The sequence below is a fragment of the Phoca vitulina genome, unplaced genomic scaffold (assembly GCF_004348235.1).
Source record: "Phoca vitulina isolate PV1807 unplaced genomic scaffold, GSC_HSeal_1.0 scaffold11, whole genome shotgun sequence".
NCBI lineage: Eukaryota > Metazoa > Chordata > Mammalia > Carnivora > Phocidae > Phoca > Phoca vitulina.
The window spans coordinates 32,934,181-32,995,128 of NW_022589714.1; the positions used below are offsets into that span (position 1 = coordinate 32,934,181).

Genomic DNA, 60,948 nt, shown 5'->3' on the forward strand with positions numbered 1-60,948 from the left:
CGGTAGTGGTCTTGGGTTGGGGGGTCATGGGGTTGGGCCCCGTGTGGGGCTCTACACTTGGCACGGAGTCTGCTCGAGATTCTTTACCCCCTCCCCTCCTCCCCCAGTACCCCGCTCGTGTGGGCTCTCTCTCTCTAAAATAAATGATTAAATAAAATCTTTTTTAAAAAGTAAAGGGGATTATCTCAGGGAGTATCTAGCTCAGCCTGCTATAACAAAAATAGCTAGGACTGTGTGGCTTATAAACAACAGAAATTCATTTCTCGGAGTCCTGAAGCCTGGAAGTCTAAGATCATGATGCCAGCATGGGTCAGGTTCTGGTGAGATTCTTCCAGGATACAGACTGCTCACCTCTCCTTATATTCTCCCACGGCCAAGAGCAGAAAGGGGAAACAATGACTCTTATGAGGGCGTTAATCCCCCTGTCCATAAGGGCTCCACTCTTGTGACCTCCTTGAATCCTAATTATCTCCCAAACACTCCACGTCCTGATAATATCATATAGGGAGGGGGGTTGTGTTTCAACATAGGGGGAGTGTTCACTCAATTATGCCAATGTAATATGAAGTTTAAAGTACTTCAAATGAACTTAACCTTCTTAGTCACTTGAGTTCTTTGGGCAAAAGGGAAATCTCAGGAAATAAATTATTACTCTTTGGGAAGAAAATATACCATTTAGTATTTCTTTGGATTTCATTACATTTCTGTCCATGCTGTTTACTTCAGTTTTAAAACATGGCCAGATACATCTTTATTAGCCACTTTAATCTGGTAAGACTTCAGATGTTGCCCATTATCTGCTCCAATTTGAAATGCTCTCACTTGTGCTTGTCAGTGTAGACAGAACTCTATCAATAAAAGTTTTTCTTTCTCTCTTTTTTTAATGCATTTGCACCTCTAGGACAGAAACTCTAAAGTATTCTATGACTACCATAGAAAAAATAATAAAATTAAGATAAGATATGACTAATATCATATTACCAAAACCTAAAAAAAGGAAATATGTTGTACCAAATTTCAACCATTTTACCATGTTCTGTATTTAAATTAAAAAATGATATCTGTGAATTCTAATAGTTTCCAAATTACCCTTTGATGACAGACTTCAGAGACTGAATCAATTGGATTTTAGTAGCAGTAGGGAGTGAGATGCTGTGTTAATAGGAACAGTAAAGTGGTCCCTTCCTTTAACAACATCCTCTCCTTTTAACTTAGTGCCAAATAAACACAACTCCTGGAATGAAGATTTAATAGGGGAAAAAAAGGGAAATTTTCCCAACAAATAATAACAGCAGCACTTAAAGCACATGAGGAATTAAGATACATCTCTGCCACTAGATTAGTAATGAATAAATAGGGCCCCCTAATTTTTACTGTGCTTGCAGTAAAACAGACCACACAGGACTCCTCTTGTGGAATCTGAGAGTAGTGCTTTAAAATCCTTACATGGCTTTAGCACCTGTGATGACTTAGGATGTTCAGGGATGTCTAAAGGAAAAGGTACTCAGCATTTTCTTATACATATAGTTAAAAATAATTTCTTGACTGTTAGCTACTGTGACCCAGAGGACAGCTTCAGGCCCAAACACCAGGGGTATTATTCTCTACTCACTTATTACCTACATTAGCTTTTTTTTAATGTGACTCATCAATTACCCCTATATAAATTCATCCTCCAGCACTGATGATTGATATAAATGTTCCCCATCCATGATAACATAATTTACAGTACTAACTTCCTTTCATCTACAATTCTGCATAGGTTTTTTGACTCGTACTAAGATCCCACATCACTTTAATTTTTCATATTGAATTCATTTCAAGAGCTGCACCCCGGGATCCCCTCACATGACATCTCATTTTCAGGACAATCTGTAAACACTATGGCAATCTGTAAGCCAGCCTGATAGGAGGTTATGTTTATTGAGACCCCAAGGAACTGCCAGTGCTGAAGGGAGAATCTTCGCCTGTTACTGCCCCCACATTAGCTTCTGCTAATGGCTGTATTCTGACGGATGCTGGTATAGAGCTAACTCAGACTCAACAGAAATCACTCTTGGGTAGAGGCTTGGATAGTTGTACAACCTTTAATTCTCCAGGAACAAGGCAGGGATCAGGGTGGTTATACAGAAGCAGAAACACCCCACTTTCCCCTTCCCAACCCCCAAATTCCCACTGGCATTGTACTATACTGTGTCCTATGCTATGATGGAAATTTGACAGTAAAGAATTTACTGTGGGAGACCCACAGATTCTGTGCATTTGCCACTTTTTTTCCCCTCTAGTTCCACTCAAAACCTGCTAGTTTTTTTTTTTTTTTTTTGGTTTTTTTTGGATTTCTCACTACTTTATTTTTTTTTAATTTTATTTTATTATGTTATGTTAATCCCCATTTATTACATCATTAGTTTTTGATGTAGTGTTCCATGATTCATTGTTTGTGTATAACACCCAGTGCTCCATTCAATACATGACCTCTTTAATACCCATCACCAGGCTGCTAGTTTTTTAAAAAGAGCTATGCTTTTATAGATTGTAATCTGAATCTAGGACCTACGTCACGGGAAAACCCACTGAAATCGCTGGGAAGCATGTATATATGACATATTTAAGTGTCCATAAACAGTTAAACAGCAAAAGCCTGTCAAGGCAGCCAGAGAACAGCTTTTAACCAAAGGCTGTTGATGGGGGGGGGGGGGGGGGGGGGGGGGGGGGGGGTCCTTGATAGCAAAACACAGGAAACAGCAATAAAGTAAATGACTTCTGAGTGGTGGGGGAAACAATTTTTTAACTAGTGCTCAGCCTGAAGTTTGTTCTATTTCCCACCCCTAAAAGCCAATAGAGACTTCAAAACCTCTTCATCGCTACTACAAAGGAAAGATATTTTTATCTAGGCAGCTATGGAAGAACTATACAATTACTGATTGGGGAGCTAATCACATTTCCAGCATTAACATGAATCCATATAGCAAAAGATAGGAAGTAAATAGCTACAGCCATGAAAATCAGTACGTAAGGAGTTTGCATTTCAAATACTAAAACAAATACTAATACAAAACTTTGTTGTGGCAGATTGAGAGACTAAGAATTCTCCACCATTCGTATATCAGCCCTGACACAAGTATATTGTGCCTATATTGGCCACTGTAAAAGGGAATGCATCAACATGGGGCATGCGTGGATCAATGGGACATCAGGTGATTAAACACACACACACACACACAAAAAAAAAACTAATGGCTGGACCTGACCCTGGGCAGAGATGTTTCCCTAGCCCTATCTGCTGCTTCTCATGGATTTGGTGAGAAGAAACTGAGAGATAACATAAAACTATAATATCATTATTTCCAAATATAACTTAGAGTTTGTTTCATCTCTAGCTGTGCTTACATTCATGATTTAGTAAGCACATCTAATTCATTCTATTATGAGCATTTAATTGTCCTTCATTATTGTAATCTTTCTAAAGAATCTTTATAAATACTTTAAATAACTCCATTTGATCATTTTTAAAGAGAGGAAACTCTACTAAAATGTCCCAAATTAGGTTTTCAATCAAGACCTTTATATCCAGGGAAGCATGTTAAACAAAATGATGTCTGTTCTAGATCTAGCCCTGTGTGAATATATCTTATATTATACCTTTACGTGGAGGACATGCTATTATTTAACATATTACAAATGGATGAGCTATGTTGTCTGACCAACGGGAATCTTCAAAACTGACTGTCTGAACTTACAGAAATATGACATTATCTAAGCCTGTTGCTCTTACTCACCAGTGAGAGCTGCTAATTACCAGTTGTGGAAACACAGCCCAAATGCATAATTCAATTTCCTCTCCAACAGAAGGAAATTTTCTCTGAAAAGAAAATGTTTTCTCTACTTTTTAAAAACTTTTTATGTAGAAATATTATCAAACTCATGCAAGTATTACAAAAATAGAACCAAGAACTTCTGTATTCACCTAGATTCATTTCTACCACATTTGTTACCTTTCTCCCTCTCTCCTTTGCTCTTTCTCTCCTGAACTATTTGACAAGGAGTTGCACATACCGCATCCCTATATCACAGTACAATTACAAAATGGCAAAACTTGACATTGATGCAATACTACTTTCTAACACGGCAATCATATTTAAATTTCATCAATTTCCTCAATAAATCCTTATAGCAATTTTTTCTTTGATCCAGTTCCTAACATAGGATCATAATTTGCATTTGGTTGCATGTCTCTTTAGTCTTATCCAATCTGAAAGAGTTCCTTGGCCATTCTTCATCTTTCACGACACTGATACTTTTGAAGAGCACATACCACTTGTTATGTATATGGCCCCTATATTTGGATTTATAGGATGTGTCCTTGTGATCGAATTCAGATTATGCCCCTCTCCTTTTTTTTTGCAAGAAGTCAAAGTACATAGTGACAACCTAAGTGACATTTTCTTCTCCATGTATCACATCAGAAGGCACAAAACACTGGTTAAGATGGTGCTAACCAGGTTTCTCCACTGATATGTTAAGAGTCTCCCCTGACTTTCCCCATTCATTTTCAGTTCAATAACAACTCCATCCCATTCTCCAAGGTGCAAAGAAAACGTCGGTAGAAATATTTCTCCTATATCCAAACAGAAAATAAGTTGATATCATCCTTTATACTTTGATTAAAAATCATTCATGCTATGTACTGTTTTACCTCTGTATTTGTTTTAAAATCTTAAATTTACAGGACGCCTGGGTGGCTCAGTCATTAAGTGTCTGCCTTCGGCTCAGGTCATGATCCTAGGATCCTGGGATCGAGCCCTGCATCGGGCTCCCTGCTCCGCGGGAAGCCTGCTTCTCCCTCTCCCACTCCCCCTGCTTGTGTTCCCTCTCTCGCTGTCTCTCTCTGTCAAATAAATAAATAAAATCTTAAAAAATAATAAAATAAAATCTTAAATTTCCAATAGAGAATTGAAGAACTTTGGTGTGAAGAAAATTTCTGGCATCAAAAAGCAAGTAGAAGAGATATTTAGGAGGAAGGACGCCTTCTCTTGCCTCAGTCTTATTAAATGTCTGCCTAACTCTAATGTAAACATAATACTTTAGGGTCCTAAATATCAGGCTTTTGGTGAGAAAGAAAAATGGCATTAGTAGCCATTTCATTTGCTCATTCCTTAATTCAGTCTTTATTTCTTCTTTCTGTCTATCTTACTTTCCTTTCTATCCCTGTATTTCTATCATTCATTCCTTCCTTGGATAATCATTCAACCTATTCTTTGTCTTCCTGTGCTCCAAACTCCTAATGGTTAGATGCCAAAAAGCAGAGATATTTCTCAAAAATCAGTGCCCTCTATTTCTCCTCTACTTCTACCCTTGACCTGACATACAACCCCTCCTTAGGAACTGGATAATTGGACACACACACACACACTTACAAGTCATTTAATTCATTATTTCACTATTCACCTAAATTTTTATAGTCAAATTGATAAGTGTGTATTTTCTGTTACAATTTAGAGGACTCTAGCATAGTAGGATGTCTGTTGCCCGCTAGAAGACTTCCAGAGAATCAGCTGAGAATCTCTTCATTCCTTGTTACTGGGCAAGCCTATTAATTTTCAAACCTGCTTTATTTGACCAACCCTATGAGGTCCATAATATTCCAGGGAACTTGGGAGAGATCGAATGAAACAGAATTTGTGAAGGCACACTATAAAATGTAAAAAACTAAACAAACATAAACTATCGTTTTCATGATCCTTTTCAACAAAAGATTTTTCTTCAAGTTTGCTTAAAGCCCCAATCTAATACCCATGCTTATACACTGGTTCTGAAGATATTAATTAAAAGAAAAAAGATGTCTCAATTGGAATGATAAAATTTCAAGATACTAAAAGGACATTGGATTTCCTCTGTGTATATCCTGGGAGCCCTACAACCGAAAATGAAGATTTGATTGGCTCAGTGACTCTATTTAAAGGAGGAGAAGAGGAAGAAGGAAATGGAGAAGAGCAATTTATATATCTGTATGTTTATCTTCATTTATCTCTCTCTCTCTCTCTCTCTCTCTCTCTCTCTCTATATATATATATATATATATATATACAAGAAGGGAGAGAGGAAGGGAGAGAAAGGGAGAGAGAGAGCATCTTGGCTTTATTTACTAAATCTCTTTCAAAGAAGAAGAAGGAGGAGGAGGAGAGGGAGAAAAGAGGAGAAAGAGAAAGAATAAGAACTGTAAGAATAACCCTCTGTCACATAGTTCTGACTAAAAACTCTGAGGACTTCTCACATAATGGGCTCATCTCTACCACTACTTCAATAGTATACATGATGACCCAGTGTCTTTTGATGAATGTTAAGCGTTAAGTTGCTTGTTTTTCTTCCCTAAAGAAAGAGCCAAATGCATTGCCCGTGCTTTGCTTTCCTTAATGCCACTATTGTGCAGGGATTCGCTCAGCAAGCTAGGGGAATAGCATGTGGATATTGAATACAAAGAGGCAGCAGGTTCCAAATGCAGCCTCTAAAAGAGGAGACTGTCCCTGTACCCTGCATGGGATAGAATGAAACTGTGTTTTGTCCAAAATTAAAAAGCCTGACCTGCGGGTCCTTCGAGGAGGAAAAGATTTCCTACGAAGGTGACATCTGGATTCTCTCCCTGCTTCTGCTACTGCTGCTGTTTTTACCACCATTTTCTATATTCCTTTTTTTTTTTTCACTGCAATTGTCAAAATTTAAGTTTGAAAATAGGTTATCCAGCCCTCTTGTACTAAATAGTTTGGATGAGGGAGAAGCTTATGATTTCCCAAGCAGATATATTTTAAAAGGGTTAAAAGGCCCCACTATTTCTTCCAGAAATTTTAATAAGCATATAGAAATAGCCAGCTGGCTAATCCTGGGAATATCCCTCCTCCCTGTTCATTTTATAGAAAGATCCTGTGGTCAGGAAATATAAAGCTTTCAACACATTGACCACAGCTAGGATTATAGCCTCATATGGTAGAGCTTTTTCCCACTGTCTTTTTCTGGGTGTTGGCAATCTCCTGCCACCCCCTCACGGGTTTCCAAGTCACCTTCACCCTTCACTCACCGGGGAGAACTTCAAGATTGACTGCACTAATGAGGGAGTCTGGAATTGAGACATTACATGGAAATCCATCAGTGTGATTAAACTTAGCATGCACACTGTGTGTGCTTGGTACTTTCAAAGAGGCTGGCTATTAAATGGCTTCATATTTTTATACCTTTTGGCACCCTCATAAAAGGACTTAAGGAAACAGAATTTTTCCTTCACTGCTACAGATGGACTAAGGCAAATCTCTACTAAGAAGCTATAAAATAATTTGAAACCTCTCAGGTTCATTGATAAATCAAGTCATTGGCTCTGCAGAATATTTTTAAATGTATAAAAACATATATTAATAAGGTTATATTTGTATGTAAAGGCAGACATGTGGTGGGAAACCTATTACATTGCAAATAAAATAAAACCTCATTAATTCAGAGTCACTTAGATCAGAATTTCTGATGTAACAAAGATCTGACTGAGCGAAGTTTGCTTTACCATATCAATGAAGAAAAGACTTGCTGAACAAATTACTAGTGTAAATAAAGATTACAGGGAGAGTATATAAACTGTTTAAGAGAATACACTGTTTTCAGTATCCTCCAGCACTTGGGGAGCACCCATTTACATACAAATAATTGAGAGTATAATTACAAGGCAATCTTATGTATTAATCAAAGTTAGTACTCTAAGGACTTCTAAAAGGAAGATTTAATTATTGCAGGTCCACTTCTATATACTCGAAAGAGGTAATACTGCATCCTTTTAAAATATTTTATGGTTCAAACTTCTCACAAATGTATGCACATCTTTGTCCAGTTGATGTAAATTAGTAAACTTTTAAAATATATATCATGCTATTATACATTCATATGCTAGCTTTATTGTTTTTGCATTTTAAGTACTATAAAAAAGTATGTGTGCATTTCTGTGGCATATATGGATACATACTTGCATTAAGTATGGCAGTATGGAATGATAGAAAGAGCATCAAACTTATATGCTCTACCACTTTCCTGCAAGGTGAGCTTGGTTTCCCAATCTGAGCCTAGGTTTCCTACCTGTAAAACCAAGAGAGGTGCTTTAGTACCTATCTTACATCTCAAACTTGTTGCAAGGATCAAATTAAATGTTGTTACTTAAATTAATGAAAATACTTCATAAAGTGAAATGCAAATGTAATCATTTTATCTATATAATGGATACATATCTTTGATTTAGAAGGAAATGTTGATGAGGCATACCATATTAAAATATCCAGATATAAATTTCAAATTCATTATTACCTGAAAAATATACTATGTCCTGGCTTGGGGCGAAACTGTAGTAAAGGAAATTGAAGCAAACACCTACTCATTCTATTTACCACCTACAGTGCGGCATAAGGGATTGAAACCATAGGTATTTTAGCAATTTGTAGAAATCTTTTAGATTTTAAAAATCTGAGATTCCTTATGTAGGTAAGTGAAAATCTCACAAGTGGACAGAGTTTGGGACACACAGGATGGGCCAATCCAAAGAGCAGATAAAACAGTATGCCCCAACCAAGAGCCTTTGCAGCCCAGTTCATCTAACCAAGACCTATCACAATGTCTAGCACATAGGAGGCACTCAACAATAAGCTGGTGTACAACGATGTCTTTTGGCCAGCTATCAGCTAATCCTAGAGAGATTCACAAATGCAGGATCAACATACTTGCCTTTAAGGACAAAAGACTGTAAATTTTACAAGGTAAAAGACCAGATCTATCTTATTACTGATGTATCCCCAAATCCTACAACTTAGTAACTGCTTAATAAGAATCTATTTGATGAATTAGCAACTACTATATGCCATATTTTTTTAAGGGCATTTTTTTTCTCTATTTTTTATTGTTATGTTAATCACCATACATTACATCATTAGTTTTTGATGTAGTGTTCCATGATCCATTGTTTGCGTATAACACCCAGTACTCCATTCATTACGTGCCCTCTTTAATACCCATCATCAGGCTAACCCATCTTCCCACCCCCCCTTCCCCTCTAGAACCCTCAGTTTGTTTCTCAGAGTCCATAATCTCTCATGGTTTGTCTCCCCTATATGCCATATTTTATGTAAGTTGATTAAGACATGGTCTTTACACTTAAAATTTATAATATAAGGCAGCCAGAGAGAGATTTTTATAATGAGACAATGGGGTAAGTGCCATATTTTGAAGAAAGTGCTCTGAGAACATAAAGCATTGATTTGTTATCCTAGTTGTACATTAGAATCACCTGGGGATCTTTTGAAGCCATACCAGTGTCCAGATCAAATATATGAGAGGGTGGAGCTTGGACATCAGTATTTTTAAAAACCATCTCTGGGTGACTTTAATGTGCAGCCAGGTTTGAGAACCATGGGAAGAGAAGTTAAAGAGTATAACAGGAGGTAAAAGAGTCAGGAAAGAAATTTTTCTCAGATGAGGTGATATTTATACCAGGCCTGTTTGTCCCTATGATCCATCAAGCCCAGAAAAATGCTAAGATTTCTTCTGCTTCCAAATTTCCAGCAGTGTCTCCTCTCCAGGGACTACGAAGGCCAGCTCCTTCCATACACTGCTCTTCCAGACCCTGTGAAGTTCTAAATCCCAAGGACCTAATGGGGCAACAGAGGGTCTTAAGAGTTCTAAATAGAATTCACTAGGGAGTAAGATTCAACATCTCAATCTGCAACAGGGCTGAAAGAAAAGGGAGGCAGGGAACTTGTGACTCTCAAGTGGATGAATTGCCTGATGTTGCCTAATTTCTTCACTTTGGGAGTTCTTTATATGTGGTCATACTCAAGGGTGTGTGGTTTTATGATTTAATGAGGGCTGGTATGATCTGAGAAGTCAAGGTATTAACTTTGTCATAAGTTTCAATCATCTTCACACTTAATGTTAACTTACACTTGCTTTTATTTAAAAGTGAACAGCCTGGTCCACCATATTAGGAAGGAAAACAATGGAGTTTTTTATCTTATTATCCTGACCCTCCAATCCCAATTAAGTCGGAGGAACAATTTTCACCCTCTTCTTATAATTAATGCCAAAAATTGCAATGCCAAAAGAACATCCATTATAAGAGAGCTGTTTTTCAAAATACTGTACTTCAGTCATATGGGATCAGAATTTTTTTAAAGCCTCTTCTTCAAAACTACTAAAATATATGTAGAAAAAAATCCCACAATCTTATCTAGAATAAAAACCAAAGCCCTAAGACCTTCTATAGAGGAAAAAGCACTTTGGAACTAATTGTGGTTCTACCAGGAGCTACACGCATAAGGTTGGATGAGCCATTCCCTAAACATCTGTAAAATGAAGTGTTGAGGTTGATGATGTTAGAATTTTTTCCATGTAACCATCCTGTCCTACTTTAAATTTAACATATTAACAACAAATCCCAAATACATCCAAGGCTGGCAAGAGAATATCCTGAGGAAAGAAAAAGCCAATCCTCCCTCTAGTGTTATCAAACTTTGTTTACTGATTTGAACACAAAAAAAAATCACTCACAGTTTGACCCACCATCAACATCTTTGGATGAGTCTTTTATGTGTTACTCTAAGTATCTTAGCACCAACGCAGTTCTACCCTGACCAGGTTATGAAGAATCTTGGAAGATTTTATACATATATGTATAATATAAATAATATATATAAGTATATATATTATATATATATATATATATTACTTTTGATGAGTATAGGCAGCCCAGATGGACTTTATTGGTTGCAAGAAACTTTTTCCTAAACAGCTATTACTCATCTAAATGGAAGATCCACAGCCCCTGTGCCTCATTTTTCCACGTAAGTATGGCTGTGTGTAGATAAAGTGAAGGGGCTGCTAGGCAGTAAAAGGCAACATACAAAAGGTGCTGTTATCATTACTGTTTTAAGTCTCATCATGCTTATTCAAAGACTATAAGTCAATGAATAAAAAGGATACATGAGTGGAATGACAGGACAGGTGGTCCGAAAGGCAGCCATACTTCCAAGCTCACCACCAATGGATCCAACAAGTGCGTTCATCTCAATTGTGCATTTACAGACTTAGCAGAGCCTCAAAGAATTCATGACCACCACTGCCTCTGCAAACTCAAAAAAGGTGCTTCTCAGGGAGCATAAACTCCTCCCTTCATCCCTATATATTTCATAGGCCCTTCTCTCATGTTAATGAGATTTTAGATATAACCTACAGGATCCCTAAAGTGCTTGCTATGTGACCTTTGTGGCCAGGGGCTCATGGACCCAAAGGCTTATCAAGGAACCAGTTGGACAGAAAAGGAATTTAACATGTGTTTGATCAGCATCATGAATTATATTATTAAACTAAACCAGGGTATAAATCATGGCAGGTCCAAAGGAGAATTAAAATCACCCAAATCTTCCCCATAGCTGGGAAGGACCACAAAGGACCTTACTGATTATAAGGTTAGAAATGACATTTTCAAGTTCCCATCTGGAGGCATGTTTGTTTCTTGCTGTGTAAGTTTGCTCCTGAGTTCTTCAATGGTCTGTTTTGAAAGAGTGAGACTGACTGAAACAAATGCGTCTGTCTTAAGGACTTAAAAAAAAAAAAATCACTGAAAACAATGTAGGGATATAAATGTCTGCGCCCACAGCCAAGATAAAAAATGCAAAGTCTGGGCCACCTTGCCTTTAATTTTCTAACTGCTGTTTTGTAAGGCTGTGTCATGCTTCTCAGTTCAAACACGCTTTGGCTCTTTATTATTCATGGACCTTTTTCTCAGTCAGTGGTGTTGAATAATAAAACAGCCCAGGATCAAATGGGCCAATTCTCCACGCCTGACACCAACTGCTACTGTTCGCTGGGCTCTGCCAAGCGTTGCCTCTGATAATGAGTGGGATTTGGTTAAACAGTAAATTAATGAATAATGAAATATCCAGGTTGATCAGTTAGAGAGCACGCTTGCTTTGCCCTGGGCTAAATGCTTGGGGCAGAAATTACTCTCAACCGGCACTTGCCTGGCTGCTGGTCTGGATAACTATTTTACAGCCTATTGCTTGACAGAATGCTGGGGAGGGGTAAAACCAGTGGGGGAGAGAAAAGGAAGAAGGACAGAGTTATTAACAGCAAAAAAAAAAAAAGAGAGAGAGAGAGAGGAAGAATAACCTAGTTATCACCTTGTAGGTTTCTAAACTGCATGTGTAAGAACAAAGTCACAAATATGATCTGGAGAAGTCAGAGTTCCAAAATTCCCAACATGTGTTTAACATCAAGGAGAAATGGTGAATGAAAACAGTCTTCTGTGTGTGCTTATGCACATATGTGATTAAATGTAGAACAATTCAACTACAAACTCATGTTTCTGTGTGCACATTAGAGTGATGACATGCACAGAAGCGATCCAGTGTCCAGTGGACAGGAAAACACTAGCCTTATTTTAGTTTCATGCTCTGGTTCTTAAACACACACCCTTCTACAAATTTTAGAACATTAAAAATGTTTCCAAAACAGCTCCATTTAAAAAAGTTTCACTGCAGCGGTACCTGGGTGGCTCAGTCGGTTAATCGTCTGCTTTCGGCTCAGGTCATGATCCCGGGGTCCTGGGATCGAGCCCCGCATCAGGCTCCTTGCTCAGTGGGGAGCCTGCTTCTTCCTCTCCCTCTGCCCTTCCCCGCCCCCACTCCTGCTCTCTCTCTGGCTCTGCTCCCTCTCTCAAATAAATAAATAAAATCTTAAAAAAAAAAGTTACAATGCAACTGAGATTCCAGGAGATATATATATTACATGCAATATGTAATAGTCCATAAATAATATAGTCTATAATATAGTCAGTTTTCAACTTTAACTTCACTGAAGAGTTTTAAATTGTTATGTAGTAGGGCACCTGGATGGCTCAGTGGGTTGAGCATCTGACTCTTGTTTTCACCTCAGGTCATGATCTCATGGGTTGTGGGGTCGAGTCCCACATTGGGCTCCTCACTCAGCAGGTAGTCTGCTTGAAAGATTCTCTCCCTCTGGCCCCTCTACCGCTTTGCCCCCTCTCCCCACCCCCTCCCCGGCCCCACTCACACTCCCTCTCTCTCTCTCTCAAAATAAATACATAAATCTTTTAAAAAAATAGTTATGTAGTTTCATGCATGGATGTATAACAGGTTTGCTCATTCATATGAGGACATTCATATGTCCTTTACAAGAACCCACCTTTGCATCATCAGAAACCCACAGAAGAGTGCCAAGAGGACAACACATACTAAGAAAACATGTTCTTTCACCCCTGACATCTGTTTGGGAGATATATTTCTCTAATTGATTATCCCTAAAATATCTTATTCTTTCAGAACTTTGACCCTTTCAAATGTCCTCAAGATTGGTGGATTTCACAATTTTACACACCAAAAGCTAAAATACTTTTCAATCAATTAACATGTCAAGTTGTTTGGCTTTGGCTTGATGATAGTTTGTTCTTAGGTGGAAGAGAGAGAAGAGCCTTCACAAAAGTGGTGGGAGAGGGAGCACGTATTCAGTAACCTAATTTAATAGTCTTCACAATTGGAAGGAAACTCAGAACAAGGCTGGAGAGAGGTGGACATTATTTTCTTTTTGTGGTAGAGTTGACAAACGATAGGATTGTTTTTAAAAATTTTACACAGGCTAATAAACAAAGGAGCAATATGAATTACCTATAACTTCAGTGTACATCATTACTATGCTCAATTCCTCAGGTCCTATCAAGCAGCAAGGCCAAGTGGCTGGTATTCCCCTAGTTTCATCCTGCAAAACAGTGTCATAGACAAGTTTTTACCTCTCCACACTGGCAACCAAACCCCTCTCCCCCAAGAAAAAATAAAATGCTCTAATTGTCTTTATTACTTTCAGACATTGTCCACCAAACACAGATGTTCACTATTGAGAATTAAAGGAAGGGTAAAAGGTCACAGGGACCCAGATCAGCTAGATCCTTCTTTGGATTATTTGGCCCCATTGTCTTGAATGGCCCTTATTTTTTTGAAAAAGAAAAGAATATTTAGATTGAACATAAAAGTGAATGAATCACTCAGGGGGCCCATTTTGTTGGTAGGGCTCATGCCTGTGCCCCCTGCTTCCTAAAGACAGCAAAAGGGAAAGTGTGTGAAACAACACATTAAAAAGAGTAAAGTGTGCTTCTGCTTCATCTCTTAGAAGTTTTCTATCTTTAGGAATCTCTGGCCAAAAGAATTTGGTCTTGAAAACAAGAGCCCTAAAACGTAGGATGTGAAAAAAAAAAAAAAAATCTTTCCAACACATAGGACTCTCATGGCAAAGAAAATTTCCACTGGTAAGTGTTTCACTGTGGCTGTTTTCTGTTTAGTCCAGGTTTTGGGGACTTCCCATATTGTGAATTGTGTATGTGTGTGTGTAAATAGCTACAACACCCCCCCCCCCACAAAAAAGGTCTCTCACCTAGTTTCCTTGTAGAATAATTTATAAAGGAAGATAACATATACACAAAATTCATTCTGGTCCACGATTAATACCTTGACCTCAAAGTTAGTGCTGCCCCCCCCCTTTTTTTGCGAGGGCTGATGGAACACTGAGGTTTGGTTTGGTTTGATATTGTTTTCTTTGTCTTGACTGTGATTTTCCCAGCCATTTTGTACAACCCCTTCCGGCCCCTTTCCAAACCTAGAACGGTTGACATTTCAACAGTAAAAACCACCGCTGTGTAGAAGCTATCTAAAATCCTACTTCCTCAGAAACTCGGATTATGGTCGCACTCACTTCCCACTTGAACAGCCACGGGGCCCTTCCGTAATCAGGTGTTCCCAAGCTGCCCAGCCTCTAATTGCTCATCCGGATGCCAGGTTCTAGTGGCTCAGGACCCAGTGGTTCACACGGTGAGTGCTAGAACTTATTGGGTTGACTCGATCCTCCTTCACTTCCGTCTCCCGTAGTACAGCTCTGACATAGGTCAAGTTTCCACGCTAGAAAAGACTCGCACGCCCAGTCTCAGTCCCAAAGAAGCTCCCCTTCCCACGTCTCTATACACCACTGTTCTTGTGCCAGCTTCTCTTCTCTGGTCATTTGAACAATGTCCGTACAGGAAGAGACATTTGACTGTTACAGAGGGCGGACTCTGACCTCCCCAAAATATTCGCATAGATGCCCTGCCCATGCCCGCCTTTCAGTTAAGTGTGTTGGCTAATGACATTCGACAGCCACATCCTAGAAACGTTGTCTAATATCTCCACTAACAGGCACGTCCGGGACGCTAACTGTGGGCGAGTTACAGATGACTGCCAGAGTTGCCCTCCTTGCGGTCTGGGCAAGTCACGCTTTGCTAAGTCCATTGGCTATTGTACTGCTTTTTGAAGTTTTTAAAAAGCATTTTTATGCAGAGGCCACTCCCGGCAGCAGGTGTGACCCCTACTTGGGTCTGGACGCCTGTCGCCTGAGTCAGTTCCAGAAGGCAGCAGACCTTCAGAGAGAAGAGAAAAGGCGAAAAGAAGCAGGGTGGGCAGAACCAGCAAGGTTTCGAACAAGTGGGCAAAAAATCACCGCCTGACCTTGCTAGCTTGTGACCTGCGTGGAACGTATTGAACTTGTGTGACAAAACTGCTCCTTCAATCTGAACGAACACACACACACACTGCAGCCGTTTTTTGCAAACTCGGCGCCTCCATCCCGAAGGCGCACAGCAAAAATCCTTGCAAACCCGTGCCGCGCCCTGGGCAATAGCCGGGGTTGGAGCTGCGCCCCGGAGCGCCGCGGCGCGCGTGTCCGCGCGTGCGCGATTCTTGACACCCTGCCCCGCAACCCGGAGAGCGTGCCTAGACTCGGGCAGCTGCGCGGTATGCGTGGGCTCGGTGGAGGCAGGGGCGGCGCACGCGTAGTACGTGCGTGCGCACGCGGACACCTTGCCTGGGTGTGAGTGTCACCGCTCTGGTGCCCAGGCTCAACGTTGCTGTCCGCGGCTGCGTTCTGAAAACGTGCGGGAAAGGCGGTGGGAGTGGCCAACTAGTGACCTGAGGCAGGGCAGGGAGGGATGCAAGCAAGAAAGTGGACCCCAGGAGGCGTTTGACTGACCTCATCCTAAAGAAGCGACGTGGTTATTTATGAGCCCTGATTTAAAAGTAGTGGCTGCTAGGGAAGTGAAAAAGGAGCTCACCCCAAGCTATGAGAGAAGCTATAGTCTCAAGAATGCTGTTTATGACGATATAAATCAACGTGGAGCTTGTGATGGGAAATATGGAGAGCGTGAGTTTGGGATTAGAAACAAGGAAACAAAGTCAAGAAGGAAAAATGAGTTTTCGCCCCCTTTTTCCACCCCACCCCCTCGTCCTCTGCCTCCGTGCATTTCCTTCCTTCCCCAGGAGGCTTACGATTCCAACCAGGAAGTTAGCGAGGGGTGAGCACACCCCGTCCCGGGTCCAGTCTGCCGGAATCTTCCCCAAGTTTAAACGAGGCTCGTTAGAGGGCGAGGGAATACATGTAAATAAACAACTTGGAAGATTTATGGGAAGGAGTTCAATTTTATAGGACTGTATTTATAGAGCCAGCGCTGGCTCACTTATAAATAGATTAATGGGAAGCTAAAATTAATGGACTTGTGAGCTACGCGTTTAATTTCTGAGGCTTCTACATGACAGACAACCGCCCTCCCTCGAAGTCCAAGCATGGAAGGCAGCTTGCGTCCGGGAGTCCTGATCGCCCTCAGGAAGGGACACATCCCTTCGGGCCAGCACCTCTCTAGGGTCTCTAAGCTCTGGCTGCCCCGGGGTCTTCGGGGAGGGACCCCCTGGGGCTGTTATTTGCAAACGAAGGAAAAGAATGTGGCCTCATAAAAAAATAATCGAGTCTTCCTCCCAGCATTATTTTTAATCAGGGCCCTTAAGCCGCTAATACCGGCGGGCAGGCGGGTTTAAGGGGGCACTGTAAGCCGCTCAACCCGGCTGGCTGCCTCCTAGCAGGCAGGGGAGGCAGGGACACTTCCTCCAAGGTTACGTAGGGTGCCTGTGCAGGGCTTGTGGTCAGGGTCCTCTGCCTAGCGGTTCCAACTGTGGCTTTTCTAACTCCCTCTTGCAGACTGGTAAAGCAGTAACAAAGGGACTGGGGAGCTGTGACGAGGCCATTTTGTTAGGCAAGGCTGTCTCAGGCTTCCTACCCCTTTCCTTCTCTTTCTAGTTCTTCCTTCCATGTCTTCCTCTAGTTCTCTTTCTCACATTTGGGACCCTCAGGATCCTGGGTTTTACCTAGTAAAGATGATTGTCTCAGATACTCTCCTTGTCAAATGGTGGTGGGAAGCGGGGTGGTCTGGAATTTACCTATGGGATAATAGATGACAGGTCTGTTTCACCAGAGCTGGAGCTGACACTTCTTTAGGAGAATTTGCCACAGGAGATGGAAGTTACTCACCACTTCTTTTGTAGAATCCCAGTGGTAACCAAGCCCTCACTCTCCAAAAAGCAAATGGAAAGGGAACTCAATGTAATACAGTTGAGTCAGAGACAAATACATATAACTATTTTCATTATAGATAAATGGATTGCATGGCCTCTTAATCACATTTCCCTTGCAATTCTTTCCTTCCTTCTACTTCCCTTCCTTTTCTGGGGGGGGGGGGTTCTATGATTTAGTCACTTAGAGTTCTAGCCATGATACCCTCCCCCCCCTTTCTTTAGTTAATAAGGAAGCCAAGAAGTGGAAAATCTCACATAAAGCAGATTCCATTGTCCCTTCTGTCTTTCCCTATAGGGAATTCCAACTGGGAATGATGCACCTGAAAAACAGAAAATTGATATGGGAGGCATATTATTAATTAACTGAGCACCAACTACATGCTAAGTACTCTTATAATCTGGAGTTATCAAGATTCGACTTTGTTGATTATCCTTAAATGTATATACATGTTACTGTTTCTGCTTTTTATAATTAAACCAGGCAATATTTGGATGTTGGAAAGGACCCTAGGAGGCCCACATTTTACAGATAAAGACCTTGAGGTCCAAAGAGAAACAGTGACTTGTCCAAACTGTGTAACATCTTGGATGACTTTACTTTCCTTGCCTCAGGGAAGACGCCCAAGCCTTGGGATGAAATACAGATTGAGAAGATGTTTGATCACTGCAGCCCATTAGGGCTGGGCTGCAGCCCATTAACCCAAATGAGAAAAGCTCTGGCTTCTCTAGGCAGCCTCTGAGCCTAAGGTAAGAACCAACCTCCTAAGACAACTATGTCTTTTTCCTCCTCTGGGTCAAAGGAGCTGTTCCTCATTTGTTTATGGAGGGCCTTGCATAGCTGGTGAGGTCAGGGTTGGGTTCATTCCTGAAATAAGCCAGTTAACTCCTCCAGATCCCCAGGTGTGGGGTGCAGGAGCCCATACCTGGCCCTGTGGGCATCTCCTGCACCATTTTCTCCAAGGAACACCATGCCAGAACGCTATCCCATTAGCAGTGGGAGGGGAGCATCATCTTTGACTTGGACCCAGAGCCCTTTAGTTACTGGGACACAGAGTCTTTCAGTTACCTGGGAAGTAAATTTGACACCTCATTTTTTTAAAGGGCAAAAATAAACCAAGAGATGCAGTTAACATGAGCTTTTATTGCAAATCTAGTTAGAAAGAGGAGAGAAGAGTGTCAACTTGGAATTAAGAAAATAAAAAACACCTCCTAGTGAAAACAAAAGTATCTGTTTTTCTAAGAAGCAAAATTTATTGTATTTATGCTGTAATGAAAACATTGCCTGTGTTTTGGTGAGAGGAGACAAAAAGGAAAAGAATTCTTGGCTATACTTTTTTTCTGTTTGTAGAATTAAACAATGTCCATATTCAAGAAACTGAAGATGAAAACACAACAAAAACACAACAGTCTTTTTATTTGTGTAAATCAGATCAACACTGGACAATAAACCAATTTCTACCCATTACCATAACAGCTTGTCTATAAAGAACAGAAAAATTCAGATAGGATTCTACCTAGGGTCAAGCGTTTTTTTTTTTTCTTGTTTTTTTTTTTTTAACCACCCATTCACAGAGGTATAGATTCACAGATAAATAATCCCAAACTACTTGCCATATTTACACATTCCCATTAAATTAAGCATAAATAAATATATACAAACTTAACATGGATACCCTCCAGAACTCTTCTTCCGAAGAGTCAATAGATTGATATTTCTTGATTGTGTGGCAAAAACAATGTTAGTGAATTAGAGACCAACTCAACAGTGGAGTCAATTTTGGCATTTAAAGAATTGTGTTCATTCCACTTTTTGAAAGAAAACAAAAATGAATTTTGATATTTTGATATTTCTTCTTACTCTTCTTTTTCTTTTCTTTTCTTTCTTTTTTTCTTTATTTCTCTTTTTAGCCCCGATAATTTAACATATATTGGCACAGGAGGGGAAACACTGTTTGGGCTCTTGAGGCAACATCAGATGGTTTAAGATTATTATTTCCTTTCCACATAATGTATTACGCATACAGGATATCAGATGTGATGACAAATTCTCTATAAACACTCTAAGTAGGAAGGAGTTGCCCTTTTAAGTAAGGCTTTGTACCAGAGGAACAGTGTGTAGATAAGTCCGGGGGCTTCAGGTTTTCCATTCAACCAAAGTTTTCATAGGATATGAAATAATTGCTTGAGAGAAAGTGGCTTCCTTGGCCAAAGAAAATAAAACAGCCAGATCTTTGAAAGCCTCTTCAGTTCTTTATGTGGGGGTGGAGAAAGCTAAGGATGTGGAGCCAGGGAGAAGGAAAGAAAATGCAAGATAATTTTGGGAGTGGGGGTGGTGAGAGAAAGTTACTTTCCCAGTTTGGGGGAGAAATTAAAGATCATTTTGATGGTGGAAGCCTCTCTCAGAGAGCTCCTCCGCCTTTTTTTTTTTTTTTTTTTGCTCCCCTGAGACCCATGATACCTGTAAGAGGAGGCAGGGTTGGACAGAGAATGGTCAGGAGACCTTTGGAACCTCCAAAAGGAACTTGCAAAGTGGAAAGTGTGAAGGCAGCGCTGCCACATCCTGACTCCTTTTTTCTATCTTTAGCTGTTTTGGTTTGGGACTAAGCATTCGGGAGGGGGCACGCGGCAAGGATAAAATGTCTCAAGAGTGCAGGGTGGAGGAAAAGCTGCAACTCACCTGTTTGGTTTGAAAACAAAGCTCAAAAGGGCTTGTTTTAAACGTTTCCCTTGACTTAAAAGGCAAACTCTTGCGTTAATCCTACTGTTTATTGATTTATGGGCCCAAGGAAACCAAATCTTTTAATAACTCAATTATCAGATAAACGTAGCGGGCCTGGCTAACGAAAGCAAAGGGGGCGGGGGTAGTACATAAAAGGAGAAGTGAGGGAGCGGGGGAGGCAGTGGGCTCTCTCCACGCGGGGGGGGGGGCGCGGGAGGCGCGCAAGGGGCTCTATTTAGCGGGGGCGCGGGAGGAATACTCGAATGAGGGCGAAGGGCGATGAAGAGAGCCTGCATAGCCAAAATGGACAATTCGTATCCCATCACCCGCCTTTAGGAGCGTGAGGAGGGAGAGTTTTCGTCCTGCCAAAAGCTGGGGAAGCTTCCGATTCCCCGGACATTTCTAGGCCACTTGCCCTCCGGGAGCAGGCGCCCGGAGCGGCCGCTGGTAGCAAAGGGCACGGGCAGCGCTGAGACCCCTCCCCGCCTGCAGCCCGCGTGGCGCCGCCCCATTACCTACTGGAGAATGGGGCTTTCTCGGTCGCCTTAGCCCTTAGGGTGAGACCGAGAGCGAAAAGGGCCCGCGCGGCCCGAGGCCCCTCCAGCGGCTGATTCTATGTCCTCAACACGACTGGGCGCGAGTGGCCCACACGCTCTCAGGACCTGCACAGTAAGAGCAAGGCGCGTCCATCGCGTCTCTCGCACGTCACACGCGTGGGGCGCGTTGCCCTGCAAGGAAAGGAGACGATGGTTTTCAGTGTGGTTTCTCCTGGCCTTTTGCAATCAGAATACATATAACGCAAGCGGCCAGGCCCTCCGACAAAGGCGCAGGCTTCTGAGCTGGGGAGAGATGGAGTGTCTACACTCTCCATTAGGTTTAGTTCCCAGCCTTTGTACTTCACCTCGTCTAGGGCTGAGCCCTGCACACCCAGAAGTCCCCAAAGGAGCTAGCGGTAGATGGGCTGGGATGTGACCAAAACCGTTGCTTGGACCTTCCTGGTGATCTGAAACCAGCTCCCTAACTCCCTCCCCCATAAAAGTGTCAGCGCAAAGCTCTCAGCAGGTGCCTAAACCCCAATCCTCCAACCTACCCCCAAAGCCAAAGCCCATGGGGGCAGCAGAACTGAGAGTCCCAGTGGATCTTAAGTGTAAATCCTGCAGAACAGACAGGATCTTTATCTTTCAGGGTTGTTGCAAAGGTCCTAAGGTCTAGTTGGTATAAAGAGGTGCGTGTATCAACACTAAGTTTAGAGACCACTGGGGGTGGATTTCCCCACTGCTTTGGGGAGGGTGGGGACAATGAGTTCCAGATCTTATTTCATGATAATGCTCAGATGAAGCCCAAGAAAGGAGCCGGGCTGCCAGAATGAGAGACATTAAATGCAGGAAACTTTATCCACTGGGAATAGTCCCAGTGTATACAGACGGTAAAATTCAAAGCTGAAATACATCTCCTTTCACTTTGCATTCATTATTTTGCCATTATATGCCACAACAAGTGCACGTCTGAGAGGGGGGAGTGTCTCATTCATAAAGCATCTTGTAAGAAAGCAATTGTTGCTAAAACACAGGAGCTTGGATCACCCTCCTCCCCACAACCACACAAAAAGCTGCTTCTTCACCGGCTAAAACAGCAATCACCAAAGAGCCCAAGGAAATGGAATCTATTTCAAAGGCAGGTCAATATTGCTAAAATATTGGGCTCCAAGAACCCTTACTCTTCTCCCCTAAAATTCATTTTTCAGCTCCCCCTCCTGTGGAATTCCATGTTGAGGTATCTGTTAGCAACTAGACTCAAAGCTGCTTCAATCTCTTATTGGCCACTTTCTAAATTATTCCCTTTGAGCTTCTTTAAAGAAGTGCACCTGCAGAATTCTGACACACAGGCTTTGATTAAAAAGGGATCGGATTTTTTTTTTCTCTGTACCTTATAGATTGTGTAGGAAGCCCAAGTCCTCTTTGAAGAAGCTCATAAACCATGCGGGCAAAGCTTTGGAAAACAGAAGAGAATGAAATGGTACATACCCCTCCGAAGGAATTACATACTAATCAACGTATTCATATTGTGCTTTTTTTTTTTTACTATTGTTCTTAAAATTGGTAGATGACACAAATATAACAAATGCAAGATTCTCTGTATGCAGATGCCGGCAAGGCTGGGAATTAGTAACATTTCTGAAAGGAACTGATGATGAGTCTGAATCAACTTATTGATCCGGATTTTCCTCAGCCGCAGGAGCCTCTGCTCAGCCGCCCGGCACAAGCGGCAGCCCCCACCAGCACCACCGCGGGCCTCCCTCCCCACCCGCCCTCGCCCTCCCAAGGGTGCCAACGGCCTGGGAGCTGGGCGCCGGTGAGTTAAGAACGCAGTGCGGGGCGGGGGCGGGGGTACCCAGGGGACTGAAACACAACGCAAAGGGGCTAACCACACTCATTTTCATCCCAGAAAATTCCTGTGACAGCTTGAGGGAGGGAGGGCAACGTAGAAAAGGGTGGCTGGGAGAGGGGTGAGGTGAGGTGGAAGGGCGGGGACTGCAAGAGTGTTTCCTAAAAATTAAAAAGTTCGTGCGTCTCAGTCAACCAACTCTCAAAGCACTGACACCAACAATGTTTCTCCGATTTTCTTCCAATAAGTTAGCGTTTTCTCATGTTTAGTCTTACGTTTATTTTCCAAAGGGGGAAAATCATGGTTTTCTTTTATTATCAGTATTACTAAGCTCGAAAGAACCGAAGTGGAAAATCCGGACGTTTGTCTCCAAGTGTATCTTGAAATAGACACTGAGAACCGATATTGTTGCTCCGTTGTACGCCTCAGTTTTTTTAAAAGTTATTTAGCTCTTTTTTTTTTAAATTTGATTGTATGTGTATTCTACCTAATATAATTCTTCCAAAGCCAATCCAACATTTTAAAGCTAAAATTAAATTTTTTCTGTTTTCCTTTTGTATTTAAAACATTTTTCTTTCTTTTTTTTTTTTTTTTTTTTACTTTTTCATTTCCTGTGTTTCTCCTCCTTGTCGCCAGTTTTACTACCTGGGCCTTCCCCAGACGTGTGCCTGTTAGTGGTGGTGTTGTTCAAGAACATCTTGTCCATGCCTTTGAGTGCCTCGGTGAGATAGTTCTGCAGGGCCGTGAGCGCAGCGCAAATGGCCGGGGCGCCGAAGCCGTGCGTGATGAGGCTGAAGTGCGTGAGGCAGCTCTGGATCCCCGGCTCCAGGATGGGGCTAGGCCTGCTGTTCCCGATTGGCGTCCGGTCCTGCGCCAGCAGATCCGTAAATTCTTTACAGAGTTGCCTGCAAAGAGGCGGGAGAGGAATAAAAAAAATCACCCTCAGTGTCGTTGTCACTGGCATTAGAAAGGAGACGCTCACACAAGCCCAGAGGCGCCCGGTCACCATAGAGCCGGGGAGCAAGGCTAATGTGGACGATTCCGCTCTGATTCCCTTCCCAGAGCTCTCCCTTCTGGAGCAGCTGGGACTAGAAGGAAAGCAGGGGGTGGGGAAGTTAGGCACCCCTTCTATCCCAAAGCCTTGCCTTTTTTCTCAAATCCAGTGTTCCCCCCCCCACCCCCCCTTCATTCCAGGGCCGCTTAAACTCTGCTTGGGAAATCGGCTAGGCTTTAGCGTTGGGTTTTGAATATTCAGTAATGTTTCGCTCTTACCTGGCAGTTTTTGTAAAAACCCCTTCCCCCTTCTCTCCTCTGCCTCTCTAACCTCTTGGTGATCAGGCTCAAAAAGCCCTGAAAGATTTAGGCCCCTGAGCCACAAGCCTGTCCCTGGCACAGAAGCAGATTGCGGGAGACTTGCATGGCCCAGGGCAAGCAACTGTTTATTCCAGGAGAGAATGCTGATTCCATTTAAAGCAAAAATCTGTTTACCTGCAGTATTTGGGAAGGAAGGTATATTTTCCCCTTTTCCCCCTTTCTTTTAAGCACAGGCTACTGAAAATCTTTGTACCACAGGATTGTTGTCAATATAAAAGGATTCCTACATTGTTTAAATAAAACCTACAGGTAGATGGTTAAGACACTGGGGAGGGTAGATTTTTTATTTGTTGAAGGTTTTTATTTCCTCAAGGCAACTACAATTTAGAGGAATCTCTCAGCCTTAGAAATCCTACGCGCCTAACTACGAATTGAGCTTATTTGAGAAATTTTTAATATAGGAGGAGGACAAGAGGGTTAATATAGGAGGGTTTTAGCCCGGAAGGTCCAATGGCTTGGCTCGGCTACCAGTCAGAGGAATGGCATCCCAAAGGCCATAGCCTTTCACAGACTGGCAGACTGCTTCCACTGGTGGGGGCGGGGGTGGTGAGAAAGAAAAACTACAGAAGTCCAGTCTCAGCACCCGCACCCCCCCCCCCCCCGCCCTGACACTTGGCGACACGTGGGGCCTGGACAACAGGTAAACAAGGCAGTTACCTAGAGGCCCAAATGAGTGACCCTGGGGCATCCTTTGCCAGGGGGATTACTCTCAGGAAGAGTAATGCCTGAACAAGACAGAGAATTACCTCCCCCACCCCCATCTGCAGCAGGTGAAAGGGTTTTGGTTTTAAGGCTGGTGGGTAGAGAATCCTAACAGGTATCCTCTCTCTACCCTCCCCTCTATTGGTTTCTCCACTCGAAATGCACACATGCATTCTTACAACTAGGAAGAAACAGGTAACGGTTCTATCTAAATAGGGCAGTTCTTAGGCCAGGGGTACCTCGGAATCACCTGTGAGGCTCAAATGCACACATCCATGCCTCTGCCCCCACGATTCCAATTCAGGGAGCTTGGGACTAGGTCCACAAATAAATATCTTGGAAAAGCTCCCCAGATGATTCTGATACTCACCCCAGGTTAAGAAGTGGTGTCCTAAGTGAAGTCACAGGGTTTCAAGAGGTGATGGGGTGGGGGAAGTTACAAGCATTCCTTAGGGAAATGATAGCATTTGTGGACTCCTATTACCTAATTTATGCACTTTAGTTTTATTTTTTCCCCAAAGTACATTTACTCTTTTATAAAGCACCGACAGGTCCGCCACAACCAGACAGTGAGGCAAGGGGCAGGAGGGCAATAGATCTATTATGTTGCTAGTTGGTGGATCAGAAGGAAACCTTCCATAACCAGGATGGGTGCCAGGTTTTGATCATTGGAAGAGATGGTTAAAGTCTTTTCTTAAGTTTGTACTCATTACCAAAGTGCCAAAAAGGAAATTCTGAACTGGGGAGAACAAATGCTTAGAGTCAAACATTCTAAATCTTCAAAGCCCAAAGCAGGGTCTGTAAGCAATTAAAGTTCTGGGACGTTAATATTTTTTGACCCTGCGGAAAGGGGCAATCAAATTCCAATCACGTCTCAAAAACATCTGGACAAATTTGAGCAAATGATTTTTCAGCCTTCCATATATTTCTTTAAATTACGCTGTCAACGGAACAAACCGCGTCCTCCAGCACTAAATAAATGAGCGCCGCTGTTTGGGCCGAGCCTGCGAGAGAAACGTGCGGGTGCACGCAGCGCCGCCCACTGCAGGCCTGAGCCGGCCATAAACCACCAACAATATGACACCGAAGCCAAAGACAGGAGTAAATCAAATAAATAGAAAACCTACTGTAAAAGTTCAAATGAGCTCTAGACCTAAATTTAGCCAGAGATTTACTATTTTCCCCTCTGGAGTTGTAGTAAATTTTACATCAGTGGAAGATGCCAAACAGCAACGTAGGAAAGAGAATAATTAGAGCTGCGGGTAGAGATGGGTACACGTGGGTGACATATAGACACCCCGAGCGTGGATATGACAGGGAGATGTGAAACCGGGCAGAAATGTGCACCTAGGGACCCAGGGAAGAACTGGAACAAGGACCAACCCAGAAGAAGACGATAAGAACTGTAAAAAGCCTGGATTCATATTAATAAAGCCATTCTCCCCCAGAAACTTGGTAATAGAGAAGACCAAGAGAAACCCATAGCCCATAATCAACTTGGGTGGGGAGGGGGGTGAGAGAGAGAGGGGCAGCAGGGTGGAGCCGGGAGGGCTCCTAGCCAGCAATCCACAGGCTGCAAAAGCTACTTTGACCACTGAGCTGCTTCCCTGCTCCACAAATGAGGTCTGCATTGCCGCTCCCCAGCTCCCCAACACCGCCTCCCCAAGCGAGGTGATGAGGTGACACAGCAAGGTGGGAGTCAGGGAGGAGGGCTGAGGGTCTGGGACACTCACTTGGTAGCCAGCAGCATATTCTTTCGGGAGTGCAGGTCACTGGGGTCGGTGTGCTGCCGGTTCAAATACTCAGAAACCGCTTTAGCAGGAAACTCCGTTTCACAAATATACCCAAAATCCCGAGCTAAGTGAACAGCTTCTCCTGAAAAGACAGCAGCAGAGGTAATAGTCAGCACCTAGTCCCGAATCATCCCAGGACAAGAGATCCTTCCTGGTCAACTGTTGTTATTTACAGAAGAGGCCAGCTGTTGGGGGCAAAAGCAAAGGTGAGACTGATGCCCAAAAAAAAAATGATTCTCAGGCCATAAAGTTGATGGAAGAAATTTTGCCCCTGCTGCTCTTTCCAGCCTCTCCCTGATGATCCTTTTAGCCAAGTCCTAGCTAGGCATCCTCTGAATAGCTTCAGGCCTCCTACATCCCATGCTTTCTCTTAAGGGAAAGATGGGCAGATGTGTTCAGGAGCCACCTTACAATTGCACCTAGACAGTTGGCTGGATATTCAAGCCAGATTTCCCTCCCCCTTTTAAAAGCACCTGTTACACCTGCTTTAAGTAAAATTTAAAAGTATTTCTATCTTTTGTATTATCTTTTGTATCTTCCTATAACTGCACTAGGAAAAAACCTCTTATTAATAACTAATATATACAAACATAATTCCATGTGTGTACATGTCCACACATATTAAAGAACATATGTAATAACATATGGAATGAGTGTTTCTGTCCAGCAATGAAATATTTATTCTTTGTCGGTTCCTGATAGGTTTCAGGTTTCTCCTCAGAGGTTCCTGTCATCATCTTCCTACTTAAGGACTTTCTACTGCACAAGATGACACAGCAGCTATAGAAAACCTGGACATCTGAGAGATTCCTCAGCTTATGTGGAAGCCCCTTTCAAATAAAGCATTATTACCCTTTAATGCACAGCCTTGGGTGTTCAAGGGAAGATACCGAACATGAAAAAGAGACATGTTGAATTGTCCCATAGCTACGTTATTTTTAAGGAGCATGACTTACTTTTAATCATCATTATTATAGTAACAACAAAAGACTTCAGGCATGATGCTTACAGTGATCCAGATCCATAAAACTGAAAACTGCTAAACGAATATTGGAATTTCAGTAGTTTCCCTGTTTTGTCCTTTCTCCACCCAATTTCACGTCTTGGATAGAGATTACCTTGACTGCTTTTACAAAATAAGGATGGTGATATTAGCAATTCTCTGATGGGCAAAAAGTAACCCACCCCCACCCCAGCTGAGAGTCAACTGCTAATAAGCGTGCTCAGGAAATTTGGTGACTGCTGCCCCTGGAGGGTAAGTTTGGGCCAGGCAACTTTGCCTTGAAGATGGCAAAGTGCAAAGCCTATAAATGTGATGACTTTATGGTTGCTCCTTGCATATTCTAAGATCTCCTCCAAAAACCAATTCCCCACAGGAGTGTCATAATATCACATCCATAAAAATAAAAGAAAAAACCAAGACCAACATGTTAGACTCTAGAGAAAATTCTACAACTTCCTTCATTAGGACCATCTGGATGTATTTCCTATCCCTTCCCCATCCTGCAAATTAACTGCAGATCCTCTTGTTCTCAACTGTGTAGAAGATCCTGTTTATTACATACCATAAATATCATCCCCCAACCCCAAAATGATGAGTAAATTAGAATGTGCTTGTTATAATTATGGGCCTTTAATTCACAATTGATGGATCTACACTGAAGATCATACGTGACTCCCCTCCTTGTTTCCTCACCCTACCCTTGACTCCATTTTCTCCTAGGCCTCATTGGCTTCACTAAGCCATATTTCATTCATAATAAGTCCCAGGTAACCAGCAGGAGATAGGACCCTGGGAGTGGCATGAGTTTTAAAATAACCACAGGGGTCATGAATGCAATAATAGTTTCATAAACTGACAATGTGTTTTCTACTACAGAGGTAGAACCTGGGAAGGAGAGGGGTATAGAATGGATTGCTGCTTCCAGGGTTACTCTTGCAAGAGTTCAAACAGAGGGTGTTTCATGCACTCTGTCCTGTAACTGGTGGCAGAAGTGACCCCTGCACTGCCTTAGAGTCTGGACCTGAGCACTCTTCAGAGCTTAGGGACCTTCGCACACGTCCCTTGGCCTCTCTACAATTGCCAGCTCCCTCTAAGTAAAAGGACCTTTGAACTTCTCTCAGGCAGCCGCTTGACATCCAACTCATAAGGGCACAACAATCGCAGTGATTTCCAGTTAATCATGAAACGTGTAAAATGTCAGCCTTCAGCCAACAGTTAAACTTCGTGAAATAGCCACACGTCTTGCTTACCTTCCACCAGGGAGGTGAGTAACGTGACATTTGCAGCTTTGCGCCTGCCCGCGGGTAAATTCAAACCGATTTTTTCTAGCCTTTCTCGCAAAGATCTCCCCCCATTTTTCGATTTGGCTCTGAAATTGCAAGAATTAACATTCTGATTAACCTCAGAGTGTTCCTGAAACAAAGTTTAGACTTAGCAATCTAAAGCCCAGTGGAGCTTGAAGAGGTTTTAACTTGAGGTTAGCACATTTTCCCCCTTTCCTTTTGGTTATTTGCTGATAGTTTGCTGAGGTTTGCTTAATTTCTGCAATACAGAGCATTAAAAAAAAGTGAGTCTTTTTTTTAATCTCGTGAGAAAAAAAATGATACCAGATGGGAATAATTAGGGTGTAGGTTGTGGGTCCAGAAAAGGTAGAAGTTGCACATGCAACACAGAAGCTCTTTCCTTGTAATGGAGCCAGTTAGGTGAACAGAAACTGGGCAAGCACAACCTTGCTGAAAAGAGGGAAAGAACTGGGTGGTTCAGAGAGAAGGCACTAACTAGCTGAAACAGGTGGGGTTTTCGAGGAAGGAAGGGGTCAAGAGTCACTATAAAATGGAGTTGGGTTAAAAGGGGAAGGAAGACTGAAACATGAAACCAGCATGATGATGGTAATCGCAATAACAGTTAAACTAACACTTTAGGGAGTTTAGTTATGCGATAAGCACTGTATATTGATTATCTCACTTAATCTCATAGCAAGTTTTATACACACACGCTCAATGCCCAGGGGTGATTGAAAGAAACTTCCACACTCCGGGGCTCAAAGGACTCACTTCAGGAGAGCAGAGCAAGAGGATTCGAAGTGAGAAAAATCCATGAGTCACACCCTTACCTCCTCCCCAGACTTTCCCTGTATGTGCTAAATGCTGGGCAAAAATACAAGAAAAAACAAAACAGTTACTCTGACCTCTCTTGTACTGTTCACACAGCCACTTTTAGGAAAGAAAGGGACTTTCAACTCCCCAAAGAGGCTAACTTGAAAAATTCATCCCCTACAGTGTCACCTTCATATCAGAGACACTACCAAAGTGTCCTTTGTCCAGGCATTGGCAGAGATTCTGGGTGAAGGCTTTAAATCTGAAGATAAAAGCCATCTCTTCCCCCATTTTCCACAAGGAAGTCTATGGAATGTCTTCTCCCCATATTATGGAGCACTTGAATGCCCCCCCAAAATAACTATTACTATTCCATTGCTATTATTGGTGGTGTTCTTACTGAAGACAGGAGGTCGCAAGTCTAGCACGGCATTTTTTCAAACTGCAGGGCACAATGCCTTGGTAGGTAGTGACCAATTTAGTCGTCCGCCAAGCATATTTTAAAACAAAACAGAGAAATGTTACAGTACGTTACTGGCACAAAGCAGGTTACTCCATGAAACGTCTGTTTTAGGTAAGTGTGTGTAGGCTCTGAGTTTCACTCAGGCTAGAGAATGCCCTCGAAGTGTCCCGGGGACAGGAGGGAGCCAGGCGCCAGGCACAGGGCAGGGAGAGAGGGAGGTTCCCAGCGCCGACAACGGCGGGAGAGCGAGGCGGCGCGTGCTTGCGGCGCGTGGGTCCCAGGGCGGCGGCGCCTGCGCGCGCGGCCCCCAGCACGTGGCGGCCGTGGCTCTCCGCACGCGCAGCGCGGGGGCCGCGCGCTGGACGCCCGGTTGCTTGGCAACTGCGTCCGGCTATCTGTAGGTTTCCGGGAGAGCCCTCTTCCTTCACCCCGTAATAACCGGTTTGGGGGTTTTACCTTCTGAGGACGCCGCCGAGGAGAGACGCATTGAGGCATTCGGGGGGCGAAAGCCGTCTCTGAACTTCCCCCACAGTTACTTTGTACTTTGAAGTTGAACTGAGCAGAGACAAACGGCCCGGGACCGAGCAAAATACCTCGCCGGTGTTGACGGACATGCCTCCCAGGAAGCCATCTTTATTCATCATCAGAGAAGTCACAGATTTGGGAGGAACCGGAACTAGAGAGAAAAAAAATATGCCATAAAGGTGACCGGGTTTCGATCCTGGTGACCGGCTGATAGAATGTGTCGGTGCGTGCGCAGGGGCGAGGCCACAGGACAGGCGCCAAGTGGAAAGCTGGAGGAGGAAGTGTTTGTTCCAGTGGGGCTGCGGTGCGTTCAGAGCACTGTGTACAAACAAATGGAAAAGCCATCACTCCTCTGGAAACTTACCCCATGTGTGTAGACCTATGAGTGTCGCTTGCCACAGCCCCGCTCGCTATACAAATCAAGAAAACACGCAGCCTAGAGTTTGGATTGTGTTGTGAAACCCAGCAAATCCTATTCCATCGTGTGCTAGGTTGTGACCTGAGACATCTCAGGGAGCCTGTCTGAATCTTAGATTCCTCATCCGTCTCCTGAGGTAATAATCACATTTGGTGCTGAAGCCTGAGAGTGATTATACTATCAATGATATAAAATGGTAATACCAGTGTTCTTTATGGGAACCCCTCCCTCCTTTCCTATTGGACCCAAATCTGTGGTCATCACTGGAGAGCACTGGAGAGTGGGCCCTATCAGAGACACTGTGCTCAAGAACAGCCAAGTAATACCATTAAACTTGGGCTCAAAAGAGCTGCTCATTTCTCTAAAGTGGATCTCATTCTTTCCTACATCATAACAACACATTCATTTAGAAATGAACCCAAATGCTCCTCTCCAGTGAAAGCAATTCCACGGTGACATGAATTTTGTTTACAAATTAACTAAAGCACCGGCTGGTGATTGTTTGGAGCAGTTATGATTTACAACAGGTGCCCTGATCAATCAACCAATCACTCTAATTCATGTGAGCGGAGGTCTTGCCTTGCCCCAGTTGTTTCATTTCGGCAAGTAATTGATAACAAACCGCACTCAAGGTATGTTTTATGCAGAAGTTAATAAGAGCTGACAGCTGGTTGCCACTGCTACCCAGGCGCATTCAGTCTCACCAGCCTGTATTTCTGTTTAATTGTGTTTCAGTGTCATCTGCACCTCAGGAAGAGGCGGGGCTCAGTAGAACCAGAAGGCTGGGAATGAGGAACAATGAATGGTCAACCTCCCAATTCGCTGGCAGTCTTACTCCCTTGGAGTTCTACACTGCTGAATTTCTGCAGGCTCTAGAAGCCACAGGGCAGGTGACTTCTCCTGACTTGCCTTACACCTTAGCTTCTTCCAGTGGGATATGAAACTCGCAAATCTTCAAACGGTATTTGTTGATCACCAGTCCAGGGGATTTATTGAAACATGCATCTGGCATGAAAAAGGAGGTTTCCATTCCTGTTCTTTAATAAACAACAATGTCTCATCCTATAATCCTGGTAGGGGAAAGATATGCTCTTTCCACCGTCTAGAGCCTAGAACACTTATATGTCAGACAAGTTGCATAACCTCTCTTGCATAGAACAGACCAATCTACACTGAGTATTTTTTAACAGCTTATTCCCTCCACTACGGATTCTGGCATTCAGACCTCCATGATTGTTTAGAGACTGCTGAAACCCAGGTAGGTCCCAAATTTCTTACTTATTAGGAATTGCATTTGGCCCTTTACAAACACCTTGTGGAAAAGGATTTTCCTAGGAGAATGGATGGGGGTCCTGGAACAGTCCCTTTTGCTACTCCTTAGTAGACATTTTAGTATTTCTGGATCTGTCTACAGAGTGCAAAGCCTTGTCTCAGGGCAGGTGAACGATGTTGGGTAACAGAATGGATCTTCTGCACTGCTGTGGTGGTGGGGGGGGGGCTACAGAGGTGCTGGCTTCTTTCTGATTCCCCTCATCATATTATCAGTGAAGCTGCTTCCCATTTGAGAGTGAACCAATGAAAAGTCCAAGTGTGAGTATTAATTAAATTTGAGTAAAATGTGGAGTTAAAGTTATTTAAAAGACAGTGATTTGGGTGGGAACAAATCATTTAATTCTCTTACACAACATCCACATCTATTTTGATCTGTCTTATTCTTCGCAATACTCTCAATTTTCATATTTTCATATTTCATATTTCAGATTCATATTCATATTCAAGAACTCTAAGCAAATAATTTATGATCATGGGAATTAGCATCAGATAACCCAGGAGAAACTTTTCCCCAAAATATAGATGATGGCCTTTTGTAATTTTAACATGGGAAGAACTATAGAAATAAACTACACAAAAATCTCATCTTCAACGCTCAGCAATGTTTTTATATTTAATATTTTATATTTTATACTATTAAATATTCTTGAGAAAGAATATTTTAACAATAAAAATCCTCACTAAGCTGAAAATAGTAAGTTCAGTTCCTATTTCCCATATCGGACAACCAAATATCTCCTTAGGATTGTAATTTATCTGCTTCTCAGAGTCCCAGTTGCCAAATCTCTTGAAAAGCCAGGCCTTTAGAGACACTTTATAACCTGCCCTCTAATCTCACTATTGTTAATTGCTTGATTTACCTGACAAGAGCCATTTCCTATGGGGAATGTATATTGTTCCCTCCCTGGGCTGTACCTTTCCGCAAATGCATTATCACCTAAATATCACCAATCCAGTTAGCTTCTGTCAGCACACTGCTGTCTTCTTTTGTTGTTGTTGTTTTCCCCACAAAGATGCAAACTATTTGAGCAGACATGCTTCAGGTTATATTTCCATTTTCTTAATTTAAGTATAAATCGTATTCCTACCATCTACTCTCTCATCTTCAGGTTCTAACCCTCTCCTACTCTGGCCTTAGACCTGGTATCTTAGACTAGACCCTACCCATTTCTTGTCCTAACTTTCCTTAAAATCCCTCGCACTGTTATCTACCTTCCCCTCCACTCTCACACCTGCTTAGCTCAGCTGATTAACCCCATATTTTATTCTCTTTGTCTTTTCCCTTCTGCTTTCCTCCAGCTTATCAATAAACCCAGAGAGCAACAGGGCCCGGTTGATTTGTTAGTAATTATGAGCACACTGTTCCTGCTCATGGAACCCAGAGATGACTAAGATAGGTTTAAAGCGACAGCAGGAAATGGTAAGGAAATGGAGCATAGCAAAACTCAGCGTGAAGCTTTCAGTTCTTTACATGTTTACAATTTTCTGTGCATACATTAAAACCGTTTTTTTTTTTTTTTCCTATTCGGTTCTCAGTTGCATATCATGACCAACTTCTGGATGTAACATCCACAAACCTTGCTCCCCTCTTTTTTTTCTTGCATTATATCGGGGAGAAGAAAAAAAGGGTTAAAACCGATAATATTTCATTACAGTGACTGGAGTTTTATTTAAGAGAGAGGAAGAAAGACTGATTAGGGAAAATATTCATTAGTGGACTACAGAGAGCCAATGTGTTAATAGACTAGCTCTTAATCTGTATTCTTTAAACTTAAGTATAAAATTGGAGCCTTGCTATCTTTGTGTTTGACTGCAAACAGACCCTCTGTGGCTCTGATCTGCTGGTGGGGAAGAAGGGAAGAAATGAACCCATTTAATAGATTCAAGGGTAAGTCCCTCTGAAAGATACTCAGACTTAAATATGTAACCTACACCAGGAAGCCACCAAGAGGTTGAACAGTGCTTGAAATAACTACTTCTCACCAGCAGAGCACCCCCTTCCTTTATACTTGCATTGTTTCTCATCTACCTGAGGGCTAAATATTATTTCCCATGGATATATAGCACATCTATAAATGTGAGCACCAAAATCCTGGAAAGAAAAATAAAAGGATTCTCACAAAGAAATCTGGAATATAAAGAACTACAAACATCCAGGGTTAGTATCCTTTAGGGGCAAAGTCTAAGAGTCTGGAAACTGAATTGGGTCCCATCACTTACTCTGTGTGTAGGACCTTGAGCAAGTCATTTATCTTCTCTCTGTCTCAATTTTTTCACTGGGAGTGGGGGTGGGAGTTGGAGAAGAGTGTCTAACCTTTCCAACTTTGAAATTCTGTGAACTCTGATTACTCCCTGGGTGGCTGGAATGTATCTCAGAGTCTTGAGTTGAATAAATACCTGTTGGGATCCAAGTCAGCCCTGGAAATGTGAACCTCTTCTTTTGAGGGAAAACTCATACCCTTTCAGAGGCTCTGACATACTCTTGGTGCTTTTTACCTTCTAGGTCAGAAGGAAGAATCCCAACATTGTAATTGAAATTGGCAATTTCTTCATAGCCCCCCTGCCCCAAAGAAAATCCACACTAATCAAAGTGTTTATATGGGGAAGGGGCCAGAACTAACGGGAAAAAAAGTGGGAGAGAACTGAGGTTGAACTGAAACTAACCAAACAGGATATCCCTAAGACCAATGAAAATGCCCCACAGTCACATTTGAACCTTGGACTCCAGCCACGCTAGCCTTTCCAAGAAATCCCAGCATATTTTCTGCTCTCTAAGGTGTCAGACCCATTGCATATTAGCTTCTGATTGCACCAAAAACTTTTTCTTAAAGCCTAGGTGAGCCTTCTTTTAGTTAGGCTATAGGATGTTAGCAGTGATCATTTATATTAGTTGGGCACCAACCCACCCCCTCCCCAGCCCAGATTCCTAATCTTAATGGAACCAAGAGTTAAGAATGATTTTTTAATGTCTCGTTGGATTTTTAGACTGTTAATGTACCGAATCCTTCTCATTATTACTTTATTGATTGCTCATTGACCAGCCCCCTTCAAATCGTATTAACCACCCTCTGCCGGTTTAGATTAGGAGAGTTTAAAAAGCACCTTTCATTACTCCCTCCACTCCTGCCTTGGAGTTGAGACTCAGCATCTTAATGGGAGCTCTAATGGGGCAGCTAAGAGGAGAGGGGCCACGGTCCCTGCCGATTGCATTAATAGCTCAAAGGGGGCCAATACAGAAAATTAGCCGTAAACGAGCTCTGGAGATCTTCAAATGAAAGAGCCATTTATCACGCTGGCTACCTTCACTCCACTCGTTTGCTCTCTCTACTGGGAACAACTCATTTCCTCTTAACTAAATTACTTCAGAAATGTCAGCTAAGCCCAGATAGCAAACATAACAAGAGAGCTAGCCTATAATCTATGGGGTGATATCAACACGGGTGAAAAATTGGACTGGTTAAATTTTAGGAGAGAGTCCTTCCATAATTAGAGTGAGAGACATAGAGACATATATCTTTTATGCCCAAGTCTTCTGGCTTCAGTATACGTAATGGCAGAGACATGCGAACCTGGATCAGTGGCTACAATTTTTTATTAATGAGGTAGACTTTTTAAATCTTTCTACAAAAAATAAAAATTATAAAAATCTCTCTAAAAGCCCATTAGAAAATAAATTAAGCAACCAAGTTCCTTGCCAGTTGTTGAAATTTAGAAAATTTAGTTCAGAAACTTTCTCACCTCCTTTTTTATGAAATTAATCTCTGGGAGATATCCCTTATAAGGGGAGGGGAGGGGACAAAGAGGGCCAGGAAGGAGCAAGTGAATCCATAGCCTTAAGTGGTTCATAGTTATCTATAACAGTAAATCAACCACTTATTCCTATTTTGCCCATGACTCTCTAAAGATAAACATATATTAGGATCTTTTCTTCATGTAATAAAGCAAATACCTAAAAGACTAAATAATGGAGTTAACCTAAAACTTCATATTCATACCTTATCCCCTAAATCAATAAAGTGACTGGGGTGCCACTTAGTTATTTAAAGCTGCACAATTTAAAAAAAAAGCTTTCAGAGCCAGAAAAAGTACTCCGTGTTTTCAAAACAGAACCAGCAACTTTAGTCCATATTCTCCTTTTCTTATTACTGGAGATACCCTTCTACATAGATAATCACCTTTTGCTGACAAACATATACAAGCCCTGAAACCAAAGCATCCCATATCTAAGAATATTTTCAGCTCTGCTTTGTTAAGCAAGCTAAGTTCCAAATATTTTTATTTGCCTACCTATTAATAATATTTCTGATTGGTCATCTGTTGGGTATGCCCCACTGACAGCCCAAATGTTGTTTCTAGGATACAGAGCCCTGAGATAAGGGGTTCTAGCCTTCCCTGAAAAGGGAGGGGGAGCTGAAACAAAAAAGCCAATGGAGCAGTGCCTCCCCACCCTCCCCTACTCACCCCCATCAACCAGCAATTAACCAAAAGAGAAGACCCCAGAGGAAATGGTGAAAGTGAGCTGTCAGGACAGTTGCGAATCTAAGCACCAAGCCTGGATGTCCGAGCAAACCCAAAAGCTGGCATTAAAAACTGAAATGATACTATCTAAAGAATAGAGGGAGGGATGTTTGGAACAACACTTAGAATAAAGAGTTTTGCCCCAAATCTTACTATTCTTCTTCAAGATATTACATTCCAAAGCCAAATGGCATTATTCCAAGTACAGCTCCCCTCCTCCCATCCTCCACCTCTTAAAGCCACTTTTTCTGTCTCTGTAAAAGAAGATAATTTAGAATACCTCACCCTGTTTGGAATTCTGATTTCACGACCCTCCTACTGTAATGGCTTGACTTTGGGTTACTTTCCAAAGTGCTTTTTCCTTAATTGTTTTTGAGTGTCATGTGGCTCAAATTAATCATAAATGACTGAAGCTAGGGGTTGTTGACACCAAATATAAGGACGGGCCTTTTCCAGAATCGATAAGAAAGGGTTACAGTAGTTAAAATTGTATCTCCAAATACCAGTTCTTGCGATAATTAAAGATTGCACTGTTTACACATTCAAGCTCCTAAATTGGTGGCACGTGAGTGACATTCGGGCCTTTCGGCAGCCACACTAATCGCTAGTTATTCTCTCAGTGACTGTCAGAAGAGAGGGGGAAAAAATTAAGCAGCTGCAATACGCCCGAAATGAGTTATTGTAATTACATTTAATTAGTTTAATTAGTTAATTATTTTGCTTACAGCTGTACAAGAGACTGCAAACATTTGTTAATATCACATGCCCTTTAACAGTATGGGGTGATTCCACAGTCACACTAAATCATGAACGCATATGTAGAAAGATTTAGAAATGTGCATAGGCTGTCTCAACTTCTTAGGATGTGCATATTTAGCAACACATTTGGCACAATTTTTAAAAAAATAAGAAACAACTCATAAAACACAGAGAACTGGAAACAGAATTACCACACACACACAAATCAAATGCAAAAACAAGAAGAGGAACTATCTCAACAACATAGGGTTTAGCTCAGCAAACTCCAGTTATCAATGAAATAATTATAGCACATTTTTGAAAGCAGTGTTTCCTAGTCAGTTTCATACATGATGGTAGTTCAATTATTTAAGATATATCTAGAATTGCTACCAAATGTACCATGAGAAAAATGTCAATAGTCTCTGTCCCTCTGTCTCTTATCTGGGTTTCTGCCTTTGGTTACCCCCACCCCCAAATTTCCTTCTTCCCGACATGCCTTTTTCATCTAGACAGCCCCTGTCCTATGATTGTGAACAAACATTTCTGTCTTATAAAATAACTAATTCCCCCAAAGTGAAAATTCATAAAGACATGACTGCACAGGAAAACTTTGCTTACTTTTGGGAGGAATAATCCATACCTTTTTTTATGACAGACTGGTCCAATAGATTCATGCCGCTGTTATTGGCATCTTCAACTGACTGTGAATATAAAAACATCACTATTCAAATTGACTGGATATTAAAGAATTGCACACATAAATCATGTCATTCCAAACTGGAGTTTCTGTTATTTCCATTTATATTAATTCACAAAGGGAGGTTTTATTATTATCATTATTACCTCCAAATCAACATAGAAATGAAATTCACCCAAATTATAAATTCTTCCAATGGAAGCAGAGGAAAAAGGAAACTGTGAGAGACATCTGGGATGCAGTATTGGTTTAGTTATTATATTAAACATAGATGTTACACAGACATATAAAGTTTTATATTATTTGCTCTTATGAATTGTGAAAATTTGGCAATAGCTGAAAGATTTTCACCAATATTAGAAAGAATAATTTCTGTTTTCAATTTTATCCCAGAGCATCTTAACCCTAGAGTCATTTTACAAATACATAATAGTTTACATTATGGGATTTTAATTAAAGTCTGAGCAATTTGGAATGGAATGCAAACAGCAACACATAGGAACACGTTTGCAAGCTGGCAGGACCGCACGCCCATGCAGTCCATACATGTCCTTGTGTGCTATGAATTTCTTGCTGTGTGATAATCCCTGAGAGGAACCTGCACAGTTCGCCCCCCCCTCCAATCCTGCTGCTGCTACTTCCCAGCAAGAAGCGCACCTGTTAGGATGGCAGTAATAACTACAGACACACGGATACAGAGGCTCAGATCCTCCCAGTCAGCACCTAGGTAATGGCAAAGAGCATTCATCTTCTGTGCCACAGTCTTATCCTAAAGAAGGAAAGTTTCAACCCTGGGTGTTGGCAGCACTTCTGAGGGAAAAGAGCTGTTGGGATGAGTTTCTTACTGTCAGGATGCACAAGAACAGAGTTTTGGCTGTGCATCCCAGAGCGTCCAAAAGCATTGTATTCCTTCCTCCACCCCCCAATGAAAAATAAATGCTAGGTCTTTCTGAAATGTCCTGCTGCTTTCCCTGATTCTTAGAAACCCAAGTTTGGACCAATTTGTCACCCACTCTACAGAGAAGTAAAGAGCAAGGGCTTGAGAGTGAGGCTGTGTTTTCACAGCACCTTCCACCCACTCACAATGCATCCCCAGACAGGGCGTGTGTTCATCACAAGGAAAGACTGTCTACCCCAAACAAGCAGCATTAGAAATGAGATGATCTAATCACGAAGGGAGCATGTTAATTTGTTTCTTTTCGTTTTTAATAGTCACTCTTCAGTTGTCGGAAAGGTGAGGAAAATTGTTATTCTCCGTAAGAACCGTTTTCCATGTTGCAACATGCCATGTACATATTAAGAAATAGTAAAAGCTTCTTTAAAAAAGACTTCATATAACTTGTTCAAAACTCCTCAGGAGACCCCACCACGCACACGCGCGCGCGCGCGCGCACACACACACACACACACACAAAGATTCACGCCTTGCTATGCTCACGTGTCTACAATGCGAGGTGTCCACTCAAGACAAAAGTAATCGCCTGTGTCTGTGGGCGGGCAGGCCCGGGATCTCAGGGGCCAGGACCCGGGCGCCCCCACACCTCACCCTCACGTCGATACGTAAATATGTATATACGCCTCATCAGCGACGTGGGGGTAGTTGTGGTAGTTAATGAGAAGGCTCTTGTCTGATTTTCTATCTAATTACGGCCGCCTGCTGGGTTTTTGTACAGGATATTCACGCAGCATGCTGGCGCTTAATCGTCACAGGGAGGATCGTAAAGATTTAATTAGGACTGCATGCGGAAGCGCAGAAAAACAACTCAGACTCGTAATTACTAGACTTCTTTAGTTAAAAGTGATACCAGGGGTTGCTTTAAGACACTAGGATGTGTTTGAGTGTGTGTGTGTGTGTGTGCGCGCGCGTGTGTGTGTGTGTGTGTGCGTGTGTGGTGGATTTGACAACATCCTGATACGTTTATACTCAGGGGTAGTAGAGGTGAGAGAGGTTAGAGAGCAAAGATTGGAAGAAGAGGTGTTCATGACAACTAAACTCCAAACTAGGTGTCATCTCACTCCATTCTGATGCTGTTTTTCTGAGTTTTTAACACTGCATCCCCCCAACACACATACACACAATGGGTGAAATGTAGCATACCCAGAACCCAAACAGCGATTTGCTAGTTTAATAGCCCCTGTGAGTAAATTGAAATAGAAATTGACAGGCTTTTATAGTTTCATTTAAAAAAATATTAGAAGCATTTGGTTAATTAGCTCCTCTCCTCCTCTTCTCTCACGGTCGGGGCGGTGGCCCTCCGCCTGTGTGTCTGGGTCACCCAACATAGCCCCATACCAACCCTCGGCCAGGTGATACCCCTAGCTAAGAGGCCCACCCGCCCAGCAGCGCCCTGGGGATTTGTCTGGTCCGCGGCTGGAAGGAGGGGGGAGGAATCCGGAACACATAATAGGTTCTTGAGATCGAACAAGTGACTGAGGTCCAGGCCGAGGCACTCTCTGGTCCCTTCTCAAAGACTGTTCGGGCGCAGCTAACCCAATCCGTAGCTGCAAGTAACGGCGAGATCCCGACAGGCTCGTAACTTCAGCTCCCCCCTCTCACCTCGCCCCTTGCGCTCCAGATCCCTAATTCGGAAGTGGATCCTCCGGGATGGAGCTGATGAGGCACAGCCTCTGCATTCGGGGCTCTGGTCCTAGGTACATCTCCTCCCCGGTCTTTCTTTGTCACCTGCCCCGTGTCGCGGCAAGCACACCCAGGCCTGGGACGCCTGTCATCGCCACGGAAACCGAGATCGTCCCCGCTGCCTGGGACAGGCGGGAGGGGGGGTGTCTCCCCCCAACCCCCTGCACTGAGGGTCGTCCAGATAAAGTCCCGCGAGCCACCCCACGTCGCCAGAGGAGCGGCTGCGAAGCTTCTGGGGGAGGAACAGGGCAGAGGTGTGTGGGTGGGGAGCATGCGTGGGCCGGGGCCTGCACCTTCTCTCCTCTGGGCTCTTTGCACCTCGCAGTCCGCGTTCCGACGCAACAACTCAGCCAGCCGAGCGACGCTTTGACGAGGCTGTTCTCCCCAATACACACTGAACTGGTCCTGTTCTCTCGTCCTTTGCATTTGGCCAAACACTCAAAATCCCTCACAATTATATCTTTAAAAACTAAACTAAACCTAAACTAAACTGAAACCAAAGAAATCTATTCCCTCTTTTGAGAGAATTCCTGGGTTCAGTTGACTGAGTCACTCGGCCTGCAGGGTGATGATGACGCCGCCAGTGTGTTGGCATTGCCAACAGCAGTGGTGATGAGTTGATCCACTTTCATTATCTAGCACTTTGAGCGTACTCAGAAAGGTTAATTTCAGAACTTACGCCCCCCCCAACACACACATTACCCCAGTACATTTTTTTAAAAAGCTCTTAAATATTTCCTTCTTGTATGGTATTCCGAAACGAGCAATCCCTCCAGACAGGGATAATCAAGCTTGATTAAACCAACAAAACGATCATTCTTATTACTACAGGTAAATCCAGCCACAAATCAGGTGATTCCATCATTTTTGGACATAATAAATAACTGAATTTCCTTTAAAACAATAAGCCATCATAGACTACACACAGGCAGCATGTGATGCTGTCACCACATTTTAACTGTTCAAAATACTTTTTTTTTTCAAGTAAGGTAAAAAAGAAGGACTCAAGTACTTTTTTTTTTCTTCCCCATTTCATTTTTCTTTGCTTTAGAGGTATGTCTAAAATGATGCATAATATACACAACTATGCCAATGAGACCGAAGTGTCAAATACCTTTCAACCATATTTATCTTTTCTGCAGACTATTTAAATTAGGGAGCAAAAGGAGACCTGCTCAGAATCACCCAGACAGTTTTTAGAAATCGTTTCTTTGATGTTTCTTTGTTTAGTTTAACCAAGTATTCTCAACCAAATCAGGCTCCATTGTGTAGGTTGCAGATGGGTTAGGGAGTGGGTGGGGGGAGTGTGTTGAGCCTTTTGTTTTAAGAAACAAACACGTGATGCCTCTTTAACTGGGATAGTGGCTTTGGGGAGAGGAGAGTATTAACGGAGGGGGAGGACTGGGGAGGGATGTGGAGAATATTGTTCCACAGTCATTTAATGGATCAAAAGGTGAAAACAATCTCCAAAATGGTATGTGTGCTCTTGGACTCCCAAGCAGAATTATGGCTTTCTGGGTCTCTCCCCACAATTATTCCATTTCTCAGGAGATGACTCTGGAATTCACTTATCTTGAAAAAGGGCTCAGCAGCTTATGAGACATTCAAAGTAGGACCTGGTTTGGACAATCATAGCACATGTTTTTCTTCCCATGTGCATTGTCATGCTTAACATCCAGCAGGAACCTCTGGAGCCCAAGAGGACATTGTGCCTCTCTGCTGAAGCTCCAGACTCTAGGCAGCCCCAGTCTTTCACCTGCCTTGTCAGGAGGCCAGGCCCACTATGGGACACTCATGGGGAGTGGGTTGGGAAGGGTACCCAGCTTGCTAGCACAAAGTGCAGGAGAATAGGAAGTAGCTAAGGCAAGACAAAAAACATCTAGCCTTAATTCTGGTGATGCTAAACTATCAACACACGCATATATTTTTCTCCTTCATGATTTCATTTCTAGTGCTTCCAGCTTTCATAAATGGACCTCCAGAAATCACCACTACAGAGCCATACATGTATAACACAGAAACAGTTATATATGTGGTGTCCAGCTATTCCTGTTCTAAAGATGGAAACTACCTCCCCCAAAGGATACAGAGCCGCCCCTCCCCCACCCCTCCCATCTCCCAGGGCATTCACTATTTATTTATTTATTGTCCTTTTCATTTGTTTGTTTGTGGTTACCTGGACGTCTTCCATTCCGGGATGGCCGAGGCCGTGCAGCGAGAGGCTGTCACCCATGCCCGCGTCCAGGCCGTGGTGCGCCGAATGCAGCAGCACGTCTGGCCGGCGGACCGAGTGGTAGTCCCTCCGGGGGTCGAGGCCGGAGAGCTGGGGCAAGGCTGCCCGTGGCTGGGGCAGGAGAGAGCCGGCTTCCGAACCCACTTCTTGCCGCTGCCGTTGCCCCCAGGGATGCTGCTGGGGCTGGTGCAGTGGATTCAGGGAGTAGGGGTCGTTGACGTGGGAGTAGGGATCCTGGCTCTGATGGTAGGGGAGCGGCTGGTAGGGAGGCGGGAAGTAGGGCGGCTGGAAGTCTGACGACGGGGTGTGGGACAGCGGCGGGGCGCTGGAGTAAGGTCCCTGGGATACCGAGCCCAGCTGGGAGAGCCTGGAGCTGTGGCTCGGGACGCCATCGTGCCGGTCCTGGGAGCGGAAAGAAGGAGAGAGAGAGAGGAACAGAGTGACAGAGACAGAGAGAGAGCGAGAGCGAGAGCGAGAGCGAGAGAGAGAGAGAGAGAGAGAAAGAAAAAAAAATACAAGCGACTAATGGAGAAGCCCGGCTTCCGTATATTCTTCCCAGGACAGGGGAAGCAAGAGTCTGAAACTTATACTCCCAAGTTGACTCAGAGGGCACATGATTTCAGCAATTCCAAACGCCAGGCTTTGGGGGAAAAATGGGGAGAATCACCACCCACTTAACCAACATCTGAGCCTTGTGTTGGGAGTGCAAAGCGGGCAAAAGGGGTAAAGTAACTATGTATGGGAAGAGATTCTAAATTCCTTGGTTAAAAATATAGGAGGCTTACACAGAGTATTTCCTCTTCTGGGTATTTTAAACTATTTTTCCTAATCTTTCAGAGGTCCAAAGCGTAACAAATTAAACATCATACTTTTTGCTGTGCTGCTCCTGTTCAAAACCAACTTTGGCCTTCAGTGGCAACCCAGCCAGCTGACCAAGAGCTCCCCACACAAACCTGGTAATTCCAGGAGCTCTGAGGAATCTGCCTGATCTGAGTTCCCAGTCACCCCTCCCTCCCCAAGAGGAATTAAATAATTTAAATAGTGTTTGATTGAAATGGATCTCATTTGAAATCATACCCTGACCCCACGTTAAATTAAGTTGAATTGTGGTTCTGAGGAGTTATTTCTAAGGTTGCTTTTCTGTATCTAATGCTATTATACTCCAGGGTGTGAAAATGAAGGACCTGGGGTTGGGAGGGTAAAACAAGAAAAAGCCCAGACAACTTACTGTTGGTTCTATCTGGAGTAGCAAACTAAGTGGAAGGAGAAGGGGGAGGTGTGTGTGTGAGAGGAGTGTTTAAGTTTCTCCCTCTCCTCTGTGGAAATGCCTTGGTAAAGTCCCTCTGGTTCTTTTTGGAGAAATAGTCACCTAAATTTCCAAACTGCAATGGCAAATAAAAAGTTTTTCTCTGCGGCCTCCCCCCTCCCCAGCTGACTCATGGAGCTCAGACGGAGAGCACACAATGCAGAGAGAAGCAGCTGCAGCCTCGTCCAATTACGGTGCTAAATTACCAAGCCAAAGGCGCTCAAAGGAAGACAGAGACAGAGAGAGTGAGGCACACGCACAGAGACGGAGAGACAGAGAGACAGTGAGAGGAGGGAGCATGCAATTCTGGTACAACGTGAATCCAAACTCACCATGGATGAATAGGTGTGGACTAACATCTGGAAAAAAAAGCCTGGTTACTGCTCAAAATCAAACAATGATTAAAAAAAAAAAAATCAAGGAGTCCAGCAGAGAAACGAGCTGGACACAGGAGCCGAGCTTGAGGGGTTTCCAGGACAAGCCATCAAAAAAAAAAAAAAAAAAAAAATCCCCCCCCACCCCCAAACAAGATTGGCGATGCCTGTCACACACAGACAGAGCTGTTCATCGGTCTCTTGCTGTCTTTTTGGCCTCTTTTCTTCTGCCGCTCTTCGGGGCTCCAGATGCAGTCCTCTTCCACCCGAAGCTGGGCTCAGACTGCTCGGGCGCCCCTTCCTCCCTCCGCTTGCCTACACCGCCTCATAATAATTGATATTCATGACTATTAATATTACACGAGTACTTTAAAGGGAGAATGGAGGACAAATGGAGCGTGAAGCAGCAGCGAGCGCAGAGCTCCCCTACTATTGTAAATGACGTTCATTCAGTGGAGAATTACTAGATGTAATCAGACGAGGGGGCTGGCAAAGGCAGACTGGGGAAAAAGTTTAGCAGGAAAGAGGCAGAACTTCAATTAACTGAGCCGGGGACAGGCGTAAAGCAGCCCCTGCTCCTTTGGACAAGGCAGTGAGGGAGAGCATCACTGGGGGCTTGTACAGAACGTAGGTGTCCTTGTTCCTGGAGAGGGACTTTCCTAATGGGAAGAACTGATTGCCCTAGGTGCTTTGTGTGCAGATTAAAACACAAAATAAAAAGGCGTTGCCTCATCATTTGGAGGGGAGAGAAAAGTAAACCGGTGGGCCTGGTTGTTTACAGTGACGTTTAGAGACTTGCACTGAATACTGGAAATTATGCTTACTTATTAAAGGACAGGGGCAAGATGGGGGCTTTTCATCCCTTGTGTAGCCTTTCCCTCCTTATACTGCTCATACAATCCGTGATTTTTACCTCAATTTAAAATATATGCAATCTTCAAGTACACTAAACTTATCCTTTTCGAAAGGCAAAGCCAGGGGCAACAGAAAACCTTTTTGGATGTTTCAGGAACCCGTTCAACTGGCCTGACTGCCATTTCTGTTAAAGTTCAACCTTCTTCCCGACTTAAAAAGGTTCCTTCCACAGGGTTGCGGGTTCTCCTATATTTTTGAGCAGAAATTTTAGGCAAATAGGGATACCTGCAATATTCTCTCTCCTCTCCCTCCTCTCCACCCTCCCCCTCTCCCCTGTCTTCTCTCCCTCTCTTCCCCCTCCCTCCTATTTTTTCTCCTCTCTCTGCCCCTCTTCCACTTCACCCCTCCCTCTTCCTCTCTCCCTCCGTCCTTTCTGCTCTCCCTCCCTCCTTTCCCATTTAGCCAGTTTACTTTTCATAAGCAAAGAACAAGTTTTATCCTGCTTACTTTTGGGAACCCACTAAAATCCCTCTATGTATATTCCGATCTATTTACACACCGTGCCCCCGTCTTCACCCGTTCTCATGCCCACTTCGGGCGCTCACATTCTTTAGGATAGTTCTAGCGACTTCCACTTTACCATTATCCCGCGTGTTAAAGAAAGAAAAGGAGGCCGAACCGAAACAAAACGCACCAGGCGGAGGCGCGGCTCTTCGTTACAGTCAATACACAGCCACAAAGAGGAAAGGAAAACCTTAATCATCATTCCGCAGAAAGACGAATCTCCTCAATCTCTCTTTCTCTCTCCGTCTCTGTGCCTCTGTCTCTCTCTTACACACACACACACACACACACACACACACACACTAAAACTAGTGTTCCGGGCTGGCGGGAGCTGGGGTCAGTGAGCTGCCTGCGGGACGCGGCGGCCCGGCTGCGGCGGGGCCTCGGAGCCCCGGTCCGCCCGGTAAGCCTGGGCCCGCGGCGTCAGTCGGGGCTTACCGACCGCTTCAGTGCGCGGCCCATCATCCTCAAGGCGGCTCCCTGCCGGGCTTTCCGGAGTCGTCCCGGAGCGGAGGGGTCGCATATTCTCCCCCCACTGGTTTGGGGGAGCCTCTGGGCGTCCCACCGCGACCGTTTGGTACGACCGATAGAGCGCTACTCGCGCTCCTCGCCCGGGACTTTGCTTCCCGTCCTCCCTCCTCTCTCCAACTTTTCCGCTTTCCAGTCTCCGTCGGCCGGCTCGCCAGCTTCGACCTTCCCCCCGCCTTAATTCTGCCGCGCCTTTCCTCGAAGCTTTTCTTTCTGTCCTCCCTCCCTCGACGTCTCCTCCAGCCTTCTATTCCCTCTTCCCCTGGCACCTAAGTCCGGGTCTGCGAGGCCATTCCGCTCCGAGCGAAGTTCCGCGGGCCTCCGCCGCCGTCCCCTCCCCGTCCCGCCGCGTGTCCCGCCCGGACGCCCGCCTCGCCCGCGAGCCCCGGAGCCGCCCCGCCGCCGCATCAGTCGGCGCCCCAGACCGCGGAGGGCAGCGGCGAGCGGGGCCACGGCCCCGCTGGGCGGCGGGCAACTTCTCCAGCCCGAGGAAGAGTTGCGCTAACCCCAGCGTTGGAGAGCAGTGCGCACTGAACAAGGGCAGAACATTGAGTTAAAAATGCCCAAACATGGGGTGGTTGGACGCACTGACTCTCAAAAAAGCAAAACACAAGAAAAAAGAAGAAAAAAGAAAAAAAGAGATCTGCTAGGGCTCCTTGGCTTGTGCTCTATCTACACCAATCTAGCCCTCTATCTACTTCCCTCCTCCTAATTTTCCGTCCTCTACTTGGATCCGTTTGTTATTGATTTCAGAAATATTATTGAAAATAAAAATTAAAAGCCTGAGTCTGTTACGAATGAGGCTTGAAAATCTAATTCTCTCCCATACTCAAAACGAGGAGAGCCTCTGCCTTTATCAGTCTCTATTTTCTCTGCCCACATTCAGTAGCACCACATTTCCCATCAGAACCTTAAGGGGGGGTGGGGGCGAGGAAGAGAGAAAGAAAAATAAAAGAAAAAGAGAGAAAGAGAGAGAGAAAAAATCTCCTAACTTAAAGTAGCCAGATTTCAACCTTAAAGTTCTTTTTCCGAATCGCGACGTCTCCCCCCAGCCAGCTTTTCTAAAAGTTAGAGAAAGCTGAGAAAACCGGCCTGAAATCTACGACTAAATAGCTGAAAAATATATATCAGTTGGGGTGTCAAGAAGCTCAAATTCTCTATCTGCAAAGCTCTAAGATGCATCTGGGGGTGTCGGCTCACCTCATAGATATCTTCGTACTTGACATTCTCCACGAGCTTCCAGAGCATGATGGCAGCCTGGTCTCTAGGAGGTGAGTGCATTCATGTGAGGAGCAGATGTCTGGCTTCTCAGGACTCCGCTGTCTGTAATGATCCATCTATAATTGGAAATGGGGGATACACACCAAATCCGACGCTCCTCTCCCATCGCAACTTATATCTGTTGTCTCAAACAATAGGCTGGAGAAGTAAGCCTCAGCAGAGAGAAAAACATTATTACACACACAGGAGTTAGATGCAACCCACAGACATATATATTATAAAAATCATAAACACGTATTTACACCCAGACACCCACATTGAGTTATATAAGCACCCCTGGGTCACGCAGAGTCTACAGGCTCTAAACATCCATTTAAAGGAGAGATAGTTGTTCAGTGTGATTAATATAAATATACACATTTAAAAACCTCTGTATGGAAAATGATGAATCATTGTAGCCACTGACTAAAGTCTTCACAATTCATAATGAGAAACCAGGGGGCCAACAGTCCCCCATTTTCTATGTAGATTTTAAAAGGGGGACCATTACTGAGATTTTTATACACAAAAGCTTCTATTCATGTGTGTTCAGCAGGAGGGTATTTTGAAAGCTGGATTTGGGGATTTTTTAGGGCAATCTCTCTGTATCAGTGTCTACAAACTTTTTTTTTTTTTTTTAACTGTACCTCTATCAGTGTAGAACAACAACAACAAAAGCCAGCTCACCACAGTGACCATTTCTAATATTTTTTGGTCATTTTGCCCTACACATTTGGAAACTTAAATACTGTATGAGCACCTCAGTCTGTCTTGTTTGTCGTTTTAAGGGTTGTTTGTGTGCATTTTCAACGAATTCCTTGTGCCTTGGCTAGAGGCTCCATATTATGAAGTGGTTTTTTTTTTTTTTCAGTTGTTGGGAGCACACATTCGCACACTGTTAATTCTTTGCAGAGGCATAGGACATTATATTTGCATCTGTTGTCTATAACTTTTAAGTGGTTTTAATCATGGACAGTCAAGAAATGTTCACCTGAACCTTTGGAAGATTTAAGCAAAATGTTCTTCAAAGAGATAGTGAAAAATATTTTAGTATGCACGGATTTTTTTTTGTTTTTAGTGTATTTTTTTTTTCCTTAGGGAGGTGAATTGTGTAGGTTTTTTTTTTTCCAAAAAGGAACACATAAACAACAACAATAACAAAGTTAACCAAACCTTGAAAATGGGCGCCCTTTAAGGCACAGGGTTTCTGAATTTCATCACAAAGTGAATACTCAACCTCATTCCTCTTTTTCCCACCCCCTCTATTTTTCTACTCCCTTTCAGGGTACGGGAGGATTCCCACAGCCAGAAGGGAAATCCAGTGGAGGATCTCTGCCCCTGGGGCAGAAAATAAATGACAGGAGGGAATGAGGAGTGACCGGGGCAATTTGGGGTGGAAGTTATTAAACCTGATAAGAGTGAATCTGCAAAGGGCGATTGTCTGTGAATCTCACGACTGCTGAGCGCTGCCTTGTGCGCGCCGCGACGGACGCTCTTCCAGGAGAGGGCTCCGGACAACCGCGGTGGACTCGATAAAAACCAAGGAGAAGCTTCATATAATGCAGACCGAAAAATTCTCCAGGCTTTTGATTTGATTTCTTAACGATAAGTCCAATAAAAGGAATACAAAAAAAGGTGCAAAGGTGCTTCAGAAAGAACTTCAGGAATAAACCCTTTTTTCTTCATTTCCATTTGTAATTTTCATGTTTCACCTTTCCTTTTCTCCCTCCCTGCTGCCCTTCCTCTCTCCTTCCTTCTTTTCTTCCTTCCATCCTGTTATCCCTCCTTCCTTCTTTTCCTCTACTTTAAATATTAACATCTTAAACCATACAAAATCTATACAGATTTCCCACTGGGAGCGTGAGCAAAGATTTCTTCTTTGCCCCCAGAGCTTGTTTGGACATAGGAAGGCATTCTTTCTAATTTCATTGTGTGGTAGGACTTGGTACCGGTTTTACCATTCCTTCCCACCCTTTCCAGAATTAAAATCAGTGGCAGATATTATAGACTTGGAAATTCAGATGCTCTAGACACAAATTTATTAATGAGAATAATTGTCTTCTTCCTTTCAAGTCAATAACTCCATTATCTTTTTAAATCTAAAGATCACTCCAACCCAAATAAAAAGCATTTGAAAAAATTTTTTTCCTCTAAAATCTTTTAAATCGTTCTGGTATATCATTGATTAGTCTAAAATAAATAAACTCTAAAGCTTAAAGCAAGAAAAAAAACCCATGAAGATACTTTTATATGTAAAACTATTTAAAATATATTATTAGCATAGCTATTTTATAGCATTGTATATGTATAATTTAAAAATTTGCATATGTAATTGAATTTTTTTCTAATATCAGGTATTTTTAAGATTAGAAACATGTTGAAATATTTGGTTAAAATTTATATATTATTTAGGAAAACTGAAAAAAACAATCTGGTTTTATTAAGAACGAAGTATAAATTTAAAAATATATACACATATATAAAGAGATATGCAAAGAAGTACATAACGATAATTAAAACCCGCGTCAGTTTTTCAACATGGGCATTATTCAAAAAAATCCTAGAAATTGCAAGGGAAATCTTTCCTTGGGAGGCCTACGCTCAGTCATCGAACGGGCAACAGCGCCCTCTGTCGGGATTTTATGCAAGCAAATCCTGCACGGCCGCTCTATTTATTTTTTAGCGATTTCTTTCCACTCTTGAAAACCTGTTATCGCTAAAAGCGTTTTAAAAGTTCAATTCTTATTATATCTACTAATTTTTGAAGCGATTATTTCAAGATCTAAAAGGTTCAAAAGTCTCAAAAATGTACAAATAAAAACTCAATCTCTACTGAGAAAATTTTCTTTACTTGAGCCTGCTTTGCTTTGCTCTTAGGCATTTCGCTTTAACCTCCAATCACATGATGTAGGAAAAGATCCCCGGGAGGACTTAATAAATGCAAAACAAAGCAAACGTAAAGGCTAAACAAACTTTGGTTTGAAAAGGAAGATAAACGAGTAAAATATGCATTTTCACCATTTCACTTTTCGTTTCGTCCTGCCTTGTGCCTATATTTCTATTTCAGGGCACGCACCCAGTCGCCTAGGTAAAAAGCTTGCTGGAGACATTCAAGATAGTTATATTCGTATTTCCCCCTTTCACTTATATTTAGTTCAGTTTATAAGAGCGGAGAGGAGATTTAATAATGCCCTCCTTTTCTCAGTCTCAAATGGAGGGAGTATTTTCTGGTAAACGTAGGCGGCAGTAATTGAAAGCTAATGCACCTAGGATAGAGCCCTCTGCTGGTGGTTTTCGAGTAGGTTTATAATGTCTCATAAAAAGTGTTACTGAAAAATAACATTATATTAATTCAAGATCAACTACTAGCACTCTCATGTCTCCTTTTTTCTAAAAATCTAATTATGAATTAACTAATTTTCTCAGACTTCCTTCTTTCTCCTATTCTTCACCTTAGCACCTAGGATTTCAGGTTTATAAACTATCTCGCTTTGCAGCTAACTGCCTGATGGACTACCTTTTCTTTTACACATTACATGGACCACCTGGGTTTCTTTTTTTTTTTTTTAATCATCCACTAACACAAGAATAATAAAATGGAAAAAGCCAAGACTTAGGATTATTGTGCCAAGTCAAGACCCTGACCCTTCTCAGTCTAGGTGCCAGGGCCTCGGGTAAGGTCCCGGTTGGAAATTGGGGGTAGAAATACCAATTTACGTCCTCTATGTACTGAGCACTTTCCTCACAGCACCATGAGGCTGTCTTCCTTCGTTCCTCCCTTCCTTCTGAAATTAAGATGATAGTATTTTTGGATTAAGTTTTTCCAGAGTTGTTGTTGTCCTGGATTTACAAACAGGCAAAGGAGGAGAGAAAAGGGAGCACTGACTTACTCTGACATGCGCAGATTCCACTCTCACCTCTCACCCATCAGAACCATTAATTCTCCACCAAGTTGGTTAATAAGACATGACAGCTGCAGTTTTTATTGGTGACAGCCTGACTCTATTTTTCTAACACGTTTCTATCTTGAAGCTTTCTCATGATCATATTTTTTTGAGAATCTTGATCACCTATGTATATATATATATATATATATTAAATATTTTATTTATTTGACAGAGAGAGAGAGCACAAGCAGGGGGAGCAGCAGAGGGAGAGGGAGAAGCAGACCCCTGCTGAGCAAGGAGCCCAATGTGGGGCTCCATCCCAGGACCCTGGGATCATGACCTGAGCCAAAGGCAGACGCTTAACCGACTGAGCCACCCAGGTGCCCCTTGATCATATATTTTTAACATCAATTTGGAAAAATTACTGTCAAATGTGTGAAAACACAGTTCAAGCACCTGTCCTTGGGTATACAAGGCTTTGCTACCACATAGGTTGCAGTGGTCTAGGTTTGAGGAAGCAAAATAGGAGGAGCTAGTTCTTCCACAGGAGCATTTAAAAAAATTAAACGAAGACGATATTATCTCTTCGTGACTATACAAAGTGACTATTGACTCTTCGTGATTATATAGAGTGAGGCAAACATTGGAAAGGAAATAGCATTTATTATTTTAACTGCAATATTAAAACTGTTGTGCACTTGTGAATTTGTAAAGTGATATTTAGTTGAAATCACTTGTAAGAATGAAAATCACTGTGACTGTAGAAATTCCTACTTTCTTTTGGACTTTTGAGGAGCAGTAGTAATTTTATCACATATTTTAGATGCTCTGAAGTCCTTAGGCTTTTCTGTTTAATTACGGGGGTATGAAGTTGCCAACGGGACAATTTTCAAATTTCTATCTCCTGGAGATAAAGAGGTTAAGAAATGGAAGATGGGGAGTTGGAGTAAATGATGCAAACAGCCACAGCACAGTTGTTCCCAAGACTAAGGGATATTTCATATACAAAATGTGAGAGGTGTGCGCTTTCCCTGGCGTGACTAATGCGGGAGGACAGGTATTTCCATCATTGTGGACATTTTCCATATTATTGCTTTAAGAAGGAACAATCTCAAAGGGTGAGAACACTAAACAATTTGGTTTCAAAATGCAACCAATAGACCAATACATATCTGTAAGTAAAAATTTGCAAATAAAGACGTGGGAAGATGTAGAGCAGAAATATAACCTTTAAAGCATGAATAAACACATACAATGTATAACATCAGGACTGAAATGTCTCTTAAGTACAAGGGACATTTGGGAGAAATTAACATTACCATGGAACTACTGGCTAAAATTCACATTTATGCATTTTGATAAAAATAAAAAATGATATTCATTTTATGACTTTTTACTCCCTTAACATAAGATGTTTCTTTCACTTATCAGATATGCCACCATGGGCATGTCCTTTGACCTTTCCAGATCTCAGTTTTCTTATCTATAAAAGAAGCAGGTTTACTGGGTGATAACCCAATTTTCTTCCTTAGGAATGGACTTTATGAGATTTATGAAAACATCAAATAGTAATTAAAGAAAAGTTTAAAATGAAAGTGTTCCTTTTTGAACATGTTACAGCAAAATCTCAACTCTCTGGGACTCTCTAGGGGAAAGTTTAAGAGAATTGACCCCGATCTTTTGATAAATACTAATCACACACACACACACACACACACACACACACACACACACAGTTTTTAGGAATATCATCTGAGAAGAAAGCAGACAAAGAAAGGATAAGAATACAGCTCTAGGAAGAGGATGTAATTTTAATAGTACCTAACTGGCACTTTGAAAGTGGTCAAGCATCTAAGTGTAGAAGAATTACATCCTAATGTACTAAAAGAGTTTGTGGTTTTGATCTTGAAATTATGGCCAGTAACATTTGATAAAATATGCAAAAGGGAAGCAATGGCTAATAGCAGAGGCTGGAAAACACTTCATTTTTCAGAAAGAGAGAAAACCACAGGTAGGGACTCGTGCTATTGTTTAGCCAGAAAAATGATAGTTTAGGCTCTCAGAGTGGTTAGTCACATACTCTGGAAGGGAAAGAGGAAATCCCTAGGAATCAACATAGATTCAGGAAGAACAGATTGTCCCATTGCCTTTTGTTATATAAATATCAGGAACATAATGTATCTGGAGCTCACAGAGACATGTCAAGAATTTCTCATTGGCTCCCACATCTGAGTTGAGTGATGACATGGTATTTGGAAGCAGTTCTGTCTTTTGACTACAGACATGAGCTTTTGGAGTGGGACAGATGTGTGTGAATTCCAGATCTGCCACTTACTTTCTTGGATAGTAGGAAAATTACTTAACCTCCCTCAGCCTCAATTTCCTTATATGAAACATTTGAAACATATTTACAATTAGGAGACTTATAATTATGTGAAACTTGTACATAGCAATAACCAATGTATGAGGTTGTCATGATGATTAAATGAGATAATACGTATAAAATATGTATCATGGCCTCCAGCTTAAGGAAACCACTTGGTATGTTCTATCTACTGTTATCATCATAGATTTACAGCTATTTGAATAATTCTCTCCCAAAGTGATTGATTGATTGATGGAAACCAAATTGAGGCAGTAGTTTCAATAGTTTCCGTGGGACTTTGTCCTTAGTCTTATTCTAATATTTTTTTTTTTAATTGGTGAATCAGAAGATGAAACAGAAGATGTGTTATTTTTCAGGTATTAAACATTGGGGAGAACAGTCAATACACTGGATTATGGGATAAGGAATTAAAACATTTCAACAAGATAATACTCTGGAACAAATCCCCAAATCTATAATTTTAACAAACACAAAAGTACCAAATATGTAAGTGTGAAGGGGAGAATCAGAGACTGACAGAGGAAGATAATAAAATACCTACAGTTGGGGCACCTGGGTGGCTCAGTCGGTTAAGTGTCCGACTCTTGATCCCGGCTCAGGTCATGGTTTCAGGGTTGTGAAATTGAGTCCTGCATCAGACTCCACACAGGCCGTTGGGCATGGAGGCTGCTTGAGACTCTCTCTCTTCCTTTTTCCCTGCTCCTTCCCAACCTCAAAACAACAACAACAACAACAACAACAACAACAACAAAATACAAAGAAAGGAAGGAAGAAAGAAGAAAGAAGAAAGAAAAGAAAGAAAGAAAGACGAAAGAAAGAAAGAAGAAAGAAGGGAAGGAAAAGGAAAACACCTATAGTTTTCCACTGCTCAGGGTCTTTATGGTATCTGGAACACAATAATCACTTCAGGATTCTATCCAACAATGTATTGAGACTGGTGAACGTGGATAGTGAGTGACCTCCCAGGTTATGTTAATAAAGTTCCTGTGTTCAGTTCTGGAGAAGTTGCAATCCCATAGTCCTATATACTGGACAAACTGCATTTTTAGGCACTGTGTTCAGCTCAAGTGGCCTGCCTTGAGATTGTCATTGATAAACCGAAAGCTCTCTAAAAGAAAGCAATCAGATTTTTAAAAGTCTCGGAAGCCATGTCAAAGGACAAAGAGTTGAGAAAACTGGGATAGTCATCCTAGACCAGAGAAAATGTAGGGATGTGAACTCTGTCTTCCAATATCTGGGGTTGGTCTTGGGGAAGAAGGAGTGGATGGAGAAAAAAGTTGGTATTTGTTTTGTTCATCGCCCTGTAGCCAGCATATAGCAAAGTGGCTGGCCCTAACGTGCTCAACACATTTTAGGTGAAATAATTCTCTTCCTCTAAAGATACAGAACAAAGATCAGTAGAGGGATGTTACCCCAGGAGGTTGATTTACCTCAGTGTGAGAAAAAAACATTTTTCTAAAAATTGGATGTACTGGACAAAACAGCTTTGATTGTTTTGAACTGCCAGTCCCTACAGAATTTGAACAGAGGCCGGATGACCTCTGTCAGGGATGCGGTAGCGCTGGGCAGGAGGTCTGCCTGCTTAAGTCTGGGCGGGAGGTCCTTTACAAGGCCACCATATTGTGATTCTACTCCACGTGCTCAGCTGGATGCTGAATTTTGAGTTTAGCAGATTAATAATTGTAAAGGACTAGCATTGAGATGTATATGTGGAAGATCTCATTGTTTCTGCATCTGTATAAGTATTATCTGATTGGGGAATTGGACACATTTACTGAGCCCATGTTTCCATGTACTGCATATGTTATCTGATTTCTATTAGTAGGAATAACATCACAGTAATTATACTCAATAGCCTTATTGGTCTGTCAGTCTCTGATTGTTTTGCTTCTGTCATTATCACTTTTCCCCCATATTTAATAGAATTTCTGTGGGTAGTTTTATAGAATGAAAAAAAAGAAATTTATTTATTTGGAGTATGGATAAAGGGCCTTTTAGGCATTTGTTTGCAATCATTTTTGCGAACATTTATTTGATCCCTAAAAGAAATAAATCCTTTGCAGAAGATTTATCCAATGATCACACTCCAAGCCAGACTTCCTTTGAGCAATTTTCAAAAATCTTTAAGGTATTATAGGTTTGTTGTTCTAAACAATGTACAGTAACTTTTATTTCTGGGTTTTTTTGTATAAGCAAATCTTTTTGCTCTCCGTATAACAGGAACACTGTGTCATCTTAATTCACAGAAATGTATATTAAAAGAGTAAATAATTTAAAAACAACAATAAAAACAAAAAATCTTTAGGTGATTTAATAAGCACACAACAAATAGAAAAGCAATCCTTTCCAAGACTTTCCTTAACTGTAGAGGAATGTGAAGATTCTTTTTTTTTTTTTTTTTTTTTGGGAATGTGAAGATTCTTAATAAAACTTTCACTGTTACTTATGAAGAAATTATGAAGCATGTTCTTTTCCTGCTGTATTGTAAAATATTTTTATTAACTCCAGCATTATGAACTAAACAAAGAATAAAAAAAATGTTTTAAGACCTAATTAAGAATGGGCAGTTTCTATTTTATTTATTTATTTGTTTATTTAACTTTATTTATTTATTTGAGAGAAGAGAGAGAGAGCATTGGGAGGGGAGGGTCAGAGGAGAGGGAGAAGTAGATTCCCCATGGATTGGTGAGCCTGAGGTGGGGCTTGATCCCAGGACCCTGAGATCATGACCTGAGCGAAGGCAGGTGCTTAACTGACTGGGCCACCCAGGTGCCCCAAGAATGGGCAGGTTTTAGTCCTCTTTCTCTGATTTCCTTCAGAATTTTGGTCAATATGTGAAATATGGACTTTTCATCATGAAAACTACCTGAAATCTTCCAGGGAATTGAAATGGGGACTCTAGTGAGGTCATATTTGCAGCTTCTGAAGCCATTTGATGACTTTCTAGGGCTCATCCTTTCAAAAAATATGTATTCAGGGCCTATTTTCTTTGCAATGCATTAAGTAGATATGAACATACATCAAAGAAGGAAATAGCTTAGAACGTTTTCTGTCTTAGTAAAGAAAACGAAATATTATGGGATGAGGAGTTTGTGATCGTGACTATGAAACTACATGTATTTAGTGGTATTTTGTTTCTAAGTTAAAGTTTCTAAGTAACTTATCACATTCTTTTTTTTTTTTTTTTAAAGATTTTATTTATTTATTTGACACGGAGAGAGAGAGCATGAGCAGGGGGAGTGGCAGGGAGAGGGAGAAGCAGACTCCCGCAAAGCAGGAAGCCCAACATGGGGCTTGATCCCAGGACCCTGGGATCATGACCTGAGCTGAAGGCAGACATTTAACCAACTGAGCCACCCAGGCACCCCAAACTTATCACATTCTATCTAGTATTTAGGTGCCCTATTTTTGACAAATTTTACTTTTTTGCTTAAGAGTTTTGTTTAATTTTAAACAAAAATCATGATTAGTGATTAGTAAATGAAATGCATGTGTGTGTATGTGTGTGGGGGAATGTCTATTTGTTCCCTATCAGGTGCTAAGATCCCAAACTCTTCCATATCTTTTTTTTTAAAGATTTTATTTATTTATTTATTTGACAGCGAGCGAGAGAGAGAGAGAGAGCATAAGCAGGGGGAGCAGCAGAGGGAGAGGGAGAAGCAGGTTTCCCGCTGAGCCGGGAGCTCGATGCGGGGCTCCATCCCAGGACCCCGGGATCTTGATCCGAGCGGAAAGCAGACGCTTTACCGACTGAGCCACACAAGTGCCCCCTTTCCATTTCTTAATAGGAGCAACTTCCGTATTCTACCAGGGGGTGACTTTGTCCCATAAAGCTTCATCCTGAGTGTCTCCAGGTCTTGATTAATGCACTCACCTGAGGAAGCCTATCTTTAGGGCCACATCTCTATTACCTTCATAGCTTTTAGCCCTTGACCCTTGGAAAACAAAAAGCATTGGATTGTGTACTGATGAGGGGGCAAGTCTTGGTCTGGACACCAATGTATCCTCTGGCTTTGGTTGGTCTTCTTCCCTCCCTGGGTCTCAGCATCTCGGAGTGAGATTCTGTGAGTGTGATGGCACGTTGAATGACAGCTCCTGGAACCAGCCGGATGAGGCAGCAACTAGTCAGATACGTGGAAATGCTAAAAAGGATCTGTCTCAGGACTTACAGCTTTACCTGGCAGTCACCCTTCTGATTTTCACAACTGTAATACGAGTCTGACCATTGTTTATTCTTAATGTGGTATCTTGGGGCAATGGCTCTTTTTTTTTTTTTTTTTAAATCAGAGAGCTTGATGTTATTTTTGCAAATACCTTTCATTTCAGATCTAGTTATGAGGACAGTACCAGAAAATGAGAAACACAATTTTATAGAATGTGATGATGATGCAAAGTGGCCTTTTGCTCAAGTGACTCCAAAGAACAAACTGACCAGCTACCGAGACAAGAGGTCTAAGGCCTCCCCAGCCATATTAGATCTATCTGAAGGGTAGAAGCATACTAGCTCTAGCCTTTTGGAATCTGGGTGTTTCAAAAATTTTCTCTGAACATAATTTGGTTAGTTCAACTATTGTTCCCAGACAACGCTTATTTTTTTCTTCAAAAGAAGAAGAGAACAATTGCTTTTGGAAGGATTAGTATTAATAAATTCAAGTAACACCAGCTTACATTTGAGAATAAATGCAGCTTTTTCCTCTATGAAATGGTCACATTACAGACACTTCAATTAAATTATCAATTTGTGGATTTAACTGGGCAGAAAGACTCAAAGGATAACCATCATTAACTTTGCCCTTAACATTTATTTTCTTTAGACTGATTAGATTCTATGTATTTGATGGCTGACAATAATAATGTTTCAATTTCTATTATGACCTCTCCACTCTTAAATTTCTTCACTGTGATCAAAGCACAGCCTCCTTCTAGTAACCTAGTATTACTCAATAATAGCTGCCACCGATTGAAACCTCACCGTGTCCCCTGCCTTAAGCTAAGCACACTAAGCACTTGAGCTAACTTAATTTACTCTTTGCAAGCCCTATGAAAAAGGCATTATTACTCCAGTTTTCAGATGAGGAAACCAAAGCCCAAAGAGATTTAGCAACCTTCCCAAACTGTCATAAAATGGGTAAATGACAGAAGTAGGCTTTGAGTCCCACTTTGACTTCAGAACTGTCTCTTTAGCCTGACAGCTGGTCTATGGGTGTTCATTGAGGCCCAGAGTAAGCTTTTCTCTGACTTCCAAGGGCCAGTGGTGTAGATGATGGCAAAACTAGGTCACATGTATTAGAGACAGAAAAGAGAAAAGGAGAAGAATAAAAGGAGGAGTAAAAAGGAGTCAAATGGAGGAAAGGAAAGAAAGATGAATGGAAAAAGAGAGAAAATGAACAGAAAGGAAAGAAAACAGGTACACGTGTAGTAGGCTGTTGGCTTTCTGTCCAGGCAGTGAGCATAGTGTGGGGATGACCTTCACCCCCAGGAGACATTTGGAAACATCTGGAGACATTTTCTTTTCTTTTCTTTTTTTTATATTTTATTTATTATTTATTTGAGAGAGAGAGACAGCATGTATAGGAGGGGCAGAGGGAGAGGGAGAGAGAATCTCAAGCAGACTCCATGCTGAGCGAGGAGCCCAAGTTAGGGCTCCATCCCAGGACCCCAAGATCATGACCTAAGCCAAAACCAAGAGTCGAACGCTTAGCCAACTGAGCCACCCAGGTGCCCCCATCTGGAGATATGTTCTAATTGTCATAATTCGGGGTGTGGGGGTGCTGCTGCTTTAGTGGGTAGAGACCATGAACGCTGCTAAACATTAAACAACACATAGGACAGGTGCCTTGGCGGGGCTCAGTCGGTTCAGTGTCGGACTCTTGGTTTCCACTCAGGGCACAATTTTAGGGTGGTGAGATGGAGCCCCGAGTTGGGCTCTGCACTCAGCCCTCAGCGCTCTGTGTGGAGTCCTTCCTTTCTCTCCCTCTGTCCCTCCCCGAGCTCACTGGCACTCTCTCTCTCACTCTAAAATAAATAAATAAATAAATAAATAAATAAATAAATAAATAAATAAAATTTTAAAAAACCCCACAACACATACGACAGCTTCCAGAACAAAGAATTAGCAAAATGTCAATAGTGCTGAGGTTGAGAAACCGTGGTCTAGGGTTTGATGATCCAACCATTAAGATGGGACATTTTGGAATAACTGTAATTCTCTAAGAGATCTTACATCATAATCCTCAAACAAGTCTGGGGTATACAAAGACCTGAGAGAAGCCTTAGTACTGTTAACTTCTTTCTTTCCCTGAAGGTCTAAGAGAGAAAAAAATTCTATAATGTAGCTTTGGAGTGATACATTTTATATCCTTACTATAAATTGAATCTATATAATGTTTTTTTAAAGATTTTATTTATTTGAGAGAGAGAGCATGAGAGGGGGAGGGTCAGAGGGAGAAGCAGACTCCCCACTGAGCAAGGGAGCCTGATGCGGGGCTCGATCCCGGAATCCCGGGATCACGACCTGAGCCGAAGACAGTTGTTTAACCAACTGAGCCACCCAGGCACCCTATATAATGTTTTTTAATAGAAGTTGCAATTCAACTAAATGCAGTCAACTCTAAGGAAGCAGAACTGGACTGAACAATGTTCTAACTGTTCTGCATGGAGACTTTAAAGCCTGGTGTTAGAACTGGGAGGAACAT

General features: G+C 42.4%; 1 protein-coding gene across 2 annotated transcripts; it reads right to left on the reverse strand.

Moving 5' to 3' along the window:
- Positions 1 to 22,822: 22,822 nt before the first annotated feature.
- TFAP2B (transcription factor AP-2 beta) lies at positions 22,823 to 48,325 on the reverse strand. 2 transcript variants are annotated; one of them, XM_032410151.1, is made up of 8 exons: positions 48,258 to 48,325; positions 47,921 to 48,057; positions 43,037 to 43,495; positions 38,166 to 38,226; positions 30,448 to 30,667; positions 28,683 to 28,801; positions 26,370 to 26,511; positions 22,823 to 23,465 (listed from the first exon to the last, which is right to left on the reverse strand). In XM_032410151.1, the coding sequence occupies exons 2-8, from the start codon at positions 47,999 to 48,001 to the stop codon at positions 23,165 to 23,167; spliced, it is 1,383 nt and encodes a 460-aa protein (XP_032266042.1). In that variant the 5' UTR covers positions 48,002 to 48,057; positions 48,258 to 48,325; the 3' UTR covers positions 22,823 to 23,164. The 2 variants fall into 2 exon arrangements, with proteins under 2 accessions (XP_032266042.1, XP_032266043.1); XM_032410152.1 differs by lacking the exons at positions 47,921 to 48,057; positions 48,258 to 48,325 and adding an exon at positions 44,732 to 44,758 and having other exon boundaries at positions 23,165 to 23,465.
- Between the last annotated feature and the right edge of the window lie 12,623 nt (positions 48,326 to 60,948).

What these genes read in the sequence shown, in the direction of transcription:
- TFAP2B (XM_032410151.1), bottom strand. Translation starts at nt 48,001, where the DNA reads ATGCACTCACCTCCTAGAGACCAGGCTGCCATCATGCTCTGGAAGCTC. An exon ending in CTCGGCGGCGTCCTCAGAAG is followed by an intron (nt 28,802 to 30,447) that starts GTAAAACCCCCA and finishes TTGCAATTTCAG; the next exon opens with AGCCAAATCGAAAAATGGGG. An exon ending in ACTCACCTCCCTGGTGGAAG is followed by an intron (nt 26,512 to 28,682) that starts GTAAGCAAGACG and finishes CTGTCTTTTCAG; the next exon opens with GAGAAGCTGTTCACTTAGCT.